A 72089-nucleotide genomic window follows, 5' to 3' on the forward strand; every position below is an offset into this window, starting at 1 on the left:
TATTTTCCGTATGTTTTCTGAAGGTCAGCATCCTGTCGAAGTGTATTCCTAGGTAGCGTAGGCATTCAGTTTTCTCGATCTGAATCCCATCGAATGACACAGAAGGTGGTGCTTTGCTCGCGGTTCTGTTGTTCAGGGTGCACAGCAACGTTTGGGCTTTCGCTGGATTGATGGAAGATCCTGTGTCTTTGCACCATTGAGCAATATTGTTTAGTTGTTTCTGGACGGCTTTGGTTCTTTCCTGAGCATCTTTCGAAGTTTTGAAGACCAGGCCATCATCCGCAAGTGTAAGCACCCGAGCTATTCCATTGTTGTTTAAGTCTGCAAGGCCCTTCGTGTAGACATTGTAGAGGACAGGAGAGAGCGGAGACCCTTGTGGCAGTCCCATGGATAGTTTAGAAGGTGCAGACATCCAATCTCCGAGGCGTAGGACGACGGTTCTTTCCTGAAGCGCTGCTGCTATCCATCTTGTCAGTGTCCAGAAGTGTAGAAATGTATTTGATTTATCTAATAGATTTTAGATAATCATTTGATTAATTGTTAAGCTTGTTAGCTACAAAAAATAGAAAAATGCACACATATATTAGGAAATAAACAGCAAAAAAGGTTTATGTTGTAAACATACATAAACAAGTGGATATGTTATTGCTGTGTTTTTTTCTTGATATATTTTAGCTTCTTAATGAGGTGAAGATCGAGGGCGTAAATCTCAGAAAAATGATGATTGTGAATCTCTGTGAGAAGGCTGATATGTAAATATTTGTCAGAATTTTTACTGTTGTACCATAAATGGAAAGAAATCTCACAACACAGAATTTTGAATTTCATGAAAGGAAAATGAAATGAGTATTTGTGTGTGTTGGTGTGTGTGTGTGTGTGTGTGTGTGTGTGTGTGTGTGTGTGTGTGTGTGTGTGTGTGTGTGTGTGTCTCATTTCTGTTTGAAATCAATATATTTACAGCTTTCTTCAAATACTGTGAGATTATAAATGCTCTTTTGATTTTTTTTTTGTTTTTTTGTTTTTGTTTTGTTTTGTTTTGTTTTTCTTCCAGACACATGTTTTGATTCTGTTTTTGAGGAAGTGTGCATTTTTCATTCGGTTTGTTTTATATTTCATAATCAATTTCATGTTATTTCCCACCAATTAGTGATATAGAATTATTGAGCTGTTCACTTTATTGTGAGAGGAGCAGACTGGATTGCCTCCATGTCTCATGCTGTACACAGATCACTGGTTGAGTGGTTTTGTCCATGCCTGAGTATTTTGAAGTGTCTATTTTGCTGATATAGGGAGTCTGTATTGTCCCCTATATTTACTGCACTGTGAATGCAAGGATCAGAACTTACCTGTCACCTCATACAAACATATGGGTTTGTCTCCTCATTCAACTTGGCCTTGAAATTCCTTGTGATCTGAGTGTCAGTGGTTTTTGATGAGTAGATATGTAATGCATGTTTAGTAAAGACAATACTACAACAGTAGAACACACAGCGAGGAAAGAGGTTGTTTTTTCTTTCTTTCCACACAAAATTGGTCATGATATTTAAACATCTAACATACCCCATCACACAAAATTGGTCATGATATTTAAACATTTAACATACCCCATCATGAATTTTTCATGGAGTGATCAGATAAGACATGATAAAAGTTTGATTTGTTTCAGCACAAGATTCAACTAGCACAATATAAATGTTATTCATTATCATTACTATACAGTCCACGAACAGAAAACAAACACAGAATGGAAACGGAAACAACACTTCTGCAGCTTAAACCACCATCAACCTCCACCCCCACCCCCACCTCCCGCCCCCCCAACCCCTCCCCCCAAACTCCCCTCATCTTCCCATGCCAGTTTAGAACATCAGCCTACAGGGCATGGTGCCAGCTCTTGGTAAACCAGATGATCACATGGTACCAGTTTATGGTCATTCTAGCTTAGGACATCATACCAGTTCAGGTAGTATAATGTTTATGACATTCCAGCTCAGGACCGCACACAAATCTCGGATCATTCACATGGAATTTTATATATATATATATATATATATATATATATAAAACACATAAGAACATATAAAATACCTGTAAGTCGATGGGATGGACTCCAGTCTTGTGTGTGGTCCTGAACTGGTATGTCATGAATATACCAGTTTAGGACACCTGTCTTACCACTTTAGGACAGTAAGTATTCAACGATACTTTGGCTCTTGTCATCTAATATCATATTTTTTATTTTGAAAAGTACCGTTTCCGAGGTTGTGCTGCTGACGCCCTGATCGTAGATGCTGAGCCAATTATTTGTTATTTTTGTTGACTTTTATGCTTTTGCCTCACGCATTAGCAAAAAAGGGGGCGGGGCAGTCAGTGGAGCTGAGACAAACTGAGAGCATCCCATCACAGCCGGACGTACGCTATATTCTTTTGCTAGAGTAATTGCCCGCGCGCGCATGTGTGTATTGTGTGTGTGTGTGTGTGTGTGTGTGTGTGTGTGTGTGTGTGTGTGTGTGTGTGTGTGTGTGTGTGTGTGTGTGTGTGTGTGTGTGTGCAGTTCTTTCGCCCGCTCGCACAGAGGCAATAAGTAATTAACAACTGCCCAATTCATCAATAAAAACATGTGTCAATACTATATTTCACTGTGGTCAAAGATTTTTCAGTCAGCATGTGAATATATGTATACATCTGCATACATACATATTGATACATTCATTTGGATGTTAAACATTGATTTAAAGTACTAGTTTTGTAATAACGTTTCACCGATTCATAAGTTCAGTTCTGTTGCTGAAGGATGCATCACTGTGTTCGGACAAATCCATACACTACACCACATCTACTTAGCAGATGCCTGCCCAGCAGCGTAACCGGACGCGATTTACGCCAGGCCTCAGTTGAAGGAAAATGATGATAATAGTAACAATAATGATAATAACTAATAAATCTGAAATAAGGTAGAAAAATCACAGTTTCATAATATGTGTTATATATATATATATATATATATATATATATATATATATATATATATATATATATATATATATCTGCATTTGTTCAAGAATTCAGAACGTCGACTTTTCTTTGCCAGCGGTGCTTTCTTCCTGACCACATTAGTGCATGGATGCGTGTTTGAAACAATGTTTTGTTTTGTTTTTAGCAGAGCAACAGCAAGAATTATATCCTGAGACAAGAATTTTAGACTGGCTTTTCAGCATAATATGTTATTGGGATGGGGAGAGGGGGAAGGGGCAGGGGCTACGGAGGGTAAGAGATTACTCAACGAAGTCCGGTGGGTGGGAACAGTCCAGACCTGCCGAAACAGAACAAAAGAATCAGAACTTGATCTGCAAGGAAGGGAGTGTACCGACATGACCAGCAACTTGTCTGACTTGAATTGATTCCATGGCTATCCCAAACGCTAACTCTCTCTGGAAGATTGAGAAACTGACTGGCTCACCAAGAAGTACCTGACACGTCGCCATATTGTTGTTAATGGCGAACCACCGCTGAGTTGGCAAGGCAATCGAAACAACAACTTGTTGAATAATTTACATATATAATTTACAAGCAATAACCGACACACGATGCAGAGGGGTGGATTTCCGGCGAAAACATTGGTTTTAGCACTGTTTGTTGTTGGAACGGTTTATTTATTGTATTTGTACAACACCACACTTGGTCGTCTGCGCGATGCAGAGCTGAGTGCTGAGCGATACAGGAGGGAAGAGGAGACGAAAGTAGCTCAGCTCCAAGGTGAGAGTATGACTTAACTGCCAAATTGTATATGTGCATCGGTGTTTAGAATTGTCGGGTGTTGTTTGTGAAATGGTGTGGTGAACTTAGCACAAACTGACAAACTCGCAAACTGCAAAATTTGCATCACTACCAGGCCGTAGTGAAGTCACCCACCCTCTTACAATTTACAGGGTAGGTAGGCCAAATTGCAGCTCAGCATGTTTATTCATATTGTACAGATAACATGTAAGATCGTCAAATGTAGCTCTTCTGTTTTTGAAGGCATTCTCCGATTGGTTGCACCAGGAAAAGTTCGTCTATTCGTTCTTTTCACCCTTTTTTTTTTTTTTTTTTTTTCCTTCCTTCAGTGGTTGATTTTGCAGGGGAGCGTGAGGGTAAATGCGAACTGGCAAGTCTAGTTGTGACATGTGGACAGTTGAAACAGAAGCAGATGTTGAACTCATTAGACATAACATAGTATTGGAATATCGTACTACCCAGTGTTGAATAGTTGATTTTGAACACACACACACACACACGCACACACACACACACACACACACACACACAAACACACACACACACTTTTCAGAACATTGAGTGACTGTGCAGCATCATTTGCACATTGAGTCACGTCATAATATCCTATGGTCTAATTGGAAAATCGCCAACAACACTATTTTGGAGATTCCTATCAAAACTGACGTTAATTGTGAACTGTCACCAATATGTTTTCTTAAATCCTTCCAGCACTGGTGATGCAGAATTGATTCAAATTAACCAGTCAAATCAGCTATTTTAAACTATGCTTCCCTTGATTTTAGTATTTTCAGAGCACATTTGTGAACTTGGTCAGCAGTGGTGCATGAAGAGAAGAAAGAGTGCAGAAATAGTTGGAAATAGAGGATGTTTGACTGGTTCTTGGAAGTAGATATTCATTAACTGATTTTGATATCAGAACAAGGTTGAAGCAGGTATTATATTGCAAAATGTTTGTGGTGAGAATTCTTCTTTGCAATTGCATGCTGTTCGCAATTTGGCCTACTTACCCGACTGTTTAAAGGCAGTTTTGAATGCTTGTAAATTGTGTCTTAAAGCGAAGCATGTGGACTTTATGAATTTGTTTTGTCAAAGCCTTCACCTTAAAAGCTGAATCCATCTTCATGAACATGAACTTCAACACAGCCCCTGAATAGTTAAGATTTTTTTTTTTTAATCCAGCCTCTGCTGATTGTTGAAGAAATGTCCCCAGAGAATATCCTGAAATTTCTGTGTATTTCAAGTTTTTGCATTGGTTCTTTTTTATTTAACTGAAAAAATAACTTGATTATGATACTTCTACTACTACTACTACTAATATACATTTATATAGCGCCCTTTCTCTCTCAGAGCTCAGGGCGATTTACATAAAAGAAAAATATTATAAATTACATAAATCATTCATGACCACTCTTTCTCAAAACCACTCCCCCAACCCCCCACCCCTCATACACACACTTTCCCTTTCCCACTCTTCATTCATTCAATTATGTGAGCTGACGTGGGTGGTGTCGGAGAACAAGGAAGCTGAGAGTGCTTGTAGATAGGTGTTAAGAAGAGTTATTAGTGGTGAGCGAAAAGCAGAGACATAATCATATGCACAGATATGATGAGGAAGGTTGTTCCAGATGTTGATAACTGTATTATGCAACTGTCATTCTGGACTGACTTTTTTTTTTTGGGGGGGGGGGGGGTTGTTTAAAAAATGATTTGGTTCTTTTTAATCCCTGCAGAATACTTAGGCAGTTAGGTTGAGATTGATAAATAACAGCAAATAGTGCATTGTGGACAAAAACCAACTAAACCATTTGAATTAAATCAGCAAGTCTGAAATCAGGGCAGGTCAATTTTCACAGCCTGAAATTTAGTCAGCGAATCTCAGTCAGGACATACTGTTTCATTGTTTTAGTGTTTCAGACTTTTTTCCTCAGAAGCAGAACAATCCCAGTTAGGAACTGTTTAGTCGCTGTTGCTTCAGCTGCTTGCCTAGTAAAAGTAGTATCATTTAAGCAGGAGTTAGTAACACACACTATTCATTAAACAGAAATTTATTATATCTTTCCCAGTCAAATAGAGTGTGTGATGGTTGTGTTCTTTCTTCATTTTTAGGAAGATGCAGTTAAGGCAAGGCGGCCAGAAAAATAGTCATGAATAATACAAGTTCAAAAGAATAAAAAGCTTCGTTACTGATATTGCCACATACTTGTAACCTTGGACACACACACACTCACACACACACACACACACACACACACACACACACACACACACACACACACACACACAGGCACACACATACACATGCACACAGGCACACACATACACATGCACATGCACACACACACAGAGGCATATAGTGATATACACATTCACACATATATATTAACAATGCTTCATTCGTCTCACTCCCTCTCCCCATTTTTCATCTGATATACTGAAAGTGGGAAGCCTACTGCTTCTACTACATATATGTAATGATGTATTCATAGAACATATATATATATGTAATGTATATTTTATATGCATTTATATGAATCCCCATCCCCCAAGCAATCATTTCCCTGATCCATTTACATACATGCACCCAGACTATGGACTTGTGATACTGTCAGTTTTCATTCACTCACTGAGAAAGAGAATTACTAGTAAGTAACAAAACGAGTAAAATGTAAATTCAAACATAACATCTGCCATGGAAATTCTGTGAGTGAATACTGATTAGATGACTCCAACAAATATTTGCTATTACTTAATAATTTTTCATCCAGTTTTGCTGCAGAAATAAACATATTATTTATTATTAAAACTGAAGACACATAAATTTGCAGTGGCTCGAGAGCTTATCACTTCACTAAAAGGCAAGCATGTTTCACTTGAAGACAAAGTGATGGGTAAGTGGAATGGTTGCTTGCCACTCTTTTCCTGGTCAGATACAAGGTCAGAAATTTTCGCTCATCTTTCTCTTGGACCTTTTTTTCCCATTGGTACTCTTTTTTTTTCTTACTCTCTAAAACTGTGATCTTTCCTAGAAGTGGCAGGTCTGTGACAAGAGACATCCATGAAGTGCCAAACTGTGCGTCAGTGCATGCTGGCTTTGAAATGCATGGTTTTAAAGAAACCTGCATCTTTTTACACTGGAGCAGGTCTTTGAAGTAATCATTCCAATTGTGGACTGATTTGTCATGATGACAGACATGTGATGCTTTACCTTTTTGTATGATTGATTGACAAACATAAATTTTACTGATTACTGATCTTTTGACTTGATTGACAATTTTGTGTGTGCAATATATATGCTATTTATACCACTTTAGGTGCCACAGCCTTTAGGCTTTAGTTTACATACTAAAGTGCATCTGGATACAGTTGAACTCAAGGCCTTCAGTGTTAGATGGTGGTGTGGTCCACTGTGCACCATTATCATGCTGATGTTAACTAAGGATTTTATTGGAAGTGATTTGAAGTTTGCGTGACTAATCAGTCATCAGTATTAGGTACTACTGTGCAGTGGTGGCCTAGAGGTAACACGTCTGCCTAGGAAGCGAGAGAATCTGAGCACGCTGGTTCGAATCATGGCTCAGCCGCCGATATTTTCTCCCCCTCCACCAGACCTTGAGTGGTGGTCTGGATGCTAGTCATTCGGATGAGACGATAAACCGAGTTCCCGTGTGTAGCATGCACTTAGTGCACGTAAAAGAACCCACGGCAACAAAAGGGTTGTCACTGGCAAAATTCTGTAGAAAAATCCACTTTGATAGGAAAAACAAATTAAAAAAAAAACTGCACGCAGGAAAAAATACAAAAAAAAAAAAGGGTGGCACTGTAGTGTACTGTAGTGATGTGCTCTCCCTGGGGGGAGCAGCCCAAATTTCACACAGAGAAATCTTTTGTGATAAAAAGAAATACAAATACAAACACTGGTTATTAATTTTTGTTTACATCCTGGCCATAACACACATTAGAAAAACTTGTCTGTTTCAAAGTGTCTATTTGGAACTTGTATTTCAAACTATGTAACTGACAACTGATTCTGAAGTGTTTCACTTTTGGCTCTTGCCTATCTGCCTCAGTGTATGTGTGTGTGAGTGTGTGTGTGTGTGTGCAAGCATGCATGTGATGTGTGTGTTTATCTGTGTGTGTGTGTCACTGTGTGTATTCATATGTATGTGTGTGTTTGTATGTGTGTGTGTATGAATGAGGGCAAGCGTGAATGTAATGCATGTGTGTATCTGTGTGTATGAGTGTGTGTGTTTGTGTTTTGGAGAGAGAGGCAGCAAAGTTCACATGAATTGTAGAATCAGCAGAACAGTGTAGAAACTTGTACTAGAACAGTTTCACTTTCAGTATAAGCAATAGAGACCTAGATTGGCTGGAACGTTTTGGTAAAATGTTGGTGACTTGTGCTGGGGTAGTGTTCTTTTCCAGGCAACTGTGCACTGCAAACTTTCTTTTGCATTGTTGGTGACTTGTGAAACTTCGGTTTCTCATCTTTTATAGTTTATAAGTCTGTTCACAACAAGCTGTTTATGTGCTTGGCACTGAAATCAGTCTGAAACCCTGATTTTACTTGTTAACCCAACTAACTCAGCACATCATCTTCAAATAATAATATGAATCAATTTGAATTGTTATTATTATACCCTCATGTTTGGTTCTTGAACTTGAAGACAAAATAATATGCATGATTTTTTTTTTCTTTTTTAACTGGCATCATTCATATTTTCCCTTCTCAGATGGGTTCTCATTGATGTTTTCTATAGGCTAACAGTCTTTTTCTTTTCCTCTTTTTTCTTTGTAAAGATTATACTACATAGTTGTGATATTCATATTGTATTGAATACTTTCTCTGGAGGATACTGTGTCAAAGCTTCAAACTCTTGTACAAGGGTGCTGGATTCAAATTGAACAACACATTTGTGACACCGCTTCATCTAGGACTAGAACTAGACAGACATCAAATATTGTTTGACCTTAATGTTAGAAGCAGCAGTTTAGTTTGATCATAGCAGTATGTTTGAATCTTTTGCAGTCTAATCAATTTTCAGGATTTGTGATCATTTGCAGACAAAGGCAGATGTGCATGCGCGCGCGCTCACACACACACACACACACACACATACAAATTAACAAGAAAAAGGTTATGGTAACTGGGCAGATTTTTTGAGGGGTGTATTTGTGTACACTAACTTGTTACGTTTAGTTTATTGGTACCTTTCTTGGAAAAGAATTATAAAACTTTGTTCTTATTCCTGCTTCAGTGCTTATCTTGTTATTTTTACATCCACAGTTCCACTAAAAGTGAGAGTATCATACTGCCACATTTCAGTTGTTAAAGAGTATTTTCTTCTTGTGTATTTCAAACAACAATTATTATATATATGTTCATTAAATGCTGAGAATCCTGTAGAGAGACCGTAAAGACAGGAGGGAGGGAGGTCAGAGAGGAACATTCTAACTGTAAAATGGCCCCCAAAACATGTTCAGTCAGCACACGCTGCCTAGAATTCAAAAATGCTCTCTTCGTGCCAATAGGGACAAAATATGCTGGTGCTGTGATGAAGATTACATCTCTGACCTTTTCAAAAATTTAAACCAGCAAAAGACAATACATTGTCATGTCCATTTGCATTTCCAGAGCTGGTGATGGCTAATGGGAGCTGTGATTACTTTTAGACCTGGCTGGATGGTTGAAGGGAGATTGGGGGACAGAGGGGGGGTTGAAAGTGATACTGGGAGAAAGTTTAAAAAACAAACAAACAAACAGAAGAACCCAGCAACATCAACTCTGTATGTGTATGTGATGTGTGTGCATGTGTGTGTTTTTGAAGATGTGCCAGGAAGGTATTACGACCATGATAAACTCTGTGCTTGCTGTCTTTGAATGCATAATGTTCTTCAAGAGAGAAATAGAACTGAAATCACTATTTTTATTCAGTTTTTGTTATACTTTTCATTGCATGGAATGACTGGTAGTTAGTTTGCATGATGTTCAGATATTATACAGTATTTTTACCTGTTCTGTTTTGTGTATATGTCTGTGAATATGGGGTGAGTTAAGCTGTGCTATAACTAAAAGCAACATGATATTGATAATGATGATTTGATTTGATTCTTTCACAGGGATCACCCGATCGTTTGTGAACTAACATTAATTTTGCTTTTTGCATCTTCCCTAAATAATAAATTACAAGATACATAAATATATGATTGACACCAAAGACAGCTCATGGAAATTAATGGGTTCAACTACAAGACATATTTCAGATGTGACAGTTGAATTGCTTTAAGCAAAACTAATAAAGTCCTGGTCATGAGAATATTCTGAATTCATACATACACCAAAAATAAGGTTCTCAACTGTTAGCCACTTCTGGTGTCAGGAGCTTGAAACTTGAACATTCCTCTGAAAACCCAGACAGCAAAGGTACTCAGTTGGGTGACAGAGAAAGAACTACTCCACTCGCTTTGAGTTTATGACTCCAGCAACAATCCTGTCAGTTACCCCTTAAAATAAGAGATGTGTTTGAAAAAGAATTAATATAGTGGAACAAAACCACTGGTAGTGGTACAATAATATGGATGTACTGGAATGTTGGGGAGGGTGTGCAAGACCGCTTTTGTGGTGGACTTTTTGTCACATGTAGAGCAAGAAGTAGATCATATGATGTCATGGGCAGCCCACCACTGTAACTGGCATCTCAGAGTTTGCACTGCCTTGTCCAAACTTTTCAGTAGAGTTTATAAATGGATCAGTTTGAATACTTAATGGAAGATACATGGCAAGAAACACCCTCAAAGTAAACATAGAAGACTAAAGCAAAAGTAATTATATAACCAAATATATCCTTCAAACTTGCAAAATTAGTCACCAAAAATGTTCATAATCCTTTCTTCTGAACAGCGATGTCCACAATGAAATTCTAGCCTTTCGCTGACCTGGAAAAAAGGTAATGGAGAGGCGCATGCGCACTCAATTCTCACTAAAAAAAATAACTGGGGAACCTCCATGAAAATCATTTCAAAGTAATTGATAATTCCATCGTGATAATTTCAGTGTGGTGACTGTTGGCAATTCAAACTTAATTTCTGTTCATAGCAGTGAAGTTACCAGTGAGTTGCACATCCACAGCTGGGAATGAATATTAGATCTATCTAAATGATCTTTGAAAATAAAAGGGTTGTGGTCATTCATGGTGACTGCAGAAATGTGACACTACAGTCAGTAGTGTAAATTTTCGTAACAAATCAAGAAGCTTGGAAGAAGGATGATGATTGATTGTCATATGATAAGGTGATAGATTGTCATATGGTGAAACACACACACACACACACACACACACACACACACACACACACACACACACACACACCAGAAAAGATCCAAAACCCTGCCTGTTCCAGGGTTAGGGAAATTACCCGATATATATCACAGTGGGAGTTCAAAACAATCATTAAAGTCAAGATGTTTAAAACTCGTGGCAAGAATTCCCAGCATTTTGCATTATTTTCTTATTGATTGATGTGGCAACACATGTTTTGAGTATATATTTGAGTGGGAGAATGTAGGAAACGGAATGAAAACAAAATCTGAGCTATATGCTACAAATAAAACTGGACTGAAGCCATTAATTTGATGAAATCAAGAACATTTTCTGTTGACTAAGAAAGTGACTAGCTCAGTTGCTGTCATGAATATACTGATCGTTGAGATGGGCCTAATTAGTTATTATACATGTTTACTTTGAATTAGAAAATAAACTGGTAATTTTTTGTGAACACATAAAAAAAGACTTTCTGAGATTAATCTGAGTTTTAAAGAATAAAAATGAAGGAAGGAAGGAATTTTTGTTTAATGTCCCGTCACACATATCGGTGATTGAAGACATTTTGTAAAAGTATTTATGAATACATCTGAGTATTATCGGTTAGAAGGGGTGGGAGATGTGGATGAATGGAGGGTTGGGGGAAACTGGGCAAATGAGGGTAAAAATGTGGGTGAAATTTGAAAGAAAAACAAAACAAACAAACAAACAAAAAAAACCCTTTGAATACAGTTACAGGAAATTACTTAAAGGACTTCATAAAAGAGAAGTCGTTAAACTGACAAGCGAAACAACTGATAATGAATGCAAAAAGTCAAAAACATCAACGTTCTCAGTCACTTGTGAAGACACCCTTTCGTGTACAAAAGGCTTCATCAAGCTACAGTGAAAAATTATATGGTCAATTGTCAGGTTATTAAAGCATATACACTTGACATTAGAACAATACTTGGTCCGTAATGAATTTGATAATAGTCTGAGAGCTAAGCTCAGAATTGGTCTGCGAATAGGACCAAAGTCTGAGAGAGTCAAATGACGAGGTTTTAGACTTGAATTCAAGCACCTATAAAAATCTCTTTCTAGTATATTGCTTATTTCAATGGGTAATATACTTTTATACTATCTATATATATATAATAAAAATGAATTTGCTTATAGATCTCTCGCTTGCATACTGATGCTGGAGGGGAGGGAGGGGGGGGGTGGGGGGGGGCACACACACAAAGACCTATGTAACTAGTGTAAGTGTAACAGCTGCTTCAAAGAAGATTGGGGACTTCACTGGGAGGAGCACTGGAAATTAAAAAAATAAAATAAAAAGACCTGTCTAATCATGGATTACATTGATTGATGAAACCACACTGGTTCTTTTGGTTTGTGCACAGCTGTTGAAATTGGGAGTATTGAGTAAAGAAAAAAAAAGAAGTAACTAAATAGAATGAAATGAAAAACTAATGTACAGTGGTAGAGTTGAATACAGTGTATTGTCATGCATTACACTTACAGGCTTTCTAATTCTGTCCAGAAAGAAAACAAGAAATACTTTTTTATCCAGAAAGAAAGCAAGAAATACAAGTTTATATTAAAAACAAAATCAAAATATATGAATGGAAATATGACTTTAAGCAGATATGAATATATAGATTCGGCATGATAGCAATATTTTGCAGTGATTTCATGAAGCAGTCTGCAAGCTAAGCTCGGTATTCTGAAACACAGCCAAACTCCAAAGGTTACATGGGCATAATACTGGAGTCATTTTTGATCACTTCAGGGGAATTGCTGTGGGGTCTCTTTCAGTTATGAATAGTATCCTTGTAAAGAAATTTAGAGGCAGAGTTTACTCTGTGTATAGACAGTAGTGTACAATGTTTGAAAACATGTCCTTTTCACTTGTTCTTTTCTCTCCACATGGACTTCACATTCTCACATGTTGTGCTTGGGTAAAGTCTTCAAAATGTTTTATATTTATTTTATCTTTATTGTTTTACTGGTGCATTCTGTATTTATTTTCATAAAAACAAACTGCAAAAACATCATTTTGTTTAACTTTTTTTTTCTTTCTTTTTTTTTTTGCTGTTGCTGCCTTCACTGTAGTTTGGAGTGTTTATCTTTACAGACTGCAGCTCTCTGTTATTAAGTTTTGTTAGTATCATTGCAGCATTTCATGTTCTCAGACTGTCCCAAGGTCCTATACCATATGTTATTTTGTCTACACTGTCAGTCATCCATCAGTTTTATACATGCTCTTTTTTTGCTTTTATTGTTGTTGTTGATGATGCCCAACTGATGAAATCAAACACTGAATGCCTATGAGACAGTCATGTTTTTTATGATGATGTTGTCTTGCGATTGTGATTTACAATTTTGATTTAATGTTTTTTTGTATACCAAAATTAATCCACTGGTTTATGCTGAGTGCATCTCTGCTTGAGTTTAATGAGTGAGATTCACACATAACCATAAATCATTTTGACTTATCCTTGTCTGTTTCAGCTACTGACTTCAACATTGATTTTTGACACAGTTGATTTTTTTTTTTCATGCACTTTGACTTTACAAAACAACCATGATGATGATGATGATAGTTAAATGTTGACATGGCTATGGCACAAGTTCCTAAAAGTGCTCCACGCAAAGGAGACTACCAGTGCTAAACCATCTGTGTTTTTGTGTTGACAGAGGTGATGAGGAGCAAAGATGAACTACAGGAGAGGTGTGAAAGTGAAAAGGTAAGTGCTACATATGTTTGCATCAAGTCAGTGCAAAGACTATAGTACACATATCTATGATATCATGTCTAATGCACACACTGAAATATTCACGCAGTTGTGCATTGACACATGAATGGGTGTGCTTATATGCATGCTTGTTCTACAGTGTGTGTGCGTGTGTGAGTGCGCGCGTGCGTGTTTGACACACACAAATGCACAAAACACCCTCATGCTGTCTCAGATAGCAAACAAGCTTTGATTTACTTTTTTAGTTTTTACTTTCCAGCCTGCTTCTCCACTCAGAAGCAGGGCAGTTGCTGAGTGCACATTTCACATTGTATGACTTTACACTCTAAAAGACAGGCTTGACTGTTAGAAACAAGTGAAGTTTACCATTGATAGTGGTTGTTTTTCCATATAGCTTATTGTGATTTTGTGTAGCTTTGGATATTGTGAACCTTTTGAGCATTCACAAACTTTGTGATGGAACATGTTTTTACGATCATGGTGATATGAAAATCTGTGTGAAACAAAATATGTCAAATCTGTACACTAATCATTTCTTCCTCACTCACTCATATAATTTTGTCTTGTTACTTTCTTCCCCCCATCCCCCAACTCTCTTTCCCCTCTGTTGCATAATCCTTATTCATGAATAGATGAATAGCATTGTTTTTATCCTCTTTTCTTGTCTGCTTCTGTGTCAGTTTCTTTTGTCACACTCTCAGTGTCTTTTTCTTTTGTATGTCTATTTGCTGTCACTGTCTGTTTATCTGCATTAAAAACCGTACACGTCTTTCTGTCGCCCAGTCTGCCTCCATATTTCTTAAGAGATGTGTTCTTCCCCATTCTCATTCTGTTCCTCCCCATTTTCATCCAGTTTTCTTCTGGCTCCTTGACTGTTCTGTGTCATGTGTCTGTGATTTGCATGATGGCATGATACTTTGTTCTATTTTATTTTATTTTATTTTTCAGCGAGAATTCACCAATCGGTTGAACTCTCTGAACCAGCAGCATAAAATGTTAAAGGTAAGATCAGAAGGTTTCCCCAATAATTTTTCCCCCATTTTTTTTTCATCGCTCAGCCATGAATCTTGATTAATATTTCAGCAATGCGTCAAATGTTTAGATATTTTAAACAAGTCATCATTCCTGTAATTGGTGCATACTCTGATAGACATAATTATTATTTGGTCATAACAACAAATATTTGGTGATAAAATCTAACTGAGATCCAATCCTGTTGGTCAAATTAGTACAATTTCAGCAAAGCTAAGTACCTGGTGCATTTAACATGGTATCATCACCCATCTTCCACTCTGTGGATGCATTTTTGAATGAGTTGCTCAAATTTCCTGAGCAACACTTCGATGTCTCTTGTTTCGATATTTATTATTCAAAGGAAACATTGAGTCACAGCCCTGTCATTTAGTCTCAGACCAAAATGATTGTAGTCTCCATAGCGTTATCAACATTGCCATTGTCCTCATCATGAGATGAAGTCATGATGCATGCAGAGATATGTGTACAAGGAAGAAAAGCTGGTAGCAAATTCTGTGCAGGGTCTTCTTCCATGATTGTACCACTACATCCACATTGACACCAATAGGACAAATATCTTGACCAACCAAAACATAACAGGACATTTGTCCTCTCCACACTGAGATGAATGGGACATTGAAACAATCATGTCTGGAGTTGTTTTTCGGAAACCTTTTATGTAGGGAAGGTCAAGAAATGGCTTTGTGCATAGCCAAATCTGCTGGAGCAGAAAAGAAGCAGCAGACGCTTTCCTGTCCAACATATGCAGAGGAGACATTACGTCCTGGTTCATCAAAAGCTAAGATGTTGGCTGAAGCCACTGAGCTCTGAGGCTGAAATTGTCTGGCAATGATGCTGGTCTTGTTTTAGATTGAACTGGTAATTGTCTGGCAATGATGATGGTCTTGTTTTAGATTGAACTGGTAATTTTGTGAGGATTGACTTGTCACTGAAGTATCTTAACACACAATGAGCTAACGAAGAAACATATGGGACATTGACCATGCTGAAGAAACAGTAACGGGATGCTTATCCTGTTCAGCAATAAGATGATCTGACATTTTCAACCTTTATTGGTCAGTGTCCGATGTCAGATGCCATTGTAAACTCCTGTTGTCTTGTTGTGTGTCCAGCATTCATTCAGGTTTTTAAAGTTTATTTAAAAGTATTTGCAGAAAATGAAAAAGTCCAGGTAACAAGTCTATAAAAAATGACACTGGTTTGTAAGAATTTTATTTTGGGCTCTGTACTACTGATTAAAAAAAAAGATATTGTATTTCTGTGTGCAACTTCTAAGCACATATGCGAAATATGTCCATCTCAATTTGAATTTTACAGTGAAACAATGGTTTATAAAAACATACTTGAAAGAATCTTTGTGACTGAAAATTCGGGCACTCAAATGTCACACTTTTCATCTGGGTTCCTTACATTTTGTATGTTTCGCATTTTGGTGTTTTAAAGTAAAAAAATTTAAAAAAAATAAAAAAAAAGGTTTTCAGTGTAGCAATTGAAAACCTGTAAGACCTCCTGGTGTGCATGCACAGAGTCAGTACGATGAGCATGAGGTGGAGCAGATGCGGCTGGAGCAGGAGGCGCGGAGGGTGAAGGAGGAGTTTGAGCAGGTGGAGGCCCAGCGCACCCAGGAGTACCAGCAGCTGAAGCAGCAGAAGGACCTGGAGCTCTCCACCCTCAGAGGTACTGGGCTGCATCTTGTGTGGGAGAGTGTGTGTGGGTGGGGGGCAGGGTGGGGGGAATGTGTGTGTCTGTGTGTGTGCATGCGTGTGTGTATTTGTGTTTGTACTTATGTATGCGTGTGTGTGTGTGCTATGCATTTTGGTTTTTGCACAGAAAAGAGTGACTGAGACATATCAGTTAATGTATTTATCTTATTGCTTTTTTTTTAATAATTTAAAATATGTATTTGCTTTAGCACTTAGGACCCTTGTACCTGGAGGATAAAATCTATATAAATTGCCATTATTATGAATGTTATTTTAAAAAGCCACAAAAAAACAGCAACAGCAAGAAAGAATGGCAAGAAAAAATGGTTGAATGTTACAATCTGTTGCACACATGCTGATAATTGGAATGTGATGTATGGCTTTCTCTTGTTTATTGATCCACATGTGTGAACAGATTGAGTCATAATCACCTGTCGTGGTTGTGTGTGTGCGTGTGTGTGTGTGTGTGTGTACACGCATGTGTGTGTGCGTGTGTACATGCCGTAAGCTGTGTGTGTGTCCGTGTGGTAAACATGAACATATTCTCAGCTGTCAGCACTTACACAACACTTAGGTGAAATGTCAAAAGTCAAGACTCAGGTTAGAAGTCAAAGGTCTAGGTCTTTAGGTCAAATTGGCATAGTTGCTGGCCCTGGTGACTGGATCACATCAGAGCACATAAAAATAAAGAGCTAGTTAGTACAAGACAGAGGGTTATAGTGAGAAAAAATAAAGACATCTTGAAAATCAAGATCAGGGTTCCACGTTCCAAGGTCACAGCATGGCATAAAGGATAAAAAAAAAATTTTTAAAAAGTGATAGAGCTTGGGTTGTTGATCCCTTTTTTTTAATTTTTTTTTTTTATTGTTATTATTACTTAGCATGGGTTGTTTGTTCCATTATTATCAAAATCTGTACAGTGAATGGTTATGGCCAGAACAAATCCCTTTCAGAAAAGTTGGAGGTCACAGGTGAATTTCTCAAGAATGTGATAAAAAGATATCCTGATGTGAGATGATCTGCATTGCTGTGTCCCTATTTTCCCAGTAATGCATATGTTAAATTGGGAATATTGTCAGTGATTCTTCTCTTGTTACTATCCTATCACCAAGTGCAAAATCTGTGTGTTGAGAATTTTTTTTTTTTTTTTTTTTTTTTTTTTTTTTTTTTTTTTTTTTTACTGGCGGGGGGGAAAGAGAAACATTATTTTTCCCACACGAGAAAAGACACAGGTGTACGACATGCTTGCACATGAGAGCTCAAACATACATACACACATCTCTCACTCCTATTGTCCCCTCCTCCCGCCACCTTTCCCTGCCCACCTATAACCACACTGCCCCAGATGACTCTGACTTTGAACCCTGTCCACAGACCAGCTGGCGGATGCTCAGAGGCAGAATGAGCAGCTGCAGAGCCAGATATCCAACCTGAGGACACAGATCCAGAACGGAGAGGTAAGGCTTGTAGTGCCTAGATCCATCACTTGCAGCCAAGGCTGTCAGTGCGGTTCAGAACCACAAAGCTGTTCACTGTACAGAAATATCTTCATAATCAGAATGGAAATTATGTGTCACTGCTGTATTACCTCAAAGGGCATTAAGGGTATGGGAGGCGAGATAGGTGGTCTGTGTCTTTGTAAAGAGAACTTCTTATCATACTTATATTGCAGTTGGGGCAGGGGATAGATATTTTCCCCCCAATTCCAGTGTTTTTTGTATGACAAAAGACAGAATGGTGTAGAATGGTGTTGCATGTGTTTGTCAGAAAGGGAAGGTGACTTTTTATTGATGGGGGCGGGCTTTCTATTATTCTAACCGTGCTGACTGCTATTCGAAGTAATGTGTCACAAGACTGGCAGCATGAATAGCAGTGTACAGGCCAATGAAAGAAAGCATAACAAGAAACAAAATTATTGCTTTGGGCAGAAATATATATGCCTGAAGTAATTGATAGTTGGTCAAAATTTAAGTCAAGCCCCACAGTCATTCAGACAGCTCCCTTTTAAAAATCTCACAAATCAGATTCTGCAGTAACATGACAGCTTGTAAATGTACATGTATACACTTGAGTTTTGATGCAATCTGGCTTGTGGAGATAGAAAAGGTTTCTTTTTCTTTATAAATTTTTGAAAAATTACCATATGAACATCATGAAAATAACAGAAATGAGTAGGAAAGGTTAAGCAAACTGTTTATTTTTACAACTTTAACTTATTTGGAACAATACAAGTTATGCTGAAACTGGAAGGGATGTATCCAATAACTTTAAGACAATACCTTTTGTTGTAAAATGTTTTAAAAGAAGAAAGACAAGATCTTTTGTGATAAAACTAAACAGGATAGCTGCTGGAAAAGTAAATGCAAATTTTTGCTTCGTGATTGCTTCCCTATTGGTTCCCCAGTTTCAGCCAGATTCCAATATAATCTGAACCAGCATGTTTAATTAAATGAGGTCAGGAGTATTATGTATTCTGTTAAACTTAATTTAAACAGCTTTCTCTCCAGTGGAAGACAAGCACTAAGAGTGTCAAGCCAGTGGTGGCTAGGGCTTCCAGTCATTGCACACAATATCAAGATAAGAACTAAGAAGTATGTTAAATAGGAAGAATTCCAATCTTTGATTGGTACATGTTAGATTTTCAAAATTTTTACAGAGGATTGGTAATAATGATACCTGTTCTGTAAACTTTAATTCATAGTTATTAGTTATTTATATTTTTATTCATTTCTTTGATAATCCAGAAGGAAAATAAATGGTTCGTGTTTTGGGTAGAGATGAAGTATCTTTGTTCATGATAACCATCAGCTGCTTTTTCTGTAGATTGGTTTTGGTATGTTTGTAATAGTATAGAGACATAACAATGAAAAAAATCTAGTGATTTTAGTGGGAAATGTTGCATGCACATGTTTTGCATTTGTGTATATGTGCCATGCCTGTGTATGTGTGTGTCTGTTTGGATAATTGTCAGTGTATAGATATGGATGTAGTTCAGCGCATGCAGGTGTGCATGCAGGTGTGTGGATATTTGTGTTAACATAATTGTGGGTGAGTGCTTTAAGTTTAATCTCTTGAATGTTGTTAATAAGTTTATTTTCATACATTGTCATTGTTACTTAGGATTAAATGTGAAAGTTTATGAGGGAAGAGTCAGTGGTAATAGATATTAAAGTGTGCATGGGAAGTTACGGTCTTCTATGGAATGGATTAGAACAAAAACATTTATTGCACATTATTTGTGAATGTGTAAAACAGTAAGATGCAAGCATTTTGTGTGTGTGTGTGTGTGTGTGTGTGTGTGTGTGTGCACCCACACATATGTGATGACAAAGAGGAGGAGGAGAGAGAGAGAATTGTCATCGCTCATAACACAGTAAATTCTGTAAAATTTCAGTTACGGAAAGTGAGTGCCTGCACACATTTGAGACAGTTATCCCCCTGAAGCTATCACATTTAAAGGGTCTCAAACCTAGCCTGCTGGTTATCAGAGGTGTGATACTGCTGAGTTAGCTGCATTACTTGAAGCAAATAAATTGTCTTTGTGTCAGGGTTGTTAACTAATTTGTTCGTTTAGTTTCTGTCTTAGCAGAGTTGTTTTGGGTTAGTTGGTTTGACATTTGTAGCGTTCTTATTTTTTCTGCTGGCAGGAAAAAGATATTTGTCATTTGCTCCTCTTTTTTTTTCTTTTTTCTTTCTTTTTTTTTTTTTCTTTTTTTTTTCATTCAGTCATTTTAATGGGTTGGGTAATTCATCTATTTGTATGAAAAAATATTCTTTTTCCAGACTGTGTATGGAATTTCCATGTAGTCTACTTTTTGTCGCCCCCCTTTTGTTGTAATTTTTGGGTGGATTTTGGATGTTTTCTTTCACACTTTGTACTTATATATTTATATCACTTTCCCAGCCTCGAGAATTCTTCATCAAATTTCAGAAGCAGGATTCTTTAAGAGGGGGTGGGGATATTGTATTCAACTTCTTTTAAAGTTTGAATTTTCTTCTTCTTTTTTTTCTTTTTTTTTTTGCAAGTTTAAGTTTGAGATAGTTTATATAGAAAACCATAATATTTGTATGTTTTTATGATTTTAAAAACATTCTAAGCTCTGTGTGCAAGAGTGTATGAGTTTGCATGTGTGTGTTGGGTGCATCTGTGTTTGCTTGACGGTTCTTTAATGGTTGAGTATTTATGGCTCATGAATATGTAAGAATGTATATGTGCAGATGTTTGCATGTGTGCTTCAATTATGAATTTTTTTGTGGCCCACTATTTGAAAAGGAAAAAAAAAAAAGAAGAAGAAAAAAGCCAACCAGTGAACGAAGTAAACAATCAAAACAAAACTAAAAGCAAGTGTAAGAAACATTTGAAACTGGTTTCTTCCCCCAAGCCCCCCACTTCCCCTCCACACACCCCTATCCACATTTTACACATTCCAGCTTGATACCCACTCCTCAGAAGAAAAGAAACTGTATGGAATCATCATTTTTATTCTGTTCATGTATTTGTGTGTGCACACATATGGTAAACAAAATTTAGGTGTGTTTTTTTGTTTTTTGTTTTTTTTGTTTTGTTTTTTAAACCACAGAATGCCAGCCCACCAGTACCAAGAATAAAGATAATTGTTAAGATAAATACACCAATAACCCTTAAAAATTGTACTTATGCTGATAAATGGTTCACAGAGCCAGGCAGAGTACAGATTATTTATTCATAAAATATTAGTTTATCACTGTGTTGTTTTTAGTGATGGGTGTTCTCAGACTGTGGTTTTGTGCACCAGTGGTACTCACAGGTCTGTTAATGAAATGGAACCTGTGTACTGATTGGTTTTCTCACAGAGCCAGGTTGAGTACGATCAGGCTCTGCTGCGTAGTAAGGCCTCGGAAATTGCAGCACTCCAGGTTTACGTCTGCTCCTTTACTCTTTTTTGCTTATTTCTAATTTTTTGCTTCATATTTTATTTCTCCTTATTCCATTTTTCTGGTAAATACTGTTCTCATGTTCGTACTATGACTGAAATTTCAGCACTTTTGCTTGTGTTAGTGGCTTGTTGTGGGGTGCCTTGGATGTAAGGTGTTTCTGCATGGCAATCATCTGTAACCTTCCTGTGAAAGTCCTGTACTTATAGTAGTCACTAATGCATGCAGAAATCTGTGTGTTGTAACAAAGGAAAGCTGGTAGGGGACTTACGGGTTGTCTCTTGCGTTGTTGAACGTGAGTGATAAGATGCATGAATTCTTTTTTTTTTTTTTTGGTTTGTTGATTTGTTTTTAAAAGACTTCTGTGTTGTTGTGTGACTGTGTTGTGTTTTATCTGATGGCTCCTGCATGTCTGGGTCATGGTAACCCAACTGATAATGCTGCTCGGTTGCTTCCTGTCTTGTGTCATTCATGTCTGTCAGTCCTATCGCCCATTTCAGTTCACTGTCTTTCCTTTGTCCCCCCTTTCCCTTGTAAATGTCCCATTGTCTTCTTTGGCTCACTTGTGTAAACAAAGTGAGTCTATGTTTTAACCCGGTGTTCGGTTGTCTGTGTGTGTGTCTGTGTGTCCGTGGTAAACTTTAACATTGACATTTTCTCTGCAACTACTTTGTCAGTTGACACCAAATTTGGCATAAAAATAGGAAAAATTCAGTTCTTTCCAGTCATCTTGTTTAAAACAATATTGCGCCTCTGGGATGGGCACCAAAAAAAAATAAAGAATGAAGCCTAATTATATGCAAACTGCATTTACTGTTATATTTATATTTTTTGTATTCTCTAAACTTGGCACTTTGATCTGATATTCTGACCCAACAGCTAGAGCAGTCATTATTATCATTTTTTTGTTCAAACAGGAACTTCTTTTGCTAAGCATGGAAGTTTTATTTATTTTGCAAACGTTTTGGTGCAGATAGTAAAAACGGGAAATTACTCTATAATGCTAGGGGAGTTAATTTGCTTTAAACTGATCTTTCTCATCTTAAACATTACATTTTGAAATTATACTCAATACATAAAAAGCTTGGATTTTTTTTTTTTTTTTTTTTTAAGTGTATCACAAGTGAGCCTTGAAGGCCTTGCCTCTCTTGTTTTGTTAATGGGATAGGAGAGGAGGGGTAAAGGGGGAGGTAGGTGGGAAGATAGGGTAATAATTGACGCCCAAACAGTTGGTGTAGTCACTCTCCTGCTTCTGATTCCACCTGTTGTGTGAGTTGGGTGAACAGGTCATTTTACTGATTTGTTTTGAAGTGTTCACCATTGGTGATATTGGACTGAAATGGAAAGAGAGAGAGAGAGAGTAAACTGTGCAAAGAGTAGTGGTACTGCTTGGTTTGAATGGGATAGACTGGAGAAAGGAAACTATGTTATCATTTGTCAGTGTCTGTGATGATCCTCTGTTTTATATCTGTTACGGAAGTGCTTGTGCCTATCTCAGTTTGTCAGTGCCTGTCTCTTTGTCTGTCTGCCTGCCTCTGTCTCTTCCCCCCCCCCCCCCCCAATCCCTCCCTACCTCCACCCCCACCCCCATCTCTCTCTCTTTTCAGAAGTAAGCAGGGCGACTCCGCAGGAAATTTATACTGGATCCAAACTAAAATTCATCTGGAAAAATAACTTGGCAACTAAACTAAGCAAGCATTTTTGGCCAAGTTATTAAAGGTGAAGGCATGCATTTATTGGTATCCAGGTTTCCTTAAGATTATTTTAAAGCTGAAACTCCTTTGTCAGCCCCTTCCCCCTTTTTAGAGGTTGATGGATGAGTTGTGCTGGTGTGATCCTGTGAAAAACTTTTGCATTGTTCTTTAGATTTTTGGTTTCTGTTGTTTTTTGTTGTTGTTGTTGTTAAATCTTCCTGAAAACCTCAGTGGTCTTGTATGTGTGTGCTTGTGTTTGCTTTGTTTCTTTCAATCCGATCACACCTTTCCTCCTCCATGTCCATGTCAAGAAAGTTTTGTGATTTACAGGTAGATGATTTCTTTTTCCTGTGATTAAAAAAATAGCTGATTTTTTCCTTTCCACAATGTTCATACTTTTTATTACAGATATATAGATGAATATATATATATATATATATATATATATATATATATATAAATAGATGCATACATACATACATACATATACCTTTTCCAGCATTATATATTACCACCTTGCTTGCACTACTCCAAATGTTGTGTACATATTAATATTCCTGAAAAACAGGTGGGCTAACCGTAAGAGTGATGCAAAGAACAACAAAATGACCAAGTGTCAACTTGCCAGGCATGTGAAGTCATCAAAACACTCCAGAGATGGAGATTTGAACTCCCTCAAAATATTTCCCATTTAACATGAAGAAAAGGAAGATATGTTGCTAAGAAGGGAAATATATCGGCAGGGAAACCATGTGACCCATGTCAAAAATTTGAATGAAAAAATATTCCAACAGTATTTGGAAAAACAGGGCCCAGTTCTGAGACATTTGAATCCAGAGAACAGCAAACTAACGATATATATATATATATATATATATATATATATATATATATATATATATATATATATGTAAAAATTGTGTTGGCTTTTCACTTGTTAAGTAGTGTTACTGCTATGGCTGTATTCTTTTCCCACTGTATTTTATGTTGTGAAGGATTGAAGACATTCTGATTTGGAGTCCAGGATGTTTCAAATGATTGAACAGCCAATAACACTTTTGATAGACTATAAAATCACTTATTTTACAGAGGAAGACATTGATCTTCCTCACCCTTGGGTTATTTGAGTTTGTCTATATTGCTGCTGTTTTTGTGGAGTGCCTTCTTGTCTTTGTCCATTTGTGCTGAACTGGGATGTGTTTGGCAACATTGTGAAGGATAGAATATGTAATGCATCATTTGCAGAATAAGTTGATTTCACGTGTCTTGAAAAGTTAATGCACAGCCTTGCAGGTCTTGTGAATTGATACATGACAATACTGGCAGGCAGTAATTTGTATGAATGAAATGAGTCAGGAACATTTGGTATTTGCTAACAGTCAGTAGTATTATCACATTTCTTATCAGTAACAAACTTTTTTTGTTTTAAGCTTTTTGCTGTTGTGTTTTTTTTTTTATCTAATGAATATGCAGGTTAGAATGTAGAGATGATCAGTGTTTTTCAGCTGCTAAAGACTGGTTTTTACATCCTTGGGGTGCAAGTGCATGTATATGTATGTATTTATGTCATGCTTGTGTGTATAACTCTGGTTGTATTTGCATGGATGGGTGAGACTGTGTGTATTCATGTGTGGGGTGAGGATGGGAGTGGGTGGATGAGCAGGTTGAAGTGTTTGTGTGTGCGTGTGTGTGGATGGTTTTAGCACTTTAATAAATAGCTCAGGAAATCTCACTAACATTAACTTTCTAAGGCATTAACTTTACTGTAAAATTCTGGTTAACCAATGGTTAAATCATTCACCTAATACATAACATAGCATACTGAACTCATCAGTCTGTACCAGTAACGCTGATGAATGAATGAACACAGTCAAATACTCAATACAAATAGCACTGTAGTTTTTTTTTTTAGTTGTTGGGTGTTTCTTTTTCACATTGGTGGGGTTTTTTTTCACATTAAAAAATTGGGTCATGCATTTTCTTTGTTTTATAATGGGTGCTTAATTTTTCTGCATGTCATGAAAAATTTTAGACTTAAAGTGTGTTTTTTTTTTCGAACAGCTCTCAGAGGAAATTGCCTGTCAATAGCGTAGACTGTTTTCCTCACCCAGCGGTGCAGTCCTTTGTTTGGTATTTGGATACAATAAGAGAAACAAACAAACAAACAAACAAAAACAAAAAACAGACAAGCAAAATAAAAACATCTTTGCCAGTCATATGAAAATTGACCGTCCTGTTTGTTGGAGTATGCAGGAGTTTGGCTACTATGTTGTGGCAGATCAGTATTCTGATGTTGATCACAGAACTTACTGCAGCTAGTATTTATCTATTTAGTTATGATTAGTAGTTTCTTCAGAGGAGAATATTTATATATTGTAATAGTGTGCGTGTGTGTGTCTTGGGGGAATCTTTAGAGGGAAAATCAACTTCCTTGTGTTGTCCTTTCATTTTGTGGGTTTTCTTGACAACTTGATCTGTCTCCTTAATGTTTAAAAAGAATCATCAGAGGGACTGATGGAGCGTGGGAATGATTTTTTGAGGTTTTCTGTATCACTGCATGTTGATTGGAAAGACAGTCCCTAACATTTATTTGGGCACTTGTTTTGTGGTTCAGTATGTTTACTTCAGTGAATTATACACTGTCTTTCTTCCAACATGCTGATGAGCAAATGTTTCTCACTGTATACAGAACAGTTGATATATGTGATTCCTTCACTGTTTGTCATTGTCCCTCTATTTTTTGATAAATATTTTGTCGAAACTTGAAAGCAGTTATTTGTTAATTTCCAGAAATATCAAGTCCTTAATTGCACAAGTGTTCAGGTTGAAGTGTGGGTTTCTCTTTGGTTTTACAAGGAAAACTAAGATCGTGGAAAAGTTGGAGCCAAAGTACAATTTCACGTTGCAAGATAATTGCAAAGTTAAAGCCTGTTCCATGCATGTCCATATGTGTGTGTGTGTGTGTGTGTGAGAGGGAGAGATCTGTGCATGTGTGTGTGTGTGTGTGTGTGTGTGTGAGAGAGAGAGAGAGATCTGTGCATGGAAAATTAATCTTTCATGTTTGTGTTGCCCCTTACTTTATGCCTTCCTGGTTCATCTGTTTTATTTGTGAAAGTCCCTCTTCACAGTGCGTGGGATTCTTCTGAATTCTGGGGCACAGGTAGTGAGATTGTGAACCCTGGGACAGGCACCAGCTGCACACCTTGCTGTGTGGTTTGCTAGCATGGCCTTTTCTGATGTTGTTTTGTTTGCTAGGTGTACTTTTCATTATTTGATTTACAGTTACACTCACTCGCTGCTCTACCTTACCTACCTGGCCCCCCTCCCCCCGAACCGGGGGGGTCAAAAATTCAGCACAGCAGCATGTATCTCCAGCATGGTCTGTTATGTGTCAATGGAAATGAATGGTGTGATGAGTTTGATTGTTTGTATTTTGTGGTTGAATAGGATGATGCCCAGGAATGGTTAGTCTTGGTTTATGGATGGTTTTTGGTTTTGACATGCTTTTAGAGCCCTGATATCGCTTTGGTGGTCAGCTGGGCTATGGATGATATGATGAATAATATATATACTTTCTGCTCAGTTTACAATAAAACCTGCAGCATGTTGCTTTTTAAAGTGGTCTGACCATCAAGCCATGTTGTGCTTGATTTGGTCACTGAGGCTGCCAGAGCATGCTGACAGTCAGGAACTGACATGTACACACTAATACCTACCTGCAGTGCTCTGTGAGGATGTGAACCAGAAAAAGCAAAAAGAATGTGAAGGACTAAATGAAGCGACGATTGTGTGTTGGTTTTACATGAACAAGGCATAGGCTTGGCAGAATCTCATTGTGATTTTGTTTGTTCCAGGTTTTGTTTATTATTTTGGATGATTGTGAAAGGAACACCATGTTATTCTTTGTCAGTAATGTTTTGTTAACTGTCCCTCTGTCTGCCTCTGTCTGTCCCATTCACTGTTTTTTGCCTGTGTATTTTGGTGGAAGAACATTGTGAGTAATCATTCTTATATCCTGTGTTTTATTTTCCTGTTCTTTGGCTGTCACCAGTGTAACATAATCATGACAGTGTCCCACCATCTTCATGAGTGGCTCTGGGTGTCTGTCTCCAGCAACAACTGGCCAACAAAAATGCAGAGCTCCAACAGCAACAGCAGCAGCAACAACAGCAACAGCAGCAGTTTGCTGGCATCAACAACAATTTCCAGCAGCAGCAGCCCCAACAACAACAGGCCCTTCACTTTGACGCCAATGCCCAGCAGCAGCAGCAGCAGCAGTTTGTGCCACAGCAGCAGCAGCAGCAGCAGCAGCAGCAGCAGGTTCAGGGGGCAGGGTTCGGGCAGCAGAGAGCTGTGGACAATATGCAAGTTTGGGTGAGTGGACATTCAGTGTTGTTGAGTTGATTGTGTGTGTGTGTGTGTGTGTGTCTGTCTTCAGTAGAGATGTGACTCCTTCTTGTATGTATGAGTGCTTTTGTGTGTGTGTGTGTGAATATGTTTCTGTGTGAGTGTGTGTGCTTGTGTATGCTTGGTTGTGTGTGTGTGTGTGTACATGGTTTTAGTGGTCTAATGTACATGCATCACATGTATTCTTTATATGAGAATGCAAACTATTTGCAGTCTGATCTAAACCATGCTCAGTTCATTGATCTTTCGTTAAGTACTGTGCTACTGTTGTGAAGGATGGGGTAAAAAAGAAAACAAAATCAGCTGTTGACAGTCAGCCTGTGCTTGTTCTTCAGTTTAACTAACGCCATTTCACAAAGTAATTTTAGATGAACTTGACCTGTGTGTGTTCTACCATTCAATTGACATCTATTCACAAAGTGTGATTTTGGAGAAACTCATCCTTGGTGTGTTTTTCTGTTTAACATTGATTCACAAAGTGTGTTTTTTGATGAACTTGACTTGTTTGTGTTCTTCAGTGTAACATCTGTTCACAAAGTGTAATTTTAGATGGACTTGACCTGTGTATGTTCTTTGGTTTTCTGTTTACAAAGTGTGATTTTAGACAACTCGACCTGTGTGCATTCTTCAGTTTGTCTTTTCACAATGTGTGATTTTAGACAAACTCGACTGTGTGTTCTTTAGTTTAATGTTTATTCAATAAGTGTCATTTTAAACAAGTACAAGCAATGTGTTCCACCTGTGTGTGTGTTCTTCCGTTCAATTGACGTCTATTCACGAAGGGTGATTTTTGACGAACTCATCGTCTGTGTGTTCTTTAGCTTAACAACAGTCCACAAAGTGTGATTTTAGACAGGTTCAACCTGTGTGTTGCAGAACGCAGACAACTCCAACCTGGCTGGCCAGCAAGACCAGGGCGCTGTCCGTGCTGGAATGGCCCAAGGTAACGCACCAGCCACCATGCCACCTAAACCTGCCGTTAGTAATGCTAACATTCCCACTGTCCCTGCTGGAGGCTTGCCCCAAGTGTCCAATGTATCAAAGCCACCCAGCCAGGAGGTTGCCACCACAGAACGTGTGTCTGTGACAGAGGGAGGTCGTCCCAGGGGTGAGGGGTCAGAGGTGGCTGGAGGAGGAGCAGGGAGAGGGGGTGGTGCAGGCTCGGTGGGTGTCACAGACAGGGTGGATGAGCGGAGGGCCGGAGAGCAGGGAGTGACGGCAGGTATCTGGACACTCACTGCCTTGCCGTGTTCTGTGGTGGTGGTTTTTGCTCTGTGGTGGTGTTCCTTAACTCTGGCATTCTTTCCACTCCTTCCCGCGTATGACCTTCTTCCCCTTTCTCTCCGCTCCTCCCCGCATATGACCTTCTTCCCTTTCTTTCCTCCTCTGGCACACTCCCTGCACCCCCCTGCCCCCTTTCCTCTCTATCTGTCATGTGGATAAGATTGAACTCATAAAATGCTTCTGCTCTTTGTCAGTAGAAAGTGTCACTTAAACGGAAATGGGAATTTGTGTCAGATGAATTCAATTAGAGAATAGTGTCAATGATACCATGCATGCTCATGCGCATATGCTCGTATGCATCCATGCACACACATGGTTACACACACATGTTTATGCATACATGTACACCCATACAAACACATGCACATTGAAACTACACTTGGAAAGACCTGCCTACTGCTGCAACTACTCCCGTGGTCAGTTTGACATATATATGATAATGAGTTTTATCTGGTGTGCTTTTTCTTTCTTTTCAAAAAAAAAAAAAAAAAGTAGCAGTAGTGGCTGATTTTCATGTGTATATCTCATAACAGTGTTTTATGATCTTCTCCTTTTCTCCTTTTCTTTCCTTTTCTTTTCTTCACCCCAAAAGTCCCTCTCCTCTCAGCTGTTTGATCAGGCAGATTTTTAAGAGGGATTGTTCTTAGTATCTTGACAGTTGTTCCCCGGTCTTTATTAGTTGCTTCATGATGTATGTATTGGAGATTGCTTCTGCAGTTGGCAGCCTTAGCCTGTTGAGCCAGTGAAGGATGAAATTAACATTGGTTTCAGTCAAATGTGATGGTTTGAAGGGTGAAATGAATATTGGTTTCAGTCAAACGTGATGGTTTGAAGGATGAAGTGAACATTGGTTTCAGTCAAATGCGATGGTTTGAAGGATGAAATGAATATTGGTTTCAGTCAAACGTGATGGTTTGAAGGATGAAGTGAACATTGGTTTCAGTCAAACATGATGGTTTGAAGGATGAAATGAATATTGGTTTCAGTCAAACGTGATGGTTTGAAGGATGAAATGAATATTGGTTTCAGTCAAGCGCGATGGTTCTTTTGTCAAGGACCTAAGGGGAAGCTTGAGTTTTTGTTGTTGTTGTGTTTTTGCTGCACTGTCATCTGTGCTGTTACAGTGGCATTATCTTACACCAGTCATTCATTATCCACACCCATGCTAGTCTGTGACAGTCCCAGTGCCAGCTGTCCATAGAGAGCTGTTAATGTTAGATGGCCTTGTGCCCATACACCAGAGCAGGCTCTGCATTGCTGCTAGGTCATTTTTTGGCGTTTAGCATTGGTTTGACACATGCAGGTCACCACTATTATTTCAATGCTAATCCCCTTCGTGATGACGGTAATCATGGTTGGAGAGCCAGACTGAGGGAGAGCCAGACTGGATTGGAGGAGACTGCCACCCTATCCCTCAGCCTCTGGAGTTATATTATGCCTCTGTTTTATGGATGTTTTTATGTTTTTTCAGATCACTATTTTCTTTCCTACATGTGGTACCTTTTCACTTTCATCCCTTGTTCTCTCTTATCTGTGATTGGCTCTTGTGTTTTCAACCCGCTATAAATTGTTTTAGGGTTGTGATGTCATTTCTTTGGGTGTTCCTCACTGTGCTCTATCCATACATCAGTTTGTTTCCTGGTTGATAACTTACGCATGTTTTTTTTCTTTGAAAACGTTGACTGCTGGAAAGAAGCGAAATCAAGAAGAAAAGGAATCTGTGATTGTTAGTTACATCGTAATAGACTCATAACACAGTGCTTAATACAACACAGCAACATCTTTTGACTCCAGTTTCTTGACGAGGTAAGACAAATTTACAAAGATATAATAAACACTAACAAAGCAAGAATCTTGAAAGCAAACAAAAAACCAAAAAGATAAATTTACCATTTGTTCCTCAATAACAATTTGACTGAATGACTGTTTGTCTGTCTGAAATGTTTTCTCAAGCATTCTTACTAGCTGACAGCCAGTGCAGTGTTTTATGAAGCTGAAGTTGCCAGAACAAAGATAAAAGCTGGAAAAAAAAAAAAAGTGTGTAGTGGATCAGACCAGAACCAGAGCCATTTTCTTCACAGCACATGTTCAACTTCACTCTTGGTTTGAGCTGGTTGAAAAGATGTCAAGATGAAGCTGGTTGCTGGAGAGAATGACATAAACAGACTGCTGGATGCTGCCTATTTCTTTTCATTGTGTTTAACATAGTCATGTTACTTGTAAGCCTCTTTAAAAAAAACAAACCCAGAATGATTGATTGATAATAAAGAAAAAGAAATAATGATGCAGAAGCATGCACTATGGGGTCCACTATGTGTTCAGATTTTAACAAAATCATTCAGAAATTGTGTGTGGCTTTTAGTTGAAAAACCAAATGTAGACAAAGTTTCTCTTTCATTCTCATAGGGGTTGTGTAGGTGATGGCAAAGACCTTTCCCTTCATCAGTAAAATAGGAGTTTGCATCTCTGGGTTCTTTGTTTTAATTTATTTTTTGTTGTTTTCTTTTATGGGAGGTAGTATGGTTAAGGGTATATGTTCTTCCCTGTTTGTCTTGCAACCAGTGCTATGGTTTGAGTAGTGGTCTGCTGTACCTCAACCCTTTTATTGATTTTTTTTTTTTACTATATCGATGTAATATACCCCATGTATGTTCCTCATACTTATCCATTCCTTCTTTTCTTAGTATTGTAACTGAACTGAAGAAAATAGGGCAGGAAACACTCATGAATGGGTCAGACAAGTTTGTTGGTTTCAGGTATAATGCGCACTTGAAAAATAATTTCATGACATAGTAAAGGTAAAAAAAAAAATTTTTTTTAAAGTTCACATATTTGGAATATCATGCATCATTGATATTACATAGGGCTGAGCCATTCTGTGGGCCGTCCAGCCCTGATCATTGTCTTGATTTTGCTTCGTGTGTATTGGGTGTGTGGATGGCATTCACTCTGCCTTTATCTGACCATCCTTTCAGTTCTGTCCCCAGTGCCCCATCTTCTTTAGCTGTGAATAGAATGGGGAGTCACTGGATGTCTTGAGTGCTTTGCAAATTTAATTTTTACTTCTTATGGAGAGCTGCTTTATCACAATTCCACTGAAAGAAGAGTAGTGGGACTGGGTTACCGCTTGATCATTAGAACTAATGCAATTTTTTTTTTTATAAGAATAAAAAAGAATGTCAAAAAATCAAGAAGAGGTTATTAGCCCAAAATGTATATATTTATGAAAGATACATGAATGAATTGAATCAGTAATTTGATTATTGAATAATTTTGATGTGACAAGGGCAGATAACTACCAAGAAGGGTATATCATCTTGATTTCATGTTCTGTTTTTAAAATGAAATGGGGAAAAAAAGGTTATCACAGGTCATAATTTTTTTTATCAAAATGTAGAAAGAATATTTTTAAAGTTTATCATGCACATCAGGATTTTTTTCTTTTTTTATATATATATATGAGAAAAGAAGAATGTGAGTTCCTGGAAATACATGCTGACATAAAAAACCCAGAGATTGTGTGGTTCCTTGATGATATTGAAACATATGATTGTTGGAATGTTGGCATCAAATGTGTGATCTGTTACACCTTCATTCACTATGGGTTTTTTTAACCTAATTGTGTTTTTTCTCACTGTTTTGTTTGCTGTCTCTTCTCTCCACAAGTAACACCACACACCTTTCCTGTTGATGCACTTGGGTCACTTGATTTCACTGTCTGCATATTAATTATCCGAAACAAAGAGATCCAGCAGATTGCCCTGACCACTTAAAATCACTTGTGGATGCAGCTGAGTGTTATTTTTGTTTGTTGTTATTTTACTTTTTTTGTCACAACAGATTTCTCTGTGTGATATTCGACTTCTCTCCCCAGGTAGAGACTAGCCTCCAGACCACCAGTTAAGGTCTAGTCGAGGGGAGAGTGAAAATCCTGAGACTCAAACCTGCGAACACCACACACCTTTCTTGTTGATACACTTGGGTCACTTGATTTCACTGTCTGCATATTAATTATCCGAACCAAAGAGATCCAGCAGATTGCCCTGACCACTTAAAATCACTTGTGGATGCAGCTGAGTGTTATTTTTGTTTGTTGTTATTTTACTTTTTTTGTCACAACAGATTTCTCTGTGTGATATTCGACTTCTCTCCCCAGGTAGAGACTAGCCTCCAGACCACCAATTAAGGTCTAGTCGAGGGGAGAGTGAAAATCCTGAGACTCAAACCTGCGAACACCACACACCTTTCTTTTTGATACACTTGGGTCACTTGATTTCACTGTCTGCATATTAATTATCCGAACCAAAGAGATCCAGCAGATTGCCCTGACCACTTAAAATCACTTGTGGATGCAGCTGAGTGTTATTTTTGTTTGTTGTTATTTTACTTTTTTTGTCACAACAGATTTCTCTGTGTGATATTCGACTTCTCTCCCCAGGTAGAGACTAGCCTCCAGACCACCAGTTAAGGTCTAGTCGAGGGGAGAGTGAAAATCCTGAGACTCAAACCTGTGAACACTCGTTTCCTGGTCAGGCGCATTTGCCTTTTGGCCGTTTTTCCATTGTTACGTGATTAATTCAACAGTTGGTGCCGCATGTGTTCTAATGGTTCTCAGCGTTATCCTGTGTGGTGTATGTTTGTGTGTGTGTGTGTGAGCAGGTGGTGTGAATGGTTACCAGAACCAGCTGGATGAGCAGGAGCAGGAGCAGCAGAGGCAGCAGCACCAGCAGCGTGTGGAGGAGATAAACGAGAAGCACCAGGTGCTGCCCCCTCACCACAATGATAACGAGGCTGACGGCGGCGTCCTGGGCAACCCTGATTCTCCTGTCAATCCTAATGTGAGAGGGATAGTGACGATTGTGAAATGAGTTATTCAGAATAAAGTCAGTCCTAATGTGAGAGGGATAGTGACGATTGTGAAATGAGTTATTCAGAATGAAGTCAGTCCTAATGTGAGAGGGATAGTGACGATTGTGAAATGAGTTATTCAGAATAAAGTCAGTCCTAATGTGAGAGGGATAGTGACGATTGTGAAATGAGTTATTCAGAATAAAGTCATTTCCAATGTTAGAGGGATAGTGATTTTTGTGAAATGAGTTATTCAGAATAAAGTCAGTCCTGATGTGAGAGTGATAGTGATTTTTGTGAAATGAGTTATTCAGAATAAAGTCCGTCCTGATGTGAGAGGGATAGTGATTTTTGTGAAATGAGTTATTCAGAATAAAGTCCGTTCCTATGTGAGAGGGATGGTGATGATTGTGAAGTGAGTAATCAGGAATAATTAGAGAGGGATGGTGAAATAACTAATCAGAAAATGAAGGTCAGTCCTAAAATGAGAAGGATGGTGATGATTGTGAAATAAATAGTTGAGAATAAGGCCAGTCCTTAAGTGAGAGAGATGGTGATTATTGTGAAATAAGTAATCGGGAATAAGGTCAGTCGTAATGAGAGAGGGATGGTGACAATTGTGAAATAAGTATTCAGGAAAAAGGTCAGTTGTAATGAGAGAGGGATGGTGATGATTGTGAAATAAGTAATCAGGAATAAGGTCAGTTTTAATGAGAGAGGGATGGTGATGATTGTGAAATAAGTAATCAGAAAATTAAGGTCAGTCCTCAGATGAAAGAGATGGTAATGATTGTGAAATAAATAGTTGGGAATAAGTTCAATCCCTAAGTGAGAGGGAAGATGATGATTGTGAAATAAGTAATCAGAATATTAAGGTCAGTCCTAAAATGAGAGGGAATCTGATAATTGTGAAATAAATAGTCAGGAATAATGTCAGTCCTTAACCCCTAGTCTGCCTATATAACTCATCATCACAAGCATGTACGCTTCGCTGCCACAATGACGAGATAACTCGTCATCGAAATATTCTGACTTTTCCCTGGTTTGCATTCAGTTCGTTGACAAAAATGCTGGTCGCTTTAGCTTGGAGAATCTTTCTAGATTCTATTCATAGCTAGAAACACCATCTACGTCATGAGGCAGTCCTTTATTTGAACATTTTGGTTGGGTCACTGTCGCAGTGTTTTGCCTGGCTCCTTTCCTCGCTCGCTCAACAAAATGTTGGACTGATGCCGTGCTCAAGACATGCGATCATGGCAAACTAAATCAACCAAGATTGCTTTCTTTAGCTGATGCTCAGAAAGAATTGAAGCGTAAATTTGAAGAAGAAGACAGTGATGAACATTTATAGGACGATTTGATAGAAAATAAAGGGAGCAATCAAGAGAGTGGCCAAGATACAACTATTAGTGAGTGATGCCGGCTGTACAGCTGTAGCAGACGACAGGAAACTAACCAAATTATTAGCAGGACACAGTGTGAGCGATTTATATTGTGGTTGTTCTGGTCTGATTTTGTGTGTGCAGATATCCATTTGTCCAGAAAATATGATATTTTAGTGCAAATTATCTGACTAATGTTTGTAATGAACAAGTTGAAAATGTGACAGAAAACAAAACACTGATTTCAAAATAATAGCTTGTCACTAAAAATATATAAAATGGGAAAACATATGTGTTTTGTATTCTTTATTCATTTACCTTTCAGAAAATATATACTTTTATGGGTCTTTCTCAAATATTTATATCCGTTTTTTGTGAAAAACCCCTGGCAAATAGATTTCACTTAAATCTTATTTTCCTGGCAGCAAAAGGGTTAAGTGAGAGGGATGGTGATCATTGTGAAATATGTAATTAGGAATGTGGTCTGTCCTAATGTGAGAGAGATGGTGATGATTGTGAAATAAGTTGTCTGGAATAAGCTTGATCCTGATGTGAAAGGGGTGGTGATAATTGTGAAATAAGTAGTCGGGAATATGGTCTATCCAATTGTGAGAGGGATGTTGATGGTTGTGAAATAAGTAGTTGGATATAAGGTTGATTCTAATGTGAAAGGGATGGTGATAATTTTGAAATAAGTAATCAGGAATAAGGTCAAACAAGAGTGAATTATAATGATGATAATAATGGTGAATGATACATGTATGCAGATGTTTCTGTTAGCACACCTGTGAGATGAGGATGGTGTTTGTCTCTTGATAATCATGGATAATCAAAAAATGTAGTAATGACATTAAAAATGATAATAACTATCTTACAGAATTATGTTTTTGTAAATAATGATAATTATGGATAGTGATAATGATAACCACACAAAATTAATTTCTTTTCTTGTAAATGATACTTATTATAAAAAGTGATAATGATAATTACACAAAATTATTTCTTGCAGCTGTCTTATGAACCATTCCATTTTTTCCACATTCTTTCCTGAGCAGTTGAATGAAAATTAGATTTTGAAAAATGCTCTCTGTTCCCAGATGACAGGAATAGCAAATTTCTACTGAACTCATCACATTGTGTTCCGGGGGGGGGGGGGGGGGGGTTGTTTGGGTTTTTTTTCTTTTTTTAGCTTGACAAAATTATTTCTATTCTGCCTTCACATTCTTTTTTTTATTGACGTATTTTTTTCTATGTTTGTGATGAGAATGTTTTCAGCCTTAATAGTGCAACTAGGTGATCAGTGGGCTGTAAAAACAAGGAGAACAAGAACAGATAGAAAAGACTGCTTCATGTCTTGCCTGCCTAAGGGCTAAAAAAGCCTGTACATAATTATGGCACTCTATTCCATATCTGTATTAATGGGTCAGCATCTGTTTCGTCCATGTGTTTTTACAGGTGCATGTGTGTGTGTGTGTCAGGTTGAGTGTTGGAGTGGGGGGAGAGGAGGGGTTTGGGGGGGTGAGGGTGAGGGTGGGCTGTGTATGACTGATGTGTTATTGTAAAGCACTTTGAGAGGTTTGAAAGTGCTATTGTAAATGTACTGTTTTATTATGATTGACATTAAGCACTTTGGTATGTTTGAAAATGCTGTATAAATGTACATTTATCATCAATGATATTACTGTTATTGATATTACTAAAGGTGGACGGGCGGCAAGGTGGCCAGCACATTGAAGTGAACAACAACGAAGAACACCAGATGAGGCCCCCAAACATGAACCATGGCCCTGAGGATGGGGGGGTGGATGACATGAACCGAGGGGCCGGGGACAGGAACAGGGAGGAGGAGGACCAGCATGAAGACCCTCTGGAGCTGAAGCAGATGGCTGGTCCCCAGGTGAAAGACATCGCCGCAGACCACGATGGCAATGTTGTGCAGCAGCAGCCTCCTGTTGATGTGAGGGAGGGAGGGGGGGTGGGTGGGTGGGGGGTCTGAGGGGGGAGTATCGGTGAGGGGTGTGTGGTGGGGGATGTGTGTGTGTGTGTGTGATGTGGATGTGGGTATGTGTGTGTGTGTGTTTTTGGGTGGGTTGGTCCGTGAGTGTATGAGTTAGACTGTGTGTGTATGTGTGTGTGTTTGGTTTGCGGTGTGATGCACAGGTTAGCAAGATGAGCAAATGAATGAGTGTGTGTGTGTGTTGGGTTAGCAGCGTGATGCTGAGGGGGAGGGGTGGGGTGGGGTCAGGGAGATGAGTTAGTGAATATGTGTGTGTGTGTGTGTATTTGAGAGGGAGGGGGGGAGAGATGATTGCTAATATTATGATGGGATATATAATTGTATGTTCCTGAGTTTTCTTGGGATTGCACCATGCAAATCAAATACCAGAATGGAATGCTGCTCAGCAGATAGTTGTGTTTTTTTCTTGAATGTATTTTTTATGTGAATTGTCTTTAATGTTACCTATTGTGTTTATGAATGTGATTGGTTATGAAGTGATCATTAATTTAATTTTATTTGACTTGCAGGTGGGCATGCAAAGGAATGGTGCAGGTATGTAAAATATCTAGGTAAAGGAAGTATGGTTTGTTAATTTAAATTTTGATCCTTGATTTTGTCAGATGTTTTGATGACAAAAAAAAAGTTTGTGGGTATGTTTTCATATTTGATTTTAGAAGTGAGTAATTCCAGCATTTTAGGAACATAACTTGTCACTTTCATAGACGGAAACAACAGGTAGAGACCAAGCTTCAAGCCTTCTGTTCTTTGTTGTTTTGTCTTCTTTTTGAGTTGTGTGGTTTGGTTTGTGTTGTTTGTTTCTTTGATCTGTTTACATGTCCTTTTATTGGGTTAGTTGGTTCAGGTTCATTTTACAGTTATTTTGTTGTCTTTTCTGCTCAGCAAAGTCCCCTGGTTCTGGCATGATTTTTCACTCTTGTTTATAGCATGGATCAGTTTGTAATGTACCTTGCATATGTGTATATATGTGGCTGTTATATTTCATTGAATATTTACCTGTCTATAGCAGTGCTTTTGCCCTGGTCAGCTTGTACATCATGACAGTTACTGACTTTTGACGGAAACAAAAGAAAGCAGAGGTAGAATCAAGCAACAAATCCAAGGATTTTAACTCTCAGATCTCCCTTGGTTGGTGTAACTACTTCTGTTCAGCAGTTGATGTTTTTGTTTGTTTATTTTTTCTAAATCAGTTTTCAGCTCTTTTGTGGTGTGGGAGGTTGTTATGCTTGATGTTGCTGATTTCACCCTGTTTCATGACTTAATATCTGCATAGTTTGGCGGAGCTGGTCTCTAATCCTCCAGATTTTGCTTCTCTGCCTATTAAAGGAAAGAAGTTTTTGGATGCCGCTGAAAGAAAAAAAATTAGAAACTTAATGCTGCCGATTTAGTCTTCATTTTCCATGTGCACTGTATGTGTTGACTAAAATCACATAAGCTGATTCTTCCAGCATTTGGACCAAGACTTTGTACCTCATTGTGTCCATGGTTCTTAGCATGGACTGCTGTTGTAATGTGTTGACTAGGAATGCAGAAAAATGGTTTTTTAATCTCAAGGAACGGAGACTTGCTGATGGCTAAAATATGAATCATCCCTTGCTTTTTGAATTCCATGAACTGTACAGAAATCTGCAACAACAACATACAATGATATTTTTCACACTCGTAAATGAGGTTTATATCTTTGGAAAAGACCAATTTACAATCAGTCAAACCCAATAACCTTATAATGCATTATCATGGCTAAAGGTTTTCATAAAATACAGAGAGAAAAAAAGCAATCAGACCATCCACAAAAAAGTGTAAAGGTTACATTCTCTAATTAATACTGTGGATAACATTTCCAGTGAATGCATACATTTTTTTGTGTTTTATACTTGTTTCTGAATCGTTTAAATATTGCTCAGTACCAGGTCTAATTTGATTTTGTTTCCAGTTTTTGTAGACAGAATGTTTTGCAAATAGGCTGAAACCAAGTATTTCATCTTTTTTGTGACTGTCAGTTCCTAACAGTAGTAATTCTTTGTTTGACTTTTGAGCAGTTTTCACTTCTTTTTTCCAGTTGTATGATTATTGAGTGTTCACATTGTGTGAATCTGTCTCATCAAGACTGAACAAGTTGTTAGCACAGTCACAAATGAATGTTTTTTTTTGTATTGGTCTTCACAGTAATGTCTTCTTGCCTCTCAGCACTTCACCTATTTCTGTCGATATGTTACCCCAGTCTGTCACTTAACTGTTTGAAACACTGCTGAACACAAGTAGTCATGCAATTTGATAGAGAAGTTTTGGAGAAAGGCCCGTCATCAGATGGGAGTTAAGTCCTTATGATTTGTTGTTTAATATCACTGATTATCATTGTATACACATAGTAGTATTGACAGGTTAGTATTGAGGAAGATGGTGTTTTGGGGTTGGCTTGTTTTCATGGGGACAAATTCAAGTTGTTGTTTTTTGCGCTTTGTGTATGGAAGGTGGGGACATATAAACAGGTTGTGAAGATTTGGTGGAGGGACTGAAGTGAGGTGAAGGAACAGCTTCAGGTGTGGAAATATGTTCGTGCACATATCCCTTGCTTTGGTGGTGCATTTGCAAGGCCCTGAAAACAAAAACTGGTTTCATGGTGGTTGGTAGAACAGTTACATTGTTGTTGAGTTTCCATCTAAATCTGAATGTGAGTCAGCAGGTTAACATGATTTGAGTTGGTTTTGGAACTGTAAAAGGATTTAAGATTTCTTTTTAGTGACTAGTAATGCTGTTTGGGTTGTCCATATTTTTAGTTCGTTTTGTTTATCTCTCACTGTTCATCTTAATTTGTTAATAATTTTATACATTCGTTTACTGATTAATTTATTGAGGTTTTCTTCCCAAGCAGACTATTTCCTTTCACATTGTCTATTTACTTTGACTCAGTTGCATTGTTACCTGGATTTTTTTCTGAAGAGGAGGTGCTGTCCTTTTGATACAGGAAATGGTGTATATTTGTTTTAGCTTTCAGTTGGATCTTATAGAAAACATGTTTTAACAGTGGAGTGGGATTTTACAGTGGACATGTTTTCACAATGGATGTGTTGGGAAGTTATTACATGAACTGAGACTTCGTCTGAGAGGACAAGATCACTTTTCCCATCTGCATATTTGAAAAAAAAAAACCACACACAAAAAAAAGCCACAGGCAGTCAGTCTTCTGCGGTTTGCAGAAGGGGAAGAGGAGGAAGAAGAAGAGGAAGAGGAGGAGGAGGAGGATGATCAGTATGATAACGCAGAGGATGACAGGAAGCACAACAACAACGTCAATGTTGACATCAAGGAAGAGGCTGATTTCCGCTAACATGACATGTGGCCTGGTCAGGTGGAGCTGGATGTGTGGTGTGGCAGGCCTGTAGCCTGTGTTGTGCTCACAGCGTGTAGTGCACGGTGCATGCCTGTAGTGTGTCATGTGTAGAAGCTTTCTTCTTATCGCCTGGTGTGTGTGGGTCCTGTCTTGTGTCTTTTCTATTAACGCTGTGCCTGGCAGAAAGAACTCTGTTGGAAGGCTGTCACGGTGCTAACACGTTCATGCTTGGACGGCAGTCGTAGATCATAATTGCTTTGTCTTTTGTGTGCCATTTCAGTTGTTTTCATTTCATTACGTTGTGTTATTCTTTTGTGTGGTGTGTACTTTTATATATGTAGGATTACTTTGTGCACACCAAATAAGTTTATTGTGTATGTCTGTTAAATGTAAGTTGTAACCGAGACTATTTTGAAACAGTAGAAGTATTGCTAGCATTACACAAGTTATATATACATGAAACTTTTTTAAAATTTTATTTAGATGCTAACATTTAAAATTTAAACCTATTATTGAAAAATGGTGCACCTAATCAGGATATGCAAGACTCAGATTTATGAAGGGTGTTGTTTTTTTAAGCTGTTTTGATGGATTCATTGACACTGGTCAGGTACTAAAATGTGGTTTTATTTGTATGTGTATATATATATCTGCATATTAGTTCTGTTCTTGTTCATACTTCTGATGAGGCTCAGCTGAGCAGCTCCAAACTTGACAACTCGGAGTACTTAAATTTTTCTGATTGATTTCAGACGATAGTTTGAGAACATATGACATAGTATGCTGTGCAGTATGACTTCCCGTTCTTTCTGAACGTTTAATTGCTACATGGGTTAGGTGATGTTAATTAAAATGACGTCATTTGCTTTATCTTGCCCCTATCATTGATAGTCTTTAGATTCTTGGATCAAGAATTTCTCAACAGCAGCATCACAGATCTATTGACAGTGTGTGAAATACGTTGTTTGCAGCAATTTCCAACACAAGAAGTTGTGAGATGGTTGATTGTAGTCAGCACCACAGTTTTTATTATCTCTTGTCCTGACACTGTTGGTTCATGGCCAAAGGCATTGGATTTGACATCACCTGTTGGAATGAACCCAGGGTTGTCTGTGCTACAGTAGGGCCAGCAGTATTGGGGTGGATGTCTGTGTACGTCACATAGAATTTCCTCTTCCTCAGTAGACCTTAAAATAATAATATAATGGTGGGATATGTCTGTCACTTTATCCCAAGGGGTGTTTGCTATCAGTATCACTGGGATGCGCTACAGAATTACATACTCACAGAGGCTTCAAACTTTTCTTCTTTTTTCTGTCTTTGTTCTCAGCAATGGTAGCCATGAGTAGTTGCCGATGTCTATTCTTTGTTCTGTATGCTGTGTCTTTGTTCTCAGCAATGGTAGTAATGAGTAGTTGTGGATGTCTGTTCTTCTTTTTTCTGTGTCTTTGTTCTCAGCGAAGGTAGTCATGAGTAGTTGTGGATGTCTATAATCACCTGTAGTTCTGGTGGATGTAATGTTGTGGTGGATATCTGTCTATAGTCATACAGTTGTGCTGGATGTCTGTCGATAGTCACATGTAGTTGTGGTGGATGTCTGTCTATAGTCACATGTAGTTGTGGTGGATGTCTGTCTATAGTCATACAGTTGTGGTAGATATCTGTCTATAGTCATACAGTTGTGCTGGATGTCTGTCGATAGTCACATGTAGTTGTGGTGGATGTCTGTTGATAGTCACATGTAATTGTGGTGGATGCCTGTCGATAGTCACATGTAGTTGTGGTGGATGTCTGTTGATAGTCACATGTAGTTGTGGTGGATGTCTGTTGATAGTCACATGTAATTGTGGTGGATGCCTGTCGATAGTCACATGTAGTTGTGGTGGATGTCTGTTGATAGTCACATGTAGTTGTGGTGGATGTCTGTTGAAAAATCTCCTGTCATTTTGGTGGACAGTAGTTCTGCTCACTGGATTTGTCATGCTGTATCTAGACGTATTTAGAGTGATATTGCTGGTCATCTTCTGTGAGAAGCTTGGGAGCTGTGTTGTGTACTTGATAGTGAACCACTTTTGTTACAGTTGTGCTTTGTTGTTTGTTGTTTTTTGTTTTGTTGTTTATTTCTTGAAGGGAAATGGGGAAGCAGGTTAGGAAGAGAGGTGGGGGTGAGGGTGCAAGGATTGAGAAGGAGGGGCAGAGGGGGCTGGTGGATGATAGGTGGGAACAGTATTAGCCATATTTCATTCCTGTAGAACTTCATTAAAAGCTCTGTTGTGTTGTCTGAATTGCTTGAAGAAAGTGACCACCACAAGTTAACACCCATTTATGATAATAATGGTGATGATGGATACTTCAAAAGCACACTGTTAAAGGATCTGCTTTTGGTGCTGTACAAAACACTTGGTTTTGTGTGTAACACATTACATCAGTGTTATCTATACACACAAAAATGTGACTGGCAAACTAACACACACACACACACACACACACACAATCACAGAGCATACATACATTTAAATACAATTCAAACATATGTAATATACATACCAGCCCCCATCCACACATGCATACACACACGCACACACGAACACATGCATACACACACAAACATATATTTGTACACATACATGCAATTGTGTGTCCATGGGTACACAAAGTCGGTTGTATATTATACACAGTCAAGCACACCACACGCACAGGAGTCATTACTGTTTTGATGGGCCTGCCACAATGAAACTTTGCTGAGGGAAGAGGTGAATTTTTAGGCCAGATTTGAAAGAGATGATGGAGTCAGAATGTTGGAGGTTTTCAGTCTGTTCCACTTCTTTGGGGATTGAAAAGAAAATGATCTATGGCCAAAAGTCTTATTTCTGATGAGACGTCAAGTGACAGAAGAAGAGCGGAGCTGGCAAGACCGAGTTTTGAAATGGAAAAGTTCAGAAGGATACTCTGATTTGGATCCACTGACTGCAGAAAATATCAGAATGGGTAGTTTGTAGTTTGTACGATCAGAAACAGGCAACCAGTGGAGAGATTGAAGGAGAGGAGAAATGTGGTCAAGCATAGAAACTCTTCATATGAGTCTGGCAGCGCATCCTGCAAACGAGTCTGGCAGCAGTGTTCTGAATCTGAAGAAGTCTGTCTCAGAGATATTTAGGAAGATCGGCCAAAGGAGAATTTGCAGTAATCCATTCTTGAGAGAACAAAAACACACATTCTGACATAACAGTTAATCATGAATCCTTCTTTCTTATTTTGTATGTATAAGAAGGCATGGTTGTATTTTCATCAGGTTGTGAATTAGCACATGCATTTATTCCCCTATGTAATCTTACTATTCTCTTTGTTGTTTATGGAACATTTGTGCTGTCTTAGTGGTAGTAGTTTGATTTTTACATTGTGCACAGATATGACAGTGCATTTCGTAACTGCTGATTTTATCGGCATTGTTTATCTTGTGCATATATAACTGTAGGTTAGAGTGTTTTTGTACTATTGATTTAATGCATATATATTTAATATGATTATCTTTGTGAATGGTACATCTTGATAATTTCTACTGAGATATCTTTCATGAAGATGTTTTAACTTTAGAATAAGATTTGTTCTGTGATAGTTTTTTTTTTAATAAGAAAACCGAGACTGGGCAAGACTTGGCAGAATTATCTGTAGGCAGATGGGTTAAACAATAATCATGTTTTGTCTAGGATTGAGTATTTCTGAACTTTGAATACAGGATAGTTAAGGATGGTCTCATTCTAAGATTGGATATTTCTGATAGCTGTATATTTAAAGGTGCATAAGTGCATGTTTGAATAAGTGTGCTGAATTTTAAGACTGATAAGTAGAAAAACCATGGGTGTGTTCTACAAAGATCATTGCTGCATGAAATGAAGTTTTTGTGGAAACAACAACAACTAAAAATAAAAAAACAAACAAACAAACACTTAAACAACTTAAGCACCAGGGTTCAGCTCCCACCTCGTGTTATCTGCTCCACTTCTGCACCACTTGCATGTGTGGTGATTCGAACACTTACAATGTATATTGTGTAATGTGTTTAGCAAGACGCACTCAGTTGTTCCTTTGGTTATGGGTAATGTACAGTGGAGTCCAGTTAACACAAGTATGAATAGTACAGTAACCCAGTTTACGTCAGCAGGTTTCACTTTCTATATATGCACTGAAGGATCAGGAACAGGGATAGATGCACTGAAGGACAGGGGGGAGGGATAGATGCACTGAAGGATAGGGGGGAGGGATAGATGCACTGAAGGACAGGGGGGAGGGATAGATGCACTGAAGGACAGGGGGGAGGGATAGATGCACTGAAGGATAGGGGGGAGGGATGGATGCACTGAAGGACAGGGGGGAGGGATAGATGCACTGAAGGACAGGGAAAAGGGATGGATGCACTGAAGGACAGGGGGGGAGGGATAGATGCCTAAGGACAGGGATGGATGCACTGAAGGATAGGGAAGAGGGATGGATGCACTGAAGGATAGGGAAGAGGGATAGATGCACTGAAGGATAGGGAAGAGGGATGGATGCACTGAACAGGGAGGAGGGATGGATGCACTGAAGGATAGGGAGGAGGGAGGGATGCACTGAACAGGGAGGAGGGATAGATGCACTGAAGGATAGGGAGGAGGGAGGGATGCACTGAACAGGGAGGAGGGATGGATGCACTTACGGTTGGTGAGAGGAATAGATGCACTGAAGTCAGGTGAGAGGGATAGATGCGCTGAAGGAGGAGTGGGAATATATGCACTGGGGGGTAGGGCGGAGGGATAGATGCACTGAAGGTAGGTAAGGGCTGAACAATAGAAGTGAGAAGATAGCAGGATGCTGCGCTCACAGATAATGGTCTCCTTTGGAAGAATCACAGCCAGACAAACAGTAAAGCTGCAGCAGAGGAGAGCAGGGGAGAACAGCCCAAGCCCACTTTGAGTTTGAACACTGATCCTCTCGTGTGCAGTCTAATGTTATCCTTATTTGCCAAGGGCTCTGCTTTTTAGTAATTGCCATTTCTTTTTCACTAATAAATTGCATGCACTGTTTTTAACAAATGTAGTGCCACGTTGTAGTGCTTCTAACATTTCACACTCTTTAAGTGTCACGTAGAAGATTGAACATGTTAGTAGTTACTTGTTTGTTTCAGCAATTTTTTTTAAAAAATTTCTTTCATTTTACTTTTTTGTAATTTTTAAAATTTACCATTTGTGAGTGTGAAAGGTACATCTTGTTTGTAAGTTACAACTATTTTGCAATCAACAATGCTAACTTATTGGTTGTATTGCAACATCTTTAAAAGTAGAAGATTACAGTACTGCTGTTTTACCTTGTTTTTGTTGTTGTTGTTTGTTTGTTTTTAATTCAGCCACATATATTGCCTCCAGCAGGCTTTGTACAGGTTTTTATTGTGTTTTTCCTAGAACTTATAAAAAAAAAAAGAAGAAAAAAAGAAATGTCATTAAAAGTTTTCAAAAACATCCCAGATTTGTAATTAATTTTGGGTCTCTTTATCACTGAAGCAGAAAAAATACACTATTTTTAAATGTGATAAAGTACACCAACAAAACATTTCACCAGAATTAGAAATTGATAACTAAGATAATAAATGGAAAAAGACCTGATAACTGAAAAACTGAAAGGATTTTTTCAACTTAATCACATTTTTCATCATAGTAGCAGATAGTAATTTGATGCATGCAAAGAACGTAAGCCAGCACTCCAAAAACCATTCCGTTCCTAGTTCCCAGTGTGATAGTTTTTGGCTTGTGGTGTTTTAAAGGCTTTTAAGGTTTTTAATATTTGTGATTACAAACCTGTTGGAACCCTGTGCAGTCTTATCAGCCGAAAATGTCTTGATAAATAAAAGCTTTAAAAGAAAAGGTGAATACAGGAAAACCAATACTACCACTATTAATGTGAAAAAACCGAGAATGTTGTTGTTTATTTAGAAAATAGTAAGCGGTAATTGATAATGACAAATGGTTTGTTGTATTTTTGTTGTTAAAGTTTGATAAGATCCATTATGACTTGGCCATAGAACATTTTCATTAAAAGACTTGATAAAATGAGATGTTTCAGATTACTTTTTTCACTTTTTCATCAGTACCCAGTAATTCTGAAGATTAAAGTCTGACTAGAGATAATACAAATTCTGTGTACAGCATTTTATCTTGTATGTACAAGTTTCTGTGTGGGCGAGGGCTTGAAATGCAATGTGGATGTTGCAAATAGTAGTTTGTGTGTGGATGAGTGCTTAAAATGGTTTTTAGTTTGTGTAAATCTGTCAACTTCAGTGTTACTTCTCTTTGTCAGAACCACATGAAAAGGTAGCGGGAGTGTTGAGAGTGTGTCATGTTATCCTAACATGTAGTTATGATAGTAACAGTCATGGTGGTATTTTGATTGTGTTGTGTTAGATTTCATGTATTTGTGATTGTAACAGTGGAGGTGTTGTTGATGGGTGCAGGTCAGGAGCAGGGAGCCAGGCCTGTGGCCCCTGTGGAAGGGTTATAAAACAAGAACAGCAACCAGAAGGGATATCGGACATCATCATTGTCATCACATCATCACGACAGGAGGAGAATTTTCATATGACTTCATGATCATCATTCAACACCAACAAGTTCATCATGCTGCAGGACTGGTCATTTTATTAAAATGGAGTGGGTGGGAAGGGGGGTGGGGTCTTTCCTCCACATGACGTTGTTAATAGCAGTGACGTAATTAGTGTCTAGATGGTGGAGGTGGCTTTGTCAATAGCAGTGACGTAATAAGTATCCAGATGATGGAGCAAGCATTGTCAATAGCAGTGACGAAAATAGTCACCAGTTTTTGGTGCATGTAAACTCCAGTGACATGATGAGGGTGACCAGAACATTTTCCCCTGTGACCATGCTCTTGTTGACTGCTGTGCATCAGCAGGACTGGGGAGTAAGAGGACATGTGGCTTTGCACAGGGTCAACTAGTACGTGATGATGAAGCCAATTTAGGTGGAGCAGGAAGAATGTACAGAATCCCTGTTTAAACAGTTTCCATCAGACTCTCAGCTCTGGGGACACCTGTAGCGTCTCTGTGCCTATATCATGAATAGCGTCAGCTCAGCCATAGGATTGTCAGATAATTATTTCTGTTATAAATATATGTCGTGATTCTAGTGTGAGGCGCCATGATGTGCATCCATTGTGATTGATCTCTCCTCCTGGTTTCTTTTCCCATGTGGGACACCCATGAACTGGGGCCTGTGTGTGTGGCTGTCCTTTGTTCATGTGTCTGATGACCAGCTGTCTCTTGATGCATTCTGCTTCGCTCCCTTGTTCAGAGGGTGGTTCTTATGAGGGTTGGTTGATTGTTTTTTTTCCTAATTTTAAAACTTTTTTTTTTTTTTTTTTTGGTGCTGATGTCATTCAGCCAATGGATTCAGATGAGAAATGAAATTGAGGGCATAATTGGTGGTAATTTGATTGTCTTAGAATGATTTATCAATGATGCATTCCATGTCTTTGTCCCCCTGTACTCTACTGCATGTTTTAAAATGTATAAAAACAGGTTTTAAAAAGATGGGAGGGGAAGAGGGGCTGAATTGTTACTGAAATTCTGCACAAAATTAACAAAAAGCGCATTCCTATACCATGATCGTTTTTTTCCCCTCCAGAACAAGTAGATATAAAGTGCTGGGATTTTGTGTTGTACCAGCGTTATTGAAGATATTGTCAGTCTCATCAGGTTCATGGAAAGGTTGCTTGACATAATTTCCATCTCTTCACTTTTTGTGACAGCTAGTGAAGTTTCTTGCCATGATGGATACCAGCATGGTGACAGAACCTTGTCATTTCACTTTTATCTTTTTGTTTGATTCAGTGTTCATTAATCAGCTTTCAACACAGAAAGATGTCAGGACCAAATTTCATATTTTATCAGTCTTATAGTGTAGAGTGCTTATAACAGGGTGGTTATAACAGGGTAAATGATTTTCATGAACAAAATGGGAAAGAAGAAAGATCTGATTTTCACACGCAGACCATCAGCTGGATAAATGGACAGCTGGAGATTGGTGTAATGTAATTATATTGGAGAAGACCGCAGAGAATTAAAGTCATGGAGACATTTTACAACATGTCATTAAGTAAAGACCTCAAGCACTTGTTTCTTCAGCACAAGAAAATGATATTCTTGTTTTGAAATAGTTGTGTCATATTCGAGATATGCAGCATTTGGATTTCTGTTACTTCAAATTTGCTACAAAATTGGTAACTCTGCATGCAAATACATGTCATTGGTTGTTAGTGGCAGTGTGAAAAGTCGTGAAGTGACATCTCTTTGGCATTGGGAGTGAAATCAGAAAAAGAGCAGCGGCTTGCAGCTGGAAAATGTGCTGATCTTTCGTAGTGAGAGGAGAGAGGTGGATGATAGCTTTGTGTTTTCCTGCCAGTTAAAAAAGGAAATCATATCGTGATTGATGTATGTTGTGGGCAGATAAAGGTGTTCATTCTTTTCCTCCTTTTCTTAATTTTTTTTTTTTTTTTTTTTTTTTTTTAATGATGTGGCGTTTTGGGGATAATGTCATCTCCTCAACATTCCTGTCTGTGTCCGCCTCAGCTTCAATAACTTATGGATTGGAGGGTTGTTGTTTTGTTTAAAAAATAAAATAAAATTTGAAAAAGCAAAAAAAAGAACCAAGTTCTCATTTGGATTTAATACACCAATATTGTTTATATTGTGCTTACTGTGGGATTCTGGGAGAGGTGATTTGTCTGATTGTATTGTTCTTTATTTTGTCTTTGTCAGTTATTGTGTTTTTTTCTTTTGTTGTTCTTGTTTTTCGTTCTCTGTGTCTTTATTTCTACTTTTGTGCACAAAAGACAGCGGTCTTTGAAGCACATGTTTTCTCATGTTGTTTCTGAAACAAGTCTGTATGATTGGTCATTTATGCACATGAATTAGGATGCAAGATTTCATTATTGTCGTCATTGACCACGCACTGTATGGGGGAACAAATCAACTGTTGTTTGAGATAATGTGGATGGAGAGACCTTTTTTTGTCTGTTTTGAGGCTTTTTCTGTATTGCACCTTTTTCTCCTCTTTGACCTCTTCCTCTCAATCTCTGTCTTGCCTGTTAGTCCCATACTTTGCGTTCATTGCCTGCAGCACATAGGGTCACACCTTACACCCTCCCCCCCCCACACTGCCCCCTCCTCCTCATTCCTCCCCACAGTTGTCCATGTGGAGCCAGAGTTCATATGTTGTTTGTGATTTTCGGTATTGTTGTTTTAATTTCTGTTGTAGTTATATGGTTATGTTCATGTCTAGTGACCTGTTGGAATATACTATATACATATAAACTTTGATGGGAAATAAAATTGACAGTATGAATTATGTATGATGGGAAATTGATCATATGGAGTGGAGTGTAGAATGAGAAAGAGATTGACAGCACAAAGTGTGGATGGTGGGAAAGGGATTGGCCGTATGATGTGTGTCCAGCACCAGCTAAGGAAGCATTTTTATGTCAGATGACTGTTCATTGGTGGATGGCTAGCACTTAACTTTGAACTTGCAGTGCACTATGAACAATTGAGTCGGTGCCACGTTTGGGAAGCAGGGATGGGTGCCAACTTTCTCACAGAAATGTGAAGTCCAACAGCAGTCTTTTTGCTGTGACCAGATTTGAACAACTTTTGTCTTTGATACTAATGTTTGATGTGGATTATATGTGCGAGAGTTGAACGTCTTTAAAAAAAATTTTTTTTTTTTTTTTTTTTTTTTTTTTTTTTTTTTTTTTTTTTAGGATGTCTTTGAGTCTGTCTGAAGAACACACCTCATATCACTCTTGAGTGCCTTGACCTGGGATGGAGTCAGATGATCTGACAGGAAAATGTGTATACATTACACCAAGGGGGAAAACCCCCCAGCAGGGAGACATTTATCCACCTCTTGCAGAGTTTACTGCACTTTTCCCTGTGTGAAAACTGTGTTCTCAAAAATACTGCCACCATCACCGAGGTTAGAAAGGTTTATTAAGCACCACCACCACGAAGGTTAATAATTGGAGGGTTTGCTTTATGACAGCAACAAAAGAGCCCCCACACAGCAAAAGCTTGGGCACTAAATGAATTAAGATTACAGCACAAAACAGGAGAGGAGAGGGGCGTGTATGATGAGTGTAAGTAAAGAGCACCATGAAGTAGACATGGATAAGTGACGTAATAAATGAAAAGTTTGTTTGTTTGTTTGTTTTAATTAAACAAATGGAACATAACAACAGAAGTGAGAAAGTTTCTGAAAAGAAATGAAACCAGTTATGAATTAATTGATCAGTGTTTTTAGTCTGGATTGACATTCCCACTTTGGTTCTTTTGAATTGGTTATGGAACTTTTTTTTTAAGTTGTGTTCTTGGTTTTTTCCCTCTGAGTTGCTTCACATTTAGTTTTAAACATATCAAGAGATGGAAATTGGATGTATAAGACAGTACTCCTTGCGTCCTTGCATTCTTTTTAGACATCATGGCTGTGTCGCTTATTTCTGAATTGGCTGGTTGCAGCGTAATCCTACCCTCATTCATCATTGAAGGCTAAGGATTTTCTGGTCAGGACCTTTGGGGATGTTATTATTACTACTGATACTTACATAGCACCTATCTTTGTTCAGAGACCGACTCTTCTTCTTCTTCTGCGTTCGTGGGCTGCAACTCCCACTAGCAGGTCTGCACATATGTTGACCAGGGAGATCGTAAAATCTCCACCCTGTACCCACCAGGTGCCGTCACTGTGATTCGAACCCAGGACCCTCAGGTTGAAAGTCCAACGCTTTAACCACTTGGCTACTGCGCCCGTCAGAGACCGACTCTAAATGCTCAACAGAGTCATTAGCACATCAGGCTGACTACCTGGGTAGTCGACTGACAGCTGCCTTTAGGTGCTCATCGTTCATTTCCTGTGTGTTTCAGTCCGGCTTCAATCTTCCACATACATGCGCATGTATATATTAGAGTGGTTTTTACTATAAAATTTGCTTGAGACAACTCTTGTTTCAGTGGGTTCTTTTATGTGCATGAAGTGCATGTTGCACACAGAACCTTGGTTTATCGTGTTGTCTGAATTCTGTGTGACTGAGGGGGATGCTAGCAATTTCAAAGCCAAAGGTACTTAAAGCTGTTTTCATACTGTGTTCTCTCTCCACTTTTGGATTGTTTTTTTTTTTCCTACACTTCTTTTTCACATTAAAGTCCACTTGAGCATTGTCTCTTTCCCTTCTGTTTCACAGTGTCTGAAGGGGACAAGTAGATGGTGTTGACTTGTGGGAAGATGATGGGTCAGGATGGGAAACAGTGTCTGTGATCTCTGTCAAGTGTTCTCAATGTGCTGCCAGCTCTGAGCAGTCTTCTATCACTCTGTGGGGATGATGCTGTGTATAAAACCGCATGTTTTGACCCCAGCCATGTATGCAGAAGTAGTTTCCTGGAAAGAAAACTTTGTGAATCTTTTTTTTTGTGTGTGTGTTTGCTTGCAAATTTAGTGTCCTGCTTTGCTTAGGTGGCGCGGGTGTGAGGATGAGATACGAAAATGTGTGTAGTAGTGCTGTTAATCTATTTGTGTTTTTCATTTTGTGTCTCACTTAAAGATATGAGAGTAAGTGGATGCTCGAAAGACAAAATATTAAATCGAGATAAATGATTTATTTAATTAAATGTTTGAATCTGTTTTCAGCGACTCTTCAGAAATTGTGCTTGTGAAGTCTATGATAGAGACTGTCCCGCAGTGATCATACTGCCAATCTGTGTAACACATCTTCTTTGCCATCGTCTTTGTTTCTCTGTCAGTCTGGAACACATCTTGTCATCATCTTTGTTTCTCTGTCAGTCTGAGGAACACATCTTGTCATTGTCTTTATTTCTCCGTCCAGACTGGTGCTGTCATCACCAGTCTGGTTTCAAGAATCACACACCAGTTGTTTTGCTCTGTGTTATGCGGGGGGTGATGTGTTGGATGATGATTGTGATGCAGCTTTTTATTCCATTCTCAGTGTAAGAATGATGTTGTTCATTTGTTGTTGAAGGTGACCTGTTCACCACTCAGATATGCACTCCTCATAGATGAATTTTTTTATATGTTTAGCTAAAGGCTTTATTTTGTTGTCTATGTTCACATGAGCACACACAAGCACACATGTGCATGCTAGTGCACACTTGGGCCCATGAAAACAAGATCAATCTGTACTGGATTAAGTGAGTGTTCTGGTAAGTTCTTGTATTATTTTATTCCATTTTCTTAAAGTACTTTTATTGATTTATTTTATTTTGCTTACTTTAAAATGTTTTGAGTTAATTGCGTGTGTGTTGAGTGCATGTGATCAATCGCACAGGTTGCCTGTGGATATGTGTGCTCACACACACACATGTACAGCTGGTGTGGATAGATGTACATTTATTTCATACACCTCATTCTGTGTGCGTGAGTAACTTTAATTTACATTAAAAAAATATGTGTGTGAGTTGGTTTGGGTCTTCTTAGATGTCCATAGCAGTCATTCCCTTATTTGTTCATGACAGGATTTTCCTCCCTGTGTTTTGGAAATGTGAACACTGTGTGCTGGTGTTGTACTTGTTAGGGACTGTGAAACTGATGGTGACAGATGTGTGTGAAGCTAAAAAGAACTATTGTTGGTTTAGAGGGTCACACAATCTGTTAGGACAGTTGACAGGTGTGGAGATGACTTTTACAATCTGTTAGGACAGTTGACAGCTTTGGAGATGACTTTCACACCAACAAAAGTCTTTTTTGTTTTCTTTGCTGTTGAAGATATGTGAGTTGGAAAATACATTAAAGATTATTTACTATGAACTTTTTCACGTTACCACCATCCTTAGCCTCCTGTCTATTGCCACAACAAATACCCTTGTATCTACCTTTGTTCTTTCACAGCTGGATGAGTGTAGTTCTCTTCTGTCTGACCGTTCAATTTTTCTTCTGAAGAAAAATTAATAAAATAAAGGCTCAAAATTTAGCTGCCATCCCATCTCAAAAGCCAAAAATAGTGTTTCATGTGCAACCTCTGCTGGAAGTGCTTTACTGGCTTCCACAACAGGCCTGCATCAAATGCAAGCAAGCAGTTGATGTTCATTTTTCTGTACCACAGCTGTCTGTCAACACTCCTTCAAATCATCCTTATTCTTCAGTTGACACTAAAACTTCTCCACATTCCTAAAGGCATGCTGGAAACTCACAGTGAATGGTCTTTTTCTTTTACTGCTCCCACCTGTTGGAATTCCCTGCCAGTTGATATTCATAACATCGAAGCAAACTCATCTTTTAAAACAGCTTCTAAATAAAACTTTCCTGTTCAAAACAGATTACTCTTAAATTGGCCCCATGTTTGTGCACACTTGTTTGTATTTTTCAGGTACTATCAGCATCCTCCTTTGTTTTGGTCATGATTGATGATATGTAGTGCATAGACTTGATTAATTTTGGAGGTGTGCTCCTTAAAAATACTTCATTAATATGATTTATTTGTATGTGTTATTTAATTATTTATCATATATAATTGCATTTATTTATTTATTTATTTACTTTTTTGTAATCAGGAGTGATTAAATGTTGCACTAACATTTTGGCCTTTTTCTAAAATATGAATTTTTTTGGCATCCTAAGTTTGTACTTAAGCCCCCATAGGTATGAATTGGATAAGGGCATGTTCCCAGGCAAGGCAGAACAGGTTGTTGAGGTCGAGTCAAAATTCTGGGTAAAAAAAAAAAAAGAAAAAGAAAAAGAAGCAAGTTTATTCAGCTTTTTTTACATCCTGCCCTCAGATAGTCAGATCAATAACAGTGCACATCACAGTGGTAGCCAAAGTTGGCTAGATGGGTGATTGTTTTGCATCATTGTTCAGGTGATGAGGGGCTTGTGTGTAAACTGCTCTGCTTCTCTTTTGTCTTTACCGTGTTGCTATGCATGAAGAAAAGAATGATGGTATGTTGGTACATTTGTCAATATGCGAATACATGTCTGTGTCAGGTTTGCACATTTGTCACTATAGGAAAAGATGTGTCTGTCATGTTGTTGTTTTGTGGCGTGTTTTTTTTGTTTTGTTTTTTTGTTTTTTAAAGTATGTGTTACTGATAATGCAATGAGTGAAAGTCCTTGGCAAGCCTGTTTTCTAAGACGCTGAGCAACTTGTGTTTTGTGTTGACATTTGGAATAGTGAATGCAAATGTGAACTGTTGCTGTTACTTGACATGTGATTCTCTGTATGACTGTACATACTAATATATTGAAAGTGGTTGTGGGTTGCCAATAGATTATTTTTGACGACGCCTGAATTGCACTCTTAAGTCTACAATTCAGTGTTTGTCGGTGGGAGTTTTGTGTTCAGATCTGGGTAATCCTTTTGGCAGCGTTTGCTGTCAAGCTCTCATTCTGTCTTTAACGATTAAAAAAAAGATTTTTTTTTTAAAAGAGTATTTTTAAAGTAAAACTATAACATCAATGATCAGTTTAATTACCAGAAAACTCTAGTCTTCATTTTTCCTCTTTCTGTGTTCTTATTTACTTGTCTTTTTTTTCTCTCTAGAATTTCTGTATGTATCTGTTGCTAGCTTTCTTTTTCATTTGTCCTTTAGAATAGGTGATTATTGGACAGTTTGTTTCATTTTCCATACAAGCATAGTTGTTGAAGACAGGGTGGGTGAATGACTAAGACAAGGTAAAATAATCCCTTCTGCACTACAAAAATAAATCAGTGGAACTGTGTGCATTAGTGGGTGTTCAGTTACTGGTGATGCCTTTCTTTCTACTATTTCTGTTTGAAACATATGGTGTAAAAAAAAAAAAAAAATAAAAAGAAATTGAAACACATCTTACCAAGAGAGCTTTTATCAATAAATTCTCACCTTATATATTTGTGTCTGTGACTCAAAATGGAGTGAGTGGAAGAAGTTTGTCTTTGGGATTCTGTTGGGAGCTTAATTGTAATGGATGTCTGTGCATGATTAAATCGGCCAGAGCAGTATGATCATTAGTCCCTCAATTTGGGAGTCGTTGGGCAGACACCAGGGTTGAAGAGATGGACGAACACATCGCTGTTCTGTTGGCAGTTGTCAAGGGAAGGTCCAGGAAGGACCAGTCAATAATGCTATTTAAAAAAAGAAAGGGAAGGAAAAAGTGCTAAGTGTATGGTGATCAGGTTTACCTGTTTCAAGTTTTCTCACACTTATGAACATGCAGATGCATGTTATCATACTGACACAAATGCATACCTGTTTGAAAACCAACATGCCCACAAGCACATGGGTCCTAATTATGAAGGTGCACAAATGAACATATATGCATAAGCCACACATGTTCATGCACAAATATATCAATATACCTGCTCGAGTATATGCTTGTTTGCTTTCACACATACACATATACACTGAGTTTGATGGATCTAATACACACACACACACACACACAAGAAGAGTGGTAAACAGAAGAGAGATGAAACATTTGAAATAACATATTATGGTATGGAAGAATGAGAGACTAGAATCTGAAAACACTTCTTATTAGGTGCAGAACTGGAATGTGATGGAAAGGGAGAGAAATAAAATAAAAATGAAAAATCATACTGAGAACGCCATGATTCTTTTGACATAAGGCTGAAGACGCCCATCAGAATGAAAAAGCACAGTGAGTGAGTGAGAAGAGTTAAGCAGAAACTTGTTCACTGCTACATGTAAGTTATGACAGACAGTGGCAACACTTGACGTTCACTGTTTAACATCAGTTCATTGTTAAGATACAAAAAAGGTTAGGTTAAAGTTTCCCATGGTCTTTTACAACCAAAGGGGCAGTGAATTTATATTGTGTGTGCCTGGAGCTTGGCATTGGAAGGTGGGGCCCAGTCCTCTCCTTCCACCACACTTAACAGTCCCTGACCAAAGTCAGGTACACATTCACACCTGGGGGAAGCGAGGAAAATCGAAGTAAAGTGCCTTCCCCAAGGAGACAACACCATGCCAAAATGGGACCTTGAACTGTGATCACTGATGAACACTGGATTAGAAGTCTAACTGATTCTCCAACTGATTCTCCCACGGCGCCTCCTGATGTCTCTTGCACAATGTTCTACAGTTCTCAAATTCTTCGTTCGTTTATTTATAGTCTGTTCATCTAAATACATAAATATATAAATAATAATTATAATATGAAAAAAGGTAGTAATAATAATAATAATAAATAAATAAATAAGTAAATAAATAAGACAACAATGATGATAAATAAGCAAATAAATGTAAAACATGAAGACACATTCACACATACACCCACACATGCATTACAGATATGCGCCAAACATGCAGTTTCACAGATATGAAAGCACAGTCAAATACACATAAACATACATAAGCCCCAACACACACACACACACATTACCCTGCACCTCCTCTACCCCCTTCCTCCACACACTCATTTCTAGGCTACGTATCGCAGCTTCCACCACACACACACACACACACACACACAGATGAACACTTACTTGTACAAGCACACACACATTCGCCCATATCCCCCAACCCCAACCCCACACATATATATACAAAGATATATATATACACACACGCACGTTCCAATATCCCGTTGCTCCAACAGTGTAGGCATGCATACACTCAATACCTCATCCTTTACCCCCCACACCCCCTGCCCCCGGCACCCCCACCTCCCCCTCACACACACACACACACAAACATACGCACTTGCACAGAACTCTCCTGACACTTGTGTACACTTACACCCTTGCGCATGCACAAACACACTCAAACACACAGCCCACACATACACACACGCACAGAGGCTGCCACTGATTGGCATTTATGTACGCTTATCTATTATTTATCAACCTTTTTTTTCTTTCTTTTTTTTCCTCAAGGCCTGACTAAGCGCGTTGGGCTACGCCGCTGGTCAGGCATCTGCTTGGCAGATGTGGTGTAGCGTATATGGATTTGTCCGAACGCAATGACGGCCTCCTTGAGCTACTGAAACTGAAACTGAAACTGTTCATCTAAGATGATGATATTGAACTGAAAATAAATGATATTATTATTATTTGGATTATTGTCATTTCTATCATCATGAAAACGGGGGGCAAGTGAGGTGGAGGGGAGGCGGGGGGGAGGGGGGATGGACTAAGAAAGGAAGAGAGAGAGAGAGAGAACAGAATGTGGACAAGATAGAGTACAAAATATTCTCAAATTCTCTTTGCTGTACTTGCAATGTGTGATGCACCAACACAGTTCAGCTGATTTCAGACTGAAACAAACATAGAGAAATCCCTACTGACTCATTAAATATGAAATATTCAATTCATGGAAAATATTGTCTTGTTTTATGTTGTTATTTTTAATCCAGTTTCACCATCATGCACAGACACAATACATATTTTTTGTTCTTGCCCACGGTGCAGTGGTGACCAAGTTCAAAAGTTCTTGACGAAGGAGATCATTTGTATTTGTATTTCTTTTTATCACAACAGATTTCTCTGTGTGAAATTCGGGCTGCTCTTCCCATGCAGAGCGCGTCGCTACACTACAGCGCCACCCATTTTTTTTTTGTTTTGTTTTGTTTTTTTTTGTTTTTTTTCCTGCGTGCAGTTTTGTTTGTTTTTCCTATCGAAGTGGATTTTTCTACAGAATTTTGCCAGGAACAACCCTTTTGTTGCCGTGGGTTCTTTTACGTGCGCTAAGTGCATGCTGCACACGGGACCTCAGTGTATCGTCTCATCCGAATGACTAGCGTCCAGACCACCACTCAAGGTCTTGTGGAGGGGGAGAAAATATCGGCGGCTGAGGTTTGATTCATGCAAGGACAAAAGTTTTGTTTCACCCATTCTCAAGTCCTAGAGTGGCGGTCTGGGTGCTAGACTTTTGGACAAGATGATAAATTGAGTTCTCATGTGCAGCATGCCGTTTAAAAGATCCCAAAGCGACATGAGTACTATCCTTGGCAAAACTGGGGAAACACACAAACATGCAGACAGCAAAAAGGTAAGGTGTTATTGCTGTCTCAAAGGGTCATTGGACTAAAATTATGATTATATGATATATCCATGGACCTTATTTAAGTTCATGAAGGGACATAAGCAATTAGGACAAAAATGAGAATTAGAGTGAGAGAGAGCAGGGGGTAGGGGGGGGGGGAGAAAAAATGCAGGTACGCACAAATTTAACACAGCTGGACATAATAGTGAGACGAAAACAAAACAAAAATAAACCTGCTTTGAAATAAATTAATATGAAATCTAGGAGTTGCTTTAAAAAAAATCCATCATTATATCAAGATACTAGGATAGACAAAAAAACAACAACAACAACAACAAAAACCCGCACGCACGCACATTCACACACACACATGTACACGCACGCTCTGTCTCTCTCTCTCTCTCTCTCACACACACATATTTCGTGTGGGTGCATGCGAACTGCACTGAGAGGTGTTTATGACTGTGACGTAACGGAACGACCTTATCAGTTAATAGCAGAACTACCGAAGTGTGTAATTGTGAACACGCATTCGTGAGCTATTTGTGGAAGGACGGATTTGTCTGACCAAAATCACAAGCTGCTGGAAGAAGGGCCATGCAGATGTGATGTTAACCCCTCCACTGCTGTTGACAAGTGCGCTCGTCAGAGAAGGGATGTTGCCTCACTGAGACAAGACTGACGTTACAGCTTGTTAGGGGTTAAACCATCTTTCTTTGGTTTGGATTTCTTTTTCTTGGTATAGTATTTATTACATATGTTTAAAAAAAATCAATTGCATAATTGAATTGAAAACAAGAAATAGGAAGTGCAGTAAAATTACAAATGACACTGCACTGATATCTCTGTCACAGACAGTTTGTATGGTGGCTTCGTTGTTGTTTTTTTGTTTGTTTGTTTGTTTTAATTTGTTTTGGTGGGTTTTTTTCGTTTTGTTGTTGTTGTTGTTGTTTGTTTGTTTGTTTTGTTATTGTTTTTATGTTTTTGTTGTTGCTGTTGTTGTTTTTCCCGGAGACGAGGGTTCGAATCTGCATTATGCCCCTTTTCCTTTTTCACATGGTACATAACTCGGCAGAGACAGGTGGGTCGCTGGGTTAATTTTTCGAGTCGGGCGTGTTGCAGAGTGTTGGTGCACGAGGTTTTCATCGTGCATGCTCCCCAAGGTGGCTGAGCGTTCAGGCGTGGAGAGAGAGAGAGAGCGTGGTTTTTTGTTTCGAGCGTTGTATGTTCCATTATTGCCCCTTGCGACTGAACAGAAACGAAAGAAGAAGAGAAAACATGTAGAACATTCTGAAAGAGCGAAGTTAGTTCTGCGAATCCTCATCTCAAGTTTTCTTCTTCTTCACTCAAGGAAAGTCGATCGGTCCTGGGAGAAGGACAGGGTTGGAAACAGCGTTGGCTGTTGCTGTTATTATGATACCCTCTTGTAAACGACCAAATGCCGCCAGATGCGAGTGTTGTCTACGTTTCTATGTTTCTTTATAAGCACCTTACATGGTAGTTCTTTCAAAAGAAATTCTGTCGCGTTTATAGCCGATGATTGGCTCCTGCGACGTATGCATCCAGATCCAGATCCAGTGTGTAGGCTACTGGGTGCAATTTCGTTTCGTTCATTCAGTGGTTTCCTGCACACTGTCTTCTGGCCCGAGTCAAAACGTTTACCAGCACCGGGGGCAAGGGTTTCGGCAATATCCACAACTTTCCCCTCAAGACGGAATGTGCTGTTCACAACACGGCGTGGACGTTCACTCCGTCAGACACATTTTGAGGGATGGAGGGGGAGAAATAATATTGCTAGGAGTTTCAGCTACAAGGTGTTGGGGCTTCCCAGGTTGCTCTGCACCACCCGCCTCTTGGTACCAACCGGGCGACGGGTACGTCGAGGTCTTTCCTGACATCGGTACTGAGGGCCGCTACGTCTTAAGTCCGCCGGCGTCAGCGATGGTTTCACCTTCATATGTTTGACAGTAGCACTTAGAAGAACACATGTGAAAGACAATTCAGTGCTTCCAGTTTTGTTTTGATTTCATTTGTTTTTCCGAGGACTCCTGAAAAGCTCCTCGTTTAAGATAGTTTGTGTTCTGGTTTGTTTTCTTTTATGTAATAATTATTTTTAGGGCTTGCTCAAATCTCTCTCTCCCTCTCTCTCTCTCTCACACACACACACACACACACACACACACACACAGATCGAGAGAGCACGCTCGTTGAGAGAGAGAGAGTGTGTGTGTGAGAGAGAGAGAGAGAGAGAGAGAGAGAGAGAAGAAAAAGTTGGACTGAAATAATACCTACCTGTTTGATAAAGGAGTGAGTGGGTTTGGGATGCTGAGTCTCCAGGTGAACGAGTGTCTGGGTGAAGCTGAGGTATCATGTCTTGAGTGATTGACTGTGTTGCCACACTTTGTGGGAAGAATACTGCGTACCTCTGTTGTTGGCTCCCCCCGCCCCCTTTCTTTTCTTTTTTTCATATACATTTATATACATAAATATATGCATACATCCATGAAATTCATTGCCCTCCCCCACCTCCCACCGACCTTCCTGATGTCGGTTTGTGTGTGTTGTGGCGTCTGTAAACAGGCGCGCAGTAGCCGATTACATGGTTAAAGCGTTGGACTTCAAATCTGAGGGTCCAGGGTTCGAATCTCGGCAACGGCGCCTGGTGGGTAAAGGGTGAAGATCTTTTTCCGATCTCCCCGGTCAACATATCTGCAGACCTGTTTGTGCCTGAACCCCCTTTGTGTGTATACGCACGCAGAAGATCAAATACGCACGTTAAAGATCCTGTAATCCATGTCAGCGTTTGGTGGGTTATGGAAACAACAACATACTCAGCAGGCACACATCCGAAAACGGAGTATGGCTGCCTACATGGCGGGGTAAATAAGCAAAACCATCGCACACGTAAAATATTACATGTCCGTCTGAGTTTATATGCGTGTTGCCTAAAATCTGATTGAATGACACAGGAAACGAATGATGAGCGCCCAATGGCAGCTGTCAGTCGGCTCTACCCAGGTAGGCAGCCTGTTGTGCAAATGACCCCGATTTTGTAAAGCGCTTAGTTAGAGCTTGGTCTCCGACCGATAATAGGTGCTGTATATGAAGCCGAGCGCTCTGCTGGCTGCAAATAACCATAGTTAACTCACAGCACAAGCCGAAAGCAGCAGACGCCATTTTTGTCACAGCGTACCTGCTGCCTTCCAATGACTCAGGCATAAGGCACGACGCCATTCCAAATTCGAATAATCCGTGCCCATTCTAAACTGCTCCGAACATGTATTAATTTAAATCTAGGTATCGTTCACGGCAGATTACATCTGTTGTGCTTATACACACACACACACACACACTTAAATCAGTTAGAAGCCTATTTCAGTTTAATCGTTACTCAGTGTGGGAATTGCAACTGACACTAAGCTTGCGTCATTTTGCCTTTCCGTCATACATAACGCAAGTTTTACAATTCTATCTGTGATCACTTATACGCTGCAGCCACATTCTTCTAGTGTTTGGATGAGAATAGATCAGGCATTTAGAAATCGCAAAGCCGATCTTCATTGTGTCGACACTTGACGACATTCACTCCACAACTAGTATTGCTCGACGCCATTGGGTGAGCTGAAACTTGTGTTTCTGCTACACCTTATTTAATTAAATATCTCTTTCATCGGATCAGTAACCTACAAGTATTATATACTGGCAGAATTGTTGCAATTCTATCTTTAAATCTATACCATTTGTGTTTGCCTGCATTAAACTGATTTAACGCAGTTTGTGATTTTCAGCGACAAGCTCACTAACTGACCCTTTTCAGGTGACTTAAATCGAGATTATAAATTTATCTTAAATAGTCAACACTTCATTTTATACTCATTTGAAAGTAGGTGTTGAGCTGTTTCTTTTGCAACCAATCCAACATAAAGTGGTTCAGGAATCATTTAGAAATCTATCACTGAACACCTTGTAGCAAACACAGTTCTAACCAGATTTCGCCTGATTGGAGGACCTTTTGTTTCACGGGCCACGCAAGCGTCATTGCAGTTCGCTTAACTTGCATAAATAGACGGAGTGTGTGATCACTGGTGACTTTTCACCTGAGCCTGTTTGCGGTGACAGGCAACTAACTGACTACTGACTGTGTCACCTACAATGTGTGTCACGGCCCCAACGGACAGTGTCTTGCCATATCCCTGTAAGTACTACATTTAGAATGTGTTGATGATCTGTAAATTTTCCGACACATTGCTTGTGTTCATATTATTAACATGTTGGTAGTATCGTAGGTCGGTAAACTTTGTCAGAAGAATTGCGTTGTTGTTCAGTCACAGGCCATGTTAACAGTGTTTATTGTTTGACGTAAATTATGATCATGCTGCTATGTGCTCCCAGGCAAACTATTGGTGATTTTGAACGTCAAGAATCACAAGTTATTGACGTAGATTCTTGACACAGAAATCTTTCATTCTCCTCAAACTGATGAAGGTTAAGCTTAGCAGATGAAATTAAAATGTAGAGCACCTGCCTTCAGCTGAATGCACTTAATGGTTAAGCCATGATGGTTCTTCCAATCTTTGTATTGAGCACTGACCATCTCAGTCTGGTCTCTCAGTTTGCCAGTATTTTATCAAAGCCACTTATTCTATTGTTTATTATTCATGTATTATTTCACATGCTTGTATCACTTGTACTGCTACAGTGTGCTCAGTCAGGACTCTATCACATATATATAAATATCCATATCATTCATTCATTCATAGTGGCATTCATTCAAAGTAGCAGTAAATGGCGGGCCTGAGCAATGCCGGTCGGGGTTTATCCCCGGGGAGCGCTTCGTTAGCCGGAGTGGTCCAGCCTAGATACTGCGAAATACAGGTCCTTTTCCCCCGCCGCTTTTTTTGTAGAGCTGTTGCCTTTTCCTGCAGAATCCCCATACAGTGACAGAATAATCAAAATGTGATTGTGGTCAATATACGGAAGGAAGGATATTCTGGAAAGGGTACACACCCACTTCAGCTTCAGTTTCAGTTTCAGTAGCTCAAGGAGGCGTCACTGCGTTCGGACAAATCCATATACGCTACACCACATCTGCCAAGCAGATGCCTGACCAGCAGCGTAACCCAACGCGCTTAGTCAGGCCTTGAGAAAAAAAAATATATAGATAAGCTTACGTAAATAAATAAATAAATAATAATTATGATATAAAAAAGGTAGTAGTAATGAAAATAATTTTAAAAAAAATAATAATAAATAAATAAATAAGACAACAATGATGATAAATAAGCAAATAAATGTAAAACATGAAGCCACACATTCACACATACACCCACACATGCATAACAGATATGCACCAAACACGCAGTTTCACAGATATGAAAGCACACTTCAGCACGCGTGAAAATTTCGTTTCGTCAAGGTGCAGCAGTCCAGGGGTTAAAGTGCTGCTGGCACATCAGTGTTCACAACAGCACAGTCTGCCATGGGTAGGCCTGTATCTGGAGCCTGTACAAATGGGTAGGCCTGTATCTGGAGCCTGTACAAATGGGTAGGCCTGTATCTGGAGCGTGTACAAATGGGTAGGCCTGTATCTGGAGCCTGTACAAATGGGTAGGCCTGTATCTGGAGCCTGTACAAATGGGTAGGCCTGTATCTGGAGCGTGTACAAATGGGTAGGCCTGTATCTGGAGCCTGTACAAATGGACTTGCACTGTTGCTGATAGGATGGTGACAACCGCTATGGTTGGGAATCTTTCGGAGAGGGAGTGGGAGGGACGGAGGGACGGAAGGACAGAGACACAGACGCGCGCACACACACACGCTGTCTGAATCTTTCTCTATCTCTTAGTCAGTCCCCCCCCCCCCCTCTCTTTCTCTCTCTCTGTCGTGTGTGTGTGTGTGTGTGTGTGTGTGTGTGTGTGTGTGTGTGCGTGCTCGCGTGTGCCCGCGCCCGCATATGCTGACATGTCCCCCGAGGCCACCCCTGCGTGTGTGCACGCAGCTGTTTTGAAATGCGCGTGCGGTGCGCGTCAGTTACCACCAGTCAACAAACTGGCACAGTCAGACCGTCGTGTATAAATAGCTCCTGACTGACCGTCCTGCTTGTGGAGCCCTCAGGAGGCTGGTCTTGCGGATAACGTAGGATCACTTTGGTCTGCAGACCAGGTGGGATTCCGACTGAAGTTTCGTGCCGTTGTCGGTAATATCCACATTATTTTCCTTCCCTTCTACTCCTCTGTGTGACTGATGGAGTGAAAGTCTACGCCTTGATGTTAACACTTCTTCTCATTCCGTCTTGAGGGGAAGAATTGTGGATATGACCCAGTTGTCAAAGTGTTCCGGGCCCGTGTTTCTACTTACCTGCAATACTTACAGTCGCACACGGGTTGTTACCACTGCATGTGCTGAGGTGCCTAAGGTGTGTGTGTGTGCTAATTATTTGTTCCCTGTGCCTGTCCCATCTGTCCGTCTTCGTATCTCTCTCTCTCTCTCTCTCTCTCTCTCTCTCTCTCTCTCTCTCTGTCTGTCTCTTTCTCTGTCTGTACATCGCTATCTGTTCGTCGCTCTTTCTGTCTCCGTCTCATCTCTCTCTGTGGTCTCTTTCTCTTTCTCTCTTTGTCTCCCAGTCTGTCCGTCGCTCTGTCTATGCGTCACTCTGTCTGTCTGCTTACCTGCATGTCCCCCTGTCTGTCTGCTTACCTGCATGTCCCCCTCTCTCTCTGTGCTAGATTATGGGTCCATGCTTTTGTCACTGATATGTTCGACATCACTTTCTGTCTGTGGGTATAAACCATTTCTCTGCTTCATCGCTTCTTTTGGTGTTAGGGGTAGATTCCAGAAAGCTTCTGTGTATGTTCCTGTTTTCCACCTGTATGCCTTAGCTATTATTTTGTTCTTTCGTTCTCTGTCTGTCTGCCTATTTGGATTTGTGTTACTCTTTTTGTCACAACAGCTTTCTCTGTGAAAAAAAAATCGGGCTGCTCCCCGCAGGGAGAGTGCATCGCTTCATTGGCAGCGCCACCCATTTCTTTTGTATTTTTTCCTGCCTGCAGTTTTTTTTTTGTTTTCCGATCCCGCAAGTGGATTTTTCTACAGAATTTTGCCAGGGACAACCCTTTTGTTGCCGTGGGTTCTTTTACGAGCGCTTAATGCATGCTGCACACTGGACCTCAACCGAATGACTAGCGTCCAGACCATCACTCAAGGTCTAGTGGAGGGGGAGAAAATACTGGCGACTGTCAGACTCTTCTTCCTCGTGCTGTGAGAGATCTTCAGTTTAACGTCTACTCACTAGAAGTGTTATTAGACGGAAAGAAGAGAGGTAGTGGATGAAAGAGAGGGAATGCCTGTGAATAATAGTGTAAGAAAGTGTTAACTCACTCAGTACGGCCAGTCCTCTCTTCTCCTCTACACAGACCCCTCGGATGTCCAGTGGGCGTCTGAATGACCCAACCTTTAGCTTCCGTCGTCAGAATTGTGGTATTCTTTGTCAACATTCACCTCTTCAGTATAAGAGCCACCCGCTTGCAATATTTTGATGATGGTCATTGGGGTGAAACGCTGTTAACGTCGTCTCTTTCGCCGTTCGTATGGAGAGAGTTAATGTATGTCTTAGAGAAAATGAAAATGTCTGTTATAAGAAATAAACAGTTTGAAGAGATGGTCGTGTGTAATAAATGAGGTGTCATAGGAAGGAAAATATGTGTATGCATATCAACAAGTATTAACTTACAACAGTGCAAATATGAATAACGAAATCAATTAGAATACATCAAAGGAGGATACCAACGAGATTGGGGTCTAGAATTTCCGAAAACATTCTAAGCAATAAATAATCAATTTTTTTTAGGTGGCTAATGGAACATTGGTAGAAAAGTCATGAACCACAGCTTTTGGAATTAACTGGTTATGCTTGGACAATGAATGAGTAGAAGGCTTTCGGTTATTTATTTACCCCCACATACATTTTATATTGTTAGAAATATTTGTACGAAAGGCATTGAAATGAATTCTAATCAGAAGACTTGAAATTTGTATTGAATGTGCTGTAGGTATCAAATTTAGAAAACATCTGGGGTTAGCCATATTCTCTCGTGCTGTGAGTGCCAATGTTCGTGTGTGCGCTTGCATGCACACTGGCTCGGGTGCCGCGCGTCGGTCTGTTTCTCTCTCTGTTTTATTGACTCTCTCTCTCTCTCTCGGTGCTAGCTTGAGAGAGACAGACAGATAAAGATAGAGAGGGGGGGGGGGGGGGGGGACGGACACAATACAATACAATACAATGCAATACAGTATAATACATCTCAATCAATCCGATTGGAAATTACATGTGTCAAAGACTCGTCACTCACACCATTCAGTCTCTCAGCCCGGGGTTGAGTCCAACATATATATCTGAACATAATAAAATTTCTTCTTAAAACATTGAATTAAATATGATAGTGATGAAAACGTACCAGCTTGCTTTATAACATAGTAAGAGAAATTATAACATGTATTATAAAGAAAACTAAGAAGCGCTATTTCCGGTAAAAGAAATTATCACATGTGATTTAAAGTAAAACAAAGAACCGCTATTTCCGAATAAGAGACACTATGATATAATCATCATTTTGTTATCATAAATTCTTCAGTGGCACTTTGTGTCATAAAAAATATCACATTCTTGGATGCCATAAAAGAGACAGACAGTGAGACAGACATACACGGAGAGACCATACTGAAATACGGAATGTAGAACAGGTGGCCATCCCCCAAATAGCTCTGTCTGCCGGAAGACAGATTACTCAGAAGGTACCGTCTGTTTTCGTTGGACGATTAGATCTTATCGTGCATGTTCTCATCCAGAGATAATCGGTTCTTTCGTAATTTTGATTGACATTTTCAAATAGTTCATACCGAAGGCTCAAGGCCTGACTAAGCACTTTGGGTTACGCTGCTGGTCAGGTATCTGCTTTGCAAATGTGGTGTAGCGTATATGGAATTGTTCGAACGCAGTGACGCCTCCTTGAGCTACTGATACTGATACTGAAGCCATCAGAACAATCTTCAATGACGATAAACTGGTAACTAGTAAATCTTCTATTGGCTTGCATGTGTTTATACAAAATGTGTGTTTATGTAATTGCGCTGTGTGTGTGTGTGTGTGTGTGTGTGTGTGTGTCTGTGTCTGTGTGTCTGTGTGTGCGCGCGCGCGTGCGTGCGTGTGAGTGTGTGTGTGTGTGTGTGTGCGTGTGTATGTGTAGTAAATTTTAACAGATTTATCTGGAAATCCTTCGTCTGTGAAAACCATATTTGTCTTGATAATAGAAAAAACACAGTTCTTTCCACACATTCTAATTATGATGACACTGTACTTCTGGGAAGGGCACAAAAACCATTAAAAATCAAAACCTTTTCTACAGTCACGCTACTTTTACATGTCTATTTCTTGTTCAGAAAACTCAGCACGTTTATCAGACATATCAACACACTGATTAATAACAGTTGTTTTATCTTTTGTGTGTGGCTAATATAGTAATTTCTGTATAGTATGGAAGTTACTTTGGTAAAAGAAATTACCTCTGCTAAACTTCCAACCCCTTCACCCCCCCCCCCCCCCCACCCCCCCGACCCCGCCCCTCCCTCCCCCGCATTCCCCCATCCCCCCACCACACACACACACACACACACACACACATCCCCCATTCGTCAGGCCGCAGCGCTAGTCACGTGCCATTACTCCGTTATTTTATGGTTTCTTCACTGTCATGGGACGTCATATACAGCTTAGTCTTTTGTGAAGGATTATGACTCTCATACTTTGGAGGCAAGATTGCACTGGCTCTTAGTACTGCAGCCTTGGGGGGCTAGTTGGTCTTTGGGGATCATCCCAACGCCGACTGTCCTAAAACCTTGTTAGCCGAGACAGCGGGGATGTGACGAGAGCAAGACACTCTCAACTATAATGAACTTCCAGCTCAGACAGTCCGGGCAGCAGTTGCCTCCTCTGCTATCCTGACGGCCTTAGTCGGATACGACTGTCACACATACACCTACATACACATAATGACTGACTGCCACTGTCAGACTTGTGTGGGGTAACCTGCAATGCTCTATGGAACGTGGACTCACTGTCCATCTCTCTCTCTGTCTACACACACACACACACACACACACACACACACATATATATATATATATATATATATATATATATATATATATATATATATATATCTTTCTTTTCTTAAGCACAAAGTGACTCCCATCGCTGGGGTTGTGCAGTGCCAGAGGACCAGGTGAGACAGGAACTGGTCCACTGGTCCGGCCTGCATGTATTCCTTGACTCGAGAATGTGTCCGTGTGCGTTCTTGGGTGGGTGGGTGTTTTTATGCAAGAATTCATGTGTGTGTGTGTGTGTGTGTGTGTGTGTGTGCGCGCGCGCGCGCGCGCTCTTTCTGTGGAAATGATATATTAAAAAATCACACGTATACACTTTCTCATTCCCTATCCCTCTCTTTGTGTGGAAATATACATTCCATCCTTGCTCGTTAACTCACTCAGTACGGCCAGTCCTCTCTTCTCCTCTACACAGACCCCTCGGATGTCCAGTGGTTGTCTGAATGACCCAACCTTTGGCTTCCGTCGTCAGAATTGTGGTATTCTTTGTCAACATTCACCTCTTCAGTATAAGAGCGTCCCGCTTGTAATATTTTGATGATGGTAATTCGGGTGAAACGCTGTTAGCGTCGTCTCTTTCGCCGTTCGTATGGAGAGAGTTAACTGGTATTTAGTAACGCCACCTACGAAGTAAATATACAGGTCTGTAATGCTGTGTTTTTCATTTCCAGAAAACACGAACATCCCAATGATGTCACTGGAACGGCTTGTTTGCTGCTGTATTTAGCAGCGGCAGCTCACCGAGATTCCAGTTACGTGACCTGTCCGCACTAACCCATTATGTACACCACGCTGGGAAAGGCTTGATGATAAGAAAGACATTGAATTTAACTCTCTCCATACGAACGGCGAAAGAGACGACGTTAACAGCGTTTCACCCCAGTAACCATCATCAAAATATTGCAAGCGGAAGGCTCTTATACTGAAGAGGTGAATGTTGACAAAGAATACCACAATTCTGACGACGGAAGCTAAAGGTTGGGTCACTCAGACACCCACTGGACATCCGAAGGGTCTGTGTAGAGGAGAAGAGAGGACTGCCCGTACTGAGTGAGTTAAATCTGATTTCGCATTTCGATTGCTTCTTGTCAAGGAATATTGTGGTAGGCCTGTCTGTTATGCTTAAAAGACTCGACTGACTTGTAAATGCTATATGATCTATTCGACACAGACTTTTCCTGAGTGTTTTACAACTTGTGGATGCAGGGGAAAATCGTAAAAATGTAACACACACACACACAAGATGTACAGACTATTCCAGAAGCAGATTTATTTCAGCGGTCATTATGAAGTGACCTCGACACAAGGATGGTGAGAAGGAATAGATCGTTTTTCCTGCACCAACTCTTCACCACAGTCTTCATTCTTTCCATCACTCTACCCAAGACACTGGCGCTGACTCTCTTCCCTTCAGCTGCGGCGACAGCGTCGCCCTCAAGCCAAGCAGCGAAGACAAATCTCATGACTCCTGAAAACACAGAGTTAAGAAAATTAACCTCCATGACTGTCGCACACGATAGACGTCACTCCGGGAATGACGTCAAACCAACGACGACGCATGCAGATGAAGGATGTCGGGAAGGTGTTGTGTTTCGATCGGAAAGTGATGAACAACCCTCACTGAAGATGTTGGAAATACCTCCAGAGACGTTGTTCGATCTGCAGCAAACTTTGTTGAGTGGTTATGGTTTGGAGGCTAACTTGTCGAGTGCAGTCCCTAACACCCTCACGTCACTGCCGACCAGCCAGCTGACGTCAGAGAAGCTGCTGCCACAGGAAGTGACGTTGATGACGACGTACATGTGTGTGGTGTTGGTGCTGTCTGTGGTGAGCAATGGGACCTTGGCCTGTGTGTTCTACAGGAAACGTCAACTGCTCACTGTCTCCAATTATTTCGTCCTCAACTTGGCCTGTTGTCAGCTGGGTGAGTCTCTTCGGGATCTTTTTTTTTTTTTTTTTTAATCATTATCGTCACCTTCGTCATCATCATCATCATCATCATCATCGTTGTCGTCTTCGACTTGGTCACCATCGTCATTTTTATCATCATAGTTGTCATTGTCGTCATTGTATTGGACATCACAGCTGGCCACGGTTTTCTCATTAGGTATACTGCCGTGAACTTAACAGTGAACTTTTCTCCACCATCGTGATTGTTATCCTCCCCATTGTTGTCTGAATGTCCTTGAATGCTTCGGAATATTACTGGAAAGGAAATAGATACAGACAGAAAAATGCATAACATTACACAGATAATGGACGTGCGCGCATACGCATCACACACACACACACACACGCACGCACGCACGCACGCACACACACACACACACACACACACACACACACACACACAGAGTTCGAATCGCAGTACAGTCGCCAATATTTTCTTCCCCTCCACTAGACCTTGAGTGGTGGTCTGGACGCTAGTCATTCGGATGAGACGATAGACCGAAGTCCCGTGTGCGGCATGAACTTAGCACACGTAAAAGATCCCACGGCAACAAAAGGGCTGTCCCTGTCCCTGTAGAAAAATCCACTTCGATAGGAAAAAACAAATAAAACTGCACGCAGGAATTTTTTTTTTTTTTATGGGTGGCGTACTCGGTTTAGCGACGCGCTCTCCCTGGGAAGAGCAGCCCGAATTTCACACAGAGGAATCTGTTGTGACAAAAAAAAACAAAAAAAAAGAAAAGAAAGAGAGAGAGAAAGAGAGAGAGGAGACATACAGAACAGATCGAGAGAGAGAGAGTCTGCCACTTTGACAGTTTATTGGCATTGTCATTATACAGCCCTAGTATGAAGGGATTGCATTGTTATCTCCGCTGCTTCTTTGTTATGCACTGCGTATATTAGTTCAGGCCTTTGTTTAGGATTATTTGCAGACCCATCTCAGTTCCTGTTGTTATGCAAACCGTAACTGTTTTGTGTGAAACGTTTAGGGGTGTTATTATTACTGCTCTCAAGGTTTCCAGACATTCTCTAAGTCTTTTACCCTTTGGTAGGCCAATTATAACCCCAACCTCTTTGCGCAAAAGATTTTGGGGGATTTGGTGTTTGTTTTTGTTTTTTTAACATTTACAAAATCCTTCATTTATGTAATAAACAACAATTTCCTTTTTTATAGAAAAAAATGTTGGATGTATGTAGAGTGGGAAAGGGAGAGTGTGAGTGGGGGTGGGGGGGGGGGGGTTGAGAAAGAGTGGCCATGAATGTTTTATGTTACTTGTAATATTTTTTCTTTCATGTAAAGCGCCCTGAGCTCTTAGTCAGAAAGGGCGCTATATAAATGTACATTATTATTATAATTATTATTATTAAGATAACAGTACTGTCAGTACCCATCACCATACAGTGCATGGACATACTTTTTTTTCATTTAAAAATTACTGTTTTGTTATAATTACTTTTTTTTTCATTGGATCCGTAACTGGTGAAGTGCGCAACAGAATGG

General features: G+C 39.3%; 2 protein-coding genes across 5 annotated transcripts in view; both read left to right on the forward strand.

Annotated features, from left to right (window-relative positions):
* The first annotated feature begins 3488 nt into the window (after positions 1-3488).
* Positions 3489-55365, forward strand: LOC143287671 (uncharacterized). 4 transcript variants are annotated; one of them, XR_013055985.1, is made up of 14 exons: positions 3489-3756; positions 13782-13831; positions 14789-14842; positions 16402-16552; positions 17953-18035; positions 21412-21474; positions 27300-27560; positions 28470-28536; positions 33537-33715; positions 36810-37064; positions 37634-37658; positions 40322-40468; positions 46937-53169; positions 53211-55365. XR_013055985.1 is itself a non-coding variant. In XM_076595847.1 (13 exons), the coding sequence occupies exons 1-12, from the start codon at positions 3588-3590 to the stop codon at positions 40450-40452; spliced, it is 1488 nt and encodes a 495-aa protein (XP_076451962.1). In that variant the 5' UTR covers positions 3489-3587; the 3' UTR covers positions 40453-40468; positions 46937-55365. The 4 variants fall into 4 exon arrangements, 3 of the variants coding, with proteins under 3 accessions (XP_076451962.1, XP_076451964.1, XP_076451963.1); XM_076595847.1 differs by having other exon boundaries at positions 46937-55365; XM_076595849.1 differs by lacking the exon at positions 40322-40468 and having other exon boundaries at positions 46937-55365.
* A 14773-nt stretch (positions 55366-70138) lies between these two features.
* Positions 70139-72089, forward strand: part of LOC143287225 (visual pigment-like receptor peropsin) — a 6733-nt gene continuing 4782 nt past the window's right edge. Inside the window, exon 1 of the mRNA XM_076595169.1 lies at positions 70139-70562. Coding sequence (XP_076451284.1) covers positions 70139-70562 — 424 coding nt within the window. The remainder of the gene's footprint in view (positions 70563-72089) is intronic.

Source organism: Babylonia areolata, chromosome 11, assembly GCF_041734735.1.
Source record: "Babylonia areolata isolate BAREFJ2019XMU chromosome 11, ASM4173473v1, whole genome shotgun sequence".
NCBI lineage: Eukaryota > Metazoa > Mollusca > Gastropoda > Neogastropoda > Buccinidae > Babylonia > Babylonia areolata.

Excerpts from the sequence above, each read along its gene's own strand:
- LOC143287671 (XM_076595847.1), top strand. The coding sequence starts at position 3,588 with ATGCAGAGGGGTGGATTTCCGGCGAAAACATTGGTTTTAGCACTGTTT. Across the intron at positions 18,036-21,411 it reads CACAGATCCAGAACGGAGAG|AGCCAGGTTGAGTACGATCA; the intron begins GTAAGGCTTGTA and ends GTTTTCTCACAG. Across the intron at positions 21,475-27,299 it reads CGGAAATTGCAGCACTCCAG|CAACAACTGGCCAACAAAAA; the intron begins GTTTACGTCTGC and ends GTCTGTCTCCAG.